This window comes from Chlorocebus sabaeus, chromosome 11 (assembly GCF_047675955.1).
Source record: "Chlorocebus sabaeus isolate Y175 chromosome 11, mChlSab1.0.hap1, whole genome shotgun sequence".
NCBI lineage: Eukaryota > Metazoa > Chordata > Mammalia > Primates > Cercopithecidae > Chlorocebus > Chlorocebus sabaeus.
The window spans coordinates 46503798-46572739 of NC_132914.1; the positions used below are offsets into that span (position 1 = coordinate 46503798).

At 50.6% G+C, this 68942-nt stretch overlaps 3 protein-coding genes across 6 annotated transcripts; 1 reads left to right on the forward strand and 2 right to left on the reverse strand.

Annotated features, from left to right (window-relative positions):
- Positions 1 to 13889: 13889 nt before the first annotated feature.
- On the forward strand, positions 13890 to 28385 carry CACNB3 (calcium voltage-gated channel auxiliary subunit beta 3). 4 transcript variants are annotated; one of them, XM_008003078.3, is made up of 13 exons: positions 13890 to 13964; positions 22773 to 22895; positions 23110 to 23232; positions 23694 to 23809; positions 24112 to 24176; positions 24393 to 24412; positions 24608 to 24688; positions 24880 to 24938; positions 25105 to 25214; positions 25823 to 25974; positions 26198 to 26293; positions 26413 to 26562; positions 27029 to 28385. In XM_008003078.3, exons 1-13 carry the CDS (start codon positions 13959 to 13961, stop codon positions 27341 to 27343), a joined length of 1416 nt encoding a protein of 471 aa, XP_008001269.2. In that variant the 5' UTR covers positions 13890 to 13958; the 3' UTR covers positions 27344 to 28385. The 4 variants fall into 4 exon arrangements, with proteins under 4 accessions (XP_008001269.2, XP_008001272.1, XP_008001271.1 ...); XM_008003081.3 differs by lacking the exon at positions 13890 to 13964 and adding an exon at positions 14957 to 15135; XM_008003080.3 differs by lacking the exon at positions 13890 to 13964 and adding an exon at positions 17922 to 18400.
- An 803-nt stretch (positions 28386 to 29188) lies between these two features.
- On the reverse strand, positions 29189 to 49852 carry DDX23 (DEAD-box helicase 23). Its single transcript, XM_008003082.3, has 17 exons — positions 49763 to 49852; positions 43884 to 44092; positions 42093 to 42203; positions 39466 to 39559; positions 39294 to 39359; positions 37398 to 37536; positions 36980 to 37113; positions 36735 to 36847; positions 36349 to 36492; positions 36024 to 36249; positions 35576 to 35721; positions 33756 to 33933; positions 32696 to 32938; positions 31833 to 31984; positions 31491 to 31599; positions 30555 to 30729; positions 29189 to 30117 (listed from the first exon to the last, which is right to left on the reverse strand). The coding sequence occupies exons 2-17, from the start codon at positions 44090 to 44092 to the stop codon at positions 29894 to 29896; spliced, it is 2463 nt and encodes an 820-aa protein (XP_008001273.1). The 5' UTR covers positions 49763 to 49852; the 3' UTR covers positions 29189 to 29893.
- A 4904-nt stretch (positions 49853 to 54756) lies between these two features.
- On the reverse strand, positions 54757 to 63174 carry RND1 (Rho family GTPase 1). The gene is made up of 5 exons (XM_008003083.3): positions 62939 to 63174; positions 62069 to 62156; positions 59314 to 59423; positions 58305 to 58439; positions 54757 to 55853 (listed from the first exon to the last, which is right to left on the reverse strand). Exons 1-5 carry the CDS (start codon positions 63056 to 63058, stop codon positions 55608 to 55610), a joined length of 699 nt encoding a protein of 232 aa, XP_008001274.1. The 5' UTR covers positions 63059 to 63174; the 3' UTR covers positions 54757 to 55607.
- Between the last annotated feature and the right edge of the window lie 5768 nt (positions 63175 to 68942).

Consider the following 68942-nt stretch of genomic DNA (forward strand, 5'->3'; position numbering starts at 1 on the left):
TGCACTCCAGCTTAGGCAACAGAGCAAGACTCCGTCTCAAAAAAAAGAAAAATGCCACAGACGCTGCCTTAACCAAGTGATCGAATTTAAGAGTGCCAAAAATAGGACAAACCGCTATCATATGCCCCCAGTGTGAGGCACTGGGAAGGACACAACATCACCTATGTAGCTTTCTTTTTAAAGACAGAGTCCTGCCCTGTCACCCACGCTGGAGTGTGGTGGCGTGACCATAGCTCACTGCAACCTTTGCCTCCCAAGTTCAAGCAATTCTCCTTCCTGGGCCTCCCAAGTAGCTGAGATTATAGGTGCGCACCACTACACCTGGTTAATTTTTTGTATTTTTAGTAGAGACTGGGTTTCACCATGTTGGTCAGGCTGGTCTTGAACTCCTGACCTTGGGTGATCCGCCCACCTCGGTCTTCCAAAGTTCTGAGATTACAGGCATGAGCCACCTCACTCGGCCACCTATGTGGTATTCTTACCAGAATGTTTAACTTGAGTCTAATCATGAGGAAACCAATTGAGAGATACCTCTAAGACAATTAGCCTGCATTCTTCGAAAATATCAAAGTTATGGAAGAAAAAAATTGGGAAACTTTAATACGACTAGAGAGACATAATTAAATAGAATACATGATGCTTTATCAGAGCCCAGATTTAAAAAAAAAAAAAACTATAAGGACATTATTGGGACAGTTGGGGAAATGTAGATTAGATAACAGTATATCACTGTTAGATTTCCTGAGTGTGATAATTCTCTTGTGGTTATGTAGAAATGCTCCTGTTCTTGGTAAATACCGAATGCAGTCTTTAGGAAGGAAGTTAATGTCTGCAACTAACTCTCACATAGTTCAGCAAAAACACACACCTACATAGTGATAAAGCAAATGTGGGATAATGTTAACAACCAGTGAATCTAAGTGAAAGGTTTATGTGTTCATTGTATTACTCTTGCAACCTTTCTGTAGGTTTTAAAATGTTCATGGCTAGGCACCATGTAATCCCAGCACTTTGGGAGGCTGGGGCGGGCAGATGGCTTGAGCTCAGGAGTTCCAAACCAGCCTGGGAAATAAGGCGAGACCCCGTCTCTTTTTTGAAAAAAATTAAAAATAAAAAAAAAATATTCAAGGCCGGGCACAGTGATTCATGCCTCTAATCCCAGCACTTTGGGAGGCCAAGGCAGACAGATTACTTGAGGTCAGGAGTTCGAAACCAGCCTGGCCAACATGGTGAAACACTATCTCTACCAAAAATACAAAAATTAAAAAAAATTAGCTGAGTGTGGTGGCACATGCCCATAGTCCCAACTACTCAGGAGGCTGAGGCAGGAGAACCGCTTGAACTCAGGAAGTGGAGGTTGCAGTGAGCCGAGATCAGACCACTGCACTCCACCCTGGGCAACAGAGTGAGACTCTGTCTCAAAAAATTTTTTTTAAATTAATTAATTAAATGTTTAAAATGTTCAAGATAAAAAGTTAGGGAGATGCCAAGCATTCACAGTTTTTATGCCAGCAAAAAAGTACTCCAAATGAGGAAATTAACAGTGTATTGTGATTCCTCTACATTTCATGTTTCCCATGGAGGTGGGTATGGGGTACAAGAGTATCTACCTAATAGGCACCCTGAGTGTTAAGTGCCAGCAAAGCAGGGGCACTGAGTAATATTTATTTAGAAATAATGTGATACTTGACATTTTCCCCAAAATGTCAAATTTGTCATGGAAATTTTCAGAACATTTTTAGCATTCTTAAATTTTTTTTACAGTTGAATTAAATTGTTTTCAACTGCATGGGGATCATCATAGTCTCTTGAGTTCTTAGCACATCTAAAAGTCTTTAGCCAGGCATGGTGACACACACCTGTAGTCCCAGCTACTCAGGAGGCTGAGGCAGGAAGATCGCCTGAGCTCAGGAGCTTGAGGCTGCAGTGAGCTATGATTGCACCACTGTACTCCAGCCAGAGTGACAGAGCGAGACCCTGCCTCAAAATAAATGTTTTTAAAAATAAATAAAAGTCTTAATGTATTCCCATACCCATCCTGGCAAACAGGCTGGGAGCTGGGAGGCAGGGAAACTAGGAGACTGGAAAATTGTAAAAGCCCTTTGGAATTGGGCAGCAGTTATCTAGGAGGCAAGACACACAAAGGACCTGAGTCTGAGAGTCCAGGGAGTGAGAATGGAAACTTTACACTTCAGTCAACGCTGAGCTGTTTTAGAGTTCATGTATTTTCATTGTTTATTTTCTTTTTGTGTTTCCTTAGTATTAGGTAAAGTTTTTTGCTCACTTGTTTAAAGTGAGCCTCTCTCGGTATGTTGAGAAGGACCAAGACAAGAGGACTATGCCCACTTTGGGGCAGAATTCCAAGGGGAAAAGAGAGCCTTCTGAGCTGCCCCCTTGGCCAACGGTGTTTTATGGAAAAGCCATTTCCGCCCTCCTCTCCTCCTCTCTGGCTGTCACTCCTCCTGCTGTCTCCCTTCTCTGGGCTCTGTTCTCATCCAACCCCTGACACACACCTTTCTTCCTTCCTAGTGTGGTGTAATGAACAGATCAGTCTAGGCTGTCAAGTCAAGGAGACCTGGATTCCAACCAATTGGAATGTGACAAGGACAAACTTCAAAACTTTTTTTTTTTTTTTTTTTTTTAAATGGAGTCTTGCTCTGTCACCCAGGCTGGAGTGCAGTGGCACAATCTCGGCTCATTGCAACCTCCGCCTCCCGGTTTCAAGGGATTCTCCTGCCTCAGTCTCCTAAGTAACTGGAATCACAGGCACCTGCCACCATGCCCGGCTAATTTTTGTATTTTTAGTAGAGATGGGGTTTCACCATGTTGGCCAGGCTGGTCTTAAACTCCTGATCTCAGGTGATCCACCCACCTCAGCCCCGCAAAGTGCTGAGATTACAGGCGCGAACCACTGTGCCCAGCCAGAAACATTCTTCCTTTCAGCAAACATTCATTAATGCTTACTAGGTGGCAGGCACAATTCTAGGCACTGGAGATACAGTGGTAAGTAAAGAAGACAAAGTTCCTGCCCTCATGCAACTTACAGTCTCATCCAGGGAGGCAGGTAATAAACAAGCAGACAAAGGAATGAGATTATAGAGCCTGAAAAGTGTGTTGCAGAATCTGGTTAACATACTGCATGATGGCCAGGCTTGGTGGCTCACGCCTGTAATCCCAGCACTTTGGGAGGCCGAGGCGGGTGGATCATGAGGTCAGGAGATCGAGATCATCCTGGCTAACACGGTGAAAACCCGTCTCTACTAAAAATACAAAAAATTAGCCAGGCACAATGGCAGACGCCTGTAGTCCCAGCAACTCGGAAGACTGAGGCAGGAGAATGGCGTGAACCCGGGAGGCGGAGCTTGCAGTGAGCTGAGATCGTGCCACTGCACTCCAGCCTGGGTGACAGAGTGAGACTCCATCTAAAAAAAAAAAAAAAAAAAAACACCACCATACTGCATGACTCCAACTATAGGACTTTCTGAAAAACACAAACACTGGAAGCAGTAAAAACATCAATGGTTGCCAAGAGTTAGGCGTAGGGAGGGATGAAGAGGAAGAGCACAGAGGATTTTTAGGGCAGTGTGAAACTATTCTGTGTGATACTATAATGGTGGATACATGTCATTTAGACATTTATCCAAACACACAGAATGTACAACACCAAGAGTGAACCCTAGTATAACTGTAGCACTTGCGGTTCAGCGGTAGAACTCTCCCCTGCCTAGTGTAAACTGTGGACTTGTGAAAATGATGTGTCAATGTAGGTTCATTTTAACAAATTTACCACTCTGCTGTGGGATGTTAATAGGGGGTAGGCTGTGCACGTGTTGGGGCAGGGAGTTTGTGGGAACTCTGGACTTTCTGTTCAATTTTGCTGTGAATTTAAAACTTCTAGGTCAGGCATGGTGGCTCATGCCTGTAATCCCAGCACTTTGGGAGTCCAAGGCAAGCAGATCACGAGGTCAGGAGTTCGAGACCAGCCTGGCCAACATAGTAAAATCCCGTCTGTACTAAAAATACAAAAATTAGCCGGGTATGGTGGTGCGCGCCTGCAGTCCCAGCTACTTGGGAGGCTGAGGCAGAAAAATCGCTTGAACTGGGGAGGCGGAGGTTATGGTGAGCTGATATCATACCACTGCACTCCAGCCTGGGTGACAGAGTGAGACTTTGTTTCAAAAAAAAAAAAAAAAAGGAACAGGTGTGGTGGCTCATGCCTGTAATCTCAGCACTTTGGGAGGCCGAGGCAGGTGGATCACCTGAGGTCAGGAGTTTGAGACCAGCCTGACCAAAATGGTGAAACCCCGACTGTACTAAAAATACAAAAAAATTAGCTGGGCATGATGGTGGGCGCCTGTAATCCCAACTACTTGGGAGGCTGAGGCAGGAGAATCCCTTGAACCTGGGAGGCGGATGTTGCAGTGAGCCGAGGTTGCACCATTGCACTCCAGCCTGGGCAACAAGAGCAAACTCCATCTCAAAAACAAAAACAAAACTTCTAGGCTGGTCAGGTGTGGTGGCACACGCCTTTAATCCCAGCATTTTGAGAGGCCAAGGCAGGTGGATCATCTGAGGTCAGGAGTTCAAGACCAGCCTGGCCAACAGGATGAAACTCTAGCTCTACTAAAATTACAAAATTAGCTAGGTGTGGTGGCGGGTGCCTATAATCCCAGCTACTCGGGAGACTGAGGCAGGAGAATCGCTTGAACCCAGGAGGCAGAGGTTGCAGTGAGCCAAGATTGCGCCACTGCACTCCAGCCTGGGCAACAAGAGCAAAACTGTGTCCCAAAAATAAATAAATAAATGAATAAATAAATTAAAATGTAAAAATAAATAAATAAATAAAACTTCTAGGCCAAGAGTGATGGCAATCCCAGCATGTTGGTAGGCTGAGGCAGGATGACTTGAGCCCAGTGACATAGTGAAACCTCTTCTCTACAAAAAATACATATATAAATTAGCCAGATGTGATGGCGTGAGCCTGTAGTCCCAGCTACTCAGGAGGCTGTGGTGGGAGGACTGCATGAGCTCAGGTCAAGGCTGCTGTGAGGTGTGATTGCACTCCTGCACTCCATCCTGGGCAATAAAGTGAGACCCTGTCTCAAAAAAAAAAAAAAAAACTGCTAAAAAAATAGTTTATTTTTGCCAGGCGCAGTGGCTCATACCTTTAATCCCAGCACTTTGGGAGGCCAAGGCGGGCGGATCACGAGGTCAGGAGATCGAGACCATTTAGTAGAGACGGTGAAACCCCATCTCTACTAAAAATACAAAAAAATTAGCCGGGCGTGGTGTCGGGCACCTGTAGTCCCAGCTACCCGGAAGGCTGAGGCAGGAGAATGGCATGAAACCAGGAGGCAGAGCTTGCAGTGAGCTGAGATTGTGCCACTGACTCCAGCCTGGGCAACACAGTGAGACTCCGTCTCAAAAAAAAAAAAAATCTATTTTTAAAAAACTGTGTTGCAGGAAATTAATGTGTGATAAAGGGTAACTGAAGGGGCCTACTTGAGGGAGGGTGAAAAAGGAAGCTCTCTTCAAGGCTGTTTCTCATTGATAAAATGGAGGTAACAGTATCTGCCTTCACAGAGTTGTTAAAGTTCAAAAAACATATATATGAAAGGCCGTTTTAAATTGCTATGTATCTGGCCAGGTACAGTGGCTCACGCCTGTAATCCCAGCACTTTGGAAGGCCAAGGCAGGTGGATCACTTGAGGTCAGGAGTTTGAGACCAGCCTGGCCAACATGGCAAAACCCTGTCTCTACTAAAAATACAAAAATTAGCCAGGCATGGTGGCGAGCACCTATAATCCCAACTACTTGGGAGGCTGAGGCAGGAGAATCACTTGAACCCAGGAGGCTGCTGTGAGCCAAGATTGTGCCACTGCACTCCGGCCTAGACAACAGAGCAAGACTCCATCTCAAGAAAAATAATAAAAATAGGCCAGGCTCTGTGGCTAACCCATGGAGAAACTTTGTCACTACTATAACTACAAAATTAGCTGAGCATGGTGGTGCATGCCTGTAATCCCAGCTACTCAGGAGGCTGAGGCAGGAGAATCGCTTGAACCTAGGAGACGGAGGTTGCAGTGAGCCAAGATCACGCCATTGCACTCCAGCCTGGGCAACAAGAGCAAAACTCCATCTCAAAAATAATAATAATACTAATAATATAAATAAATTGCTATGTATCTTCCCATGTGATAAAATATGGAATATTACCTGTAATGTACTGGTAGGCAGCTCTGAAATAGCTTCCGATGATCTCTGACTGCTGGTATTCAGGCCCTTGTGTAACTCCCACACTTTGGGCATGGGCTGGGTCTAGTGACTCACTTCTAAGAAATAAAATGCAGCAAAAGTGATCAGATGCCATTTGCAAAATTAGGTTACAAAAAGACTGTGACTTCTATGCTCTCTCTCTCTCTTCCTTAAAAGTAGGCTGCCCACCAGGCATGGTGGCTCATGCCTGTAATCCCAGCAGTTTGGGAGGCCGAGGAGGGCAGATCACGAGGTCAAGAGTTCGAGACCAGCCTGACCAACATGGTGAAACCCTGTCTCTACTAAAAATACAAAAATTAGCCAGGCATGGTGGTGCGCACCTAATCCCAGCTACTCAGGAGGCTGAGGCAGGAGAATGGCTTGAACCTGGGAGACGGAGGTTGCAGTGAGCTGAGATCGCGCCATTGCACTCCAGCCTGGGCAACAAGAGTGAAACTCCGTCTCAAAAAAAAAAAAAGACATTTTGGGGCCAACGAGGGAGATTTAAATATAGACTAGGATTAGATGAAATGAAAATTGGCCAGGCACTATGGCTCACGAATGTAATCCCAGCACTTTGGGAGGCCGAGGCGGGAGAATTGCTTGAGCCCAGGGGTTTGAGACCAGCCCAGGTAACATGGTAAATCCCCATTTGTTATTTTATTAAATAACAGATTAAAAAAAAAACTAACCAGGCATTGTGGCATGTGCCTATAGTCCCTAGCTACTAGGGAGGCTTAGGTGGGAGGATCTGCCTGTACTATGCCCCTCCCACGCATAATAAAAAGGAATGAAATGCTAATCACTGTGGCATCTGGGTGTGGGGGACATTCCGGGGAGGTCCCAGTGTGCTGAGCCCATGGAAGGTCAGGGTGGAGTACCCAGCCCACAGACTGTAATGGAAAAAAACCCAGGAGGTAGACTCTGAAGATCTGGGTCTGAATCCAGATCCAAGTGTTGACTAATTGTGGCCTTTGAGAAGTCATTTAATCTCAGAAGTGGAAGGGACCTAAGAAGTCCTTCCGTGGGTTAGTCACAGGGCAGGTTCCAAAACCTAGGCCACTGACCCTGTGCAGGTTCTTTCCACTACGTGCTGCTTCCCTGTTTATGATATTCTTACCTGCAAAACAGCTAACTTTGGTACAGCAATTTACATCTCATGAAGCGCAAGTGTTCCTCTTGAATTCTCACAGAACCTCTTGTTAAGCCACCATTGTTCTTTTCCAGTTTTAAAAGTAAGATTGGGAGACCAAGGCGGGTGGATCACAAGGTCAGGAGTTCGAGACCAGCTTGACCAACATGGTGAAACCCCGTCTCTACTTAAAATACAAAAAATTACCCAGGCATGGATACAAAAAATTACCCACACGTGGTGGCACACGCCTGTAATCCCAGCTACTCAGGAGGCTGAGGCAGAAGAACTGCTTGAACCCAGGAGGTGGAGGTTGCAGTGGCGAGCCAAGCTCGCACTCCAGCCTGGGCAACAGAGACTCCTTCTAAAATAATAATAATAATAATACATAATAATAAAAAAATAATAAAAGTAAGAAACAGGTTGTGGGGGCCGGGCAAGGTGGCTCACACCTGTAATCCCAACTTTTTGGGAGGCTGAGGCAGGCAGATCACCTGAGGTCAGGAGTTTGAGACAAGCCTGGCCAACATAGTGAAACCCCATCTCTACTAAATATATACAAAATTAGGCGGGTGTGGTGGCACGCACCTGTAGTCCTAGCTACTCGGGAAGCTGACCACGAGAATTGCTTGAACCCAGGAGGCAGAGACTGCGGTAAGCCGAAATCACGCCACTGCACTCCAGCCAGCCTGGCAGACAGAGTGAGACCTTGTCTGAAAGAAAAGAAAAGAAAAGAAAAGAAAAGAAAAGAAAAGAAAAGAAAAGAAAAGAAAAGAAAAGAAAAGAAAAGAAAAGAAAGAGGTTGTACGGGGGCCATGCAGGGAAGGGTGGTTGGAGGGTGAGGGATAAAAGACTATACATTGGGTGCAGTGTACACTGCTCGGGTGACAGGTGCACGAAAGTCTCAGAAATCACCACTATAGAACTTATCCATGTATCCGAAACCCACCTGTTCCCCAAAAACTATTCAAATAAAATAAAAATAGCCTGGGCATGGTGGTTCACACCTGTAATCCCAGCACTTTGGGAGGCCAAGGCAGGCGGATCACGAGGTCAGGAGTTTGAGACCAGCCTGACCAACAAGTGAAACCCCGACTCTACTAAAAATACAAAAATTAGCTGTGCATGGTGGCAGGAGCCTGTGGTCCCAGCTACTAAGGAGGCTGAGGCAGGAGGATCTCTTGAACCCAGGAGGTGGAGGTTGTAGTGAGCTGACATCACACCACTGCACTCTGGCCTGGGAGACAGAGTGAGACTCCAACTCAAAAAAGAAAAAAAAAGAAAAGAAACTGAGGCTAGTCCGAAGGTAGTGAGCAATCTGAATTGATTGTTCAGTCAGTACAGATCAAACTCCTTGTTCTACCTTTGCCGCCTTCTCACTATTGCAATTAACTAGTCTTAAAAAATTCTTTTTGGCTGGGCGCGGTGGCTCAAGCCTGTAATCCCAGCACTTTGGGAGACCGAGACGGGTGGATCACGAGGTCAGGAGATCGAGACCATCCTGGCTAACATGGTGAAATCCCGTCTCTACTAAAAAATACAAAAAACTAGCCAGGCGAGGTGGCGGGCGCCTGTAGTCCCAGCTACTCGGGAGGCTGAGGCAGGAGAATGGCGTAAACCTGGGAGGCGGAGTTTGCAGTGAGCTGAGATCCGGCCACTACACTCCAGCCTGGGCAACAGAGCGAGACTCCATCTCAAAAAAAAAAAAAAAAACAAAATTCTTTTTAAGTAAAAAATAAAAGTAAGAAACTGAGTTTCTGAGATAATAAATGGCTTACCCACAACCAGCAAATGACAGAATTAGGACTTGCCCTCTGGTCTTCAGGCTCTAAATCCTGCATTCTTTCCAAGGTGCCAGATGAGGCCTGTCTAGGACTGTGACACTAACTGCACTCCTCACACCACACATGCAAGACCTTATTTGCAGGGAAAGGACAGAGGCCTCTCTGCACAGAACATCCCTGAATGACCCTTACCGGTGCTAACTTCAGTTCATTCAAGGAAAAACCCAGACTCCTTCTGGCTCTGTGTTACCCCAGAAGCATATGAGAGTCCAGACCTCCAACCCTGGGAAACCATTCCGGTCAAAAGTCTTCCAGTCTCAGGCTGGGCATGGTGGCTCACACCTGTAATCCCGGCACTTTGGGAGGCTAAGGCAGGCAGATCACGAGGTCAGGAAAGCGAGATCATCCTAGCTAACACGGTGAAAACCCGTCTCTACTAAAAATACAAAAAATTAGCCAGGCATGGTGGCGGGTGCCTATAGTCCCAGCTACTCGAGAGGCTGAGGCAGGAGAATGGCGTGAACCCGGGCGGTGGAGCTTGCAGTGAGCTGAGATCGTGCCACTGCACTCCAGCCTGGGAGACAGGGCAAGACTCCATCTCAAAAAAAAAAAAAAAAAAAAAAAAGTCTTCCCATCTCACTTCCCAACCTGGTTGCAACCAAGTGGTTGCCAGCTCCCTCTGTCCTATGACCACCCTCCTGATCCATGATGAGGGGCCACAAGTCTTTACCAGCCCACCTCCCTGCACTCCAGGAGGCTTCTCGCCAAGGCCCACTTCCTCAACCTTATTCAGTCCCTGCCTCTCCCCAATACTCTCTTCCCAGGCCCCAGGACTCATACCCCCTTACAGCCGTGAGAAGCACAGTAAGAGGCAATGGTGGGCCCAAGGGGCAGCAGCTGTGAACAGCTAGCATTACGCTGTCTTCAATAATTCATTCCCAGGGAGGTTGCAGGCACCATGCCCTCACCCTGAGCTAGAGATGGCTACCACAGCTCAGATCCTTAAACTGAGAAGGGTGGGAGTCAAGGGTAGGGCAGAGGCTAGTGGGAGCAAGTAGAAAGGTACTCAGCCTGCAGGCCAGACACTGGCACCTCTTTGTTAGAGAGGGGCTGTGATCTAGGCTCAGAGCAGGGATCCCGTGAGATAAAGGAACTCACAAACTGCCGTGAGCTAGAGGGGCAGAGAGGAAGAATCCAAACACATTGCCTCACTCCCACTCCCTCCAGCTGTACGTGCCAGGGTCAGCCTCTTCCCTCACGGCTCTGACCTTCTCAAGGCGACTCTCAGCCTCTTGTCAGCAGCCCCACCCTCCTAAAGGCCTAAGTCCTCTATGCTCCAGCTGGCATGTTTCAGTTGCCCCCACTTGAGGAACTCTTTCCCCAAAGAACTCCCACCACATGTGCCTGTAATCTGAGTCAAACATCGCAGAACCTCTTCCAAGGATCCTTACCCCCACCTCCATCTCTTTTCAGCCCAGCTTCCCTGACTAACCTCTGATGTTTACAAGGCTTATAAACGTGTGGGGGTGGAGGAAGGACTTGAACTGACCCCTTGGGCTGTGCTGTGATTCAGAGTCCTAAAGCTTTAGGAGTTTAGCAAGAGCAGTTCCTTGCTTCTAGTGAGGGAGAGAAGGTGGTAAATTCTAGGCCAGCTCCCCCATATTCCCCTGGCCATCCTAGAGATCCTGCCACCAATGCCCCTTCCTCCATGTGGGGCAGCCCTAGAGTTCCACTCATATTCCAGGCTCATTGCTCACTGCAATCCATTCTGTGAGACTGGAATCACCTATCACGTGCATCAGCAGACCCAGAGGGGAAACTGGGATCTAAGACTAAAAGAAACACATTATCAAGCACCTACTATGTGCTAGGCTGAGCCAGATTCTGGGCAGCAGACATGAAGCCAATCACCTCAGCCTTCTCACCTTCCCCTCCTTCCCAGGTACCAGGAGGAGCCCTCAAAGGCACACAGAAGTCATACTGTCTGTCCCAGGGTGAGCGAGTTAGGCCCTGAACCCATAGCTGACTCCCCAGTTCCTCCAGAGGCCTGATTTGGGAAGGAGGGTGCAATCCTGCTGGGCATTGTCAGCAAGAAACCCTTCAGACATATTTATAGCAAATGCTGCATCAGGGTATGGAATCTGAAAGTGCCTCAAAGCATCAAATAACACCATGAGTCCAGAGGCAGAGTCCAGAAAAAGAAGGCACTGCAGCAGGAGGGATTGAGGTTTGATGTTAGAGGAACTTCCCCCAGATGTTACATCTGGAACTGGCAATGGGGATTCCCTGTGGAAGCTACTTCCACAGGATTTTCTCAGAAGAGAAGGGGTAGGTACCTTTTTCTGGTCTAGGTAGAAAAGATAAAAAGGGATGGACATGGTGATCGCTATCTTTGTAGTATACAGACTTTCAAATACCAAGGCCACTAAGCACAGTTGTGCAGATTATGCCTTGCTGAGGAGGCAAATGGAGACTGAAATCCAGTTCTAGATCAGTTACCTCCTGCTGCAGAGCTGTGTCTGTACAGACTAGCCAGAGTGGCTTGCAGGGGCTCTGCCAGATATCCCAAGTCCTGACAATCTGGGGGTCTGAGGACAAGGTCAGCAGGGAGAAGGGATGAAGTCTGCCTGGGAAGCCCTGGGGGCCTGTTTGCTAGAACTCAGGGCCTATATGGGCCAAGCTAGAAGGCATAGCTCCCTGGAATGGATCCAGGGTAGAGGCCCCTCTCAGCAGGGTGCCCTGCCCAGACACTATGAGGTCTGAGCCAGAGATGGGGGCCCTGAGGGAGTTTGAGTGGGGAGGAAGAGGATATGTGTCTTGGGCAGGCCCTGGAGAAGGATAATCCTGCCAGTCACGTCACAGAGAAGGGCCTGGGAGAGGGCAGTTCTGGGGACCTGGAGGCTGGGCTGCTGGCTCCAGCTCTGAAGTTCCTACCTTCCCTACGGAGCAAGATGGAGAAGGGGCCTGTGGTCCAGCAGGTGGGGTGGAAATAAGAAAAGTAAGGGGTGTGGAACTGCCCCTGTGCACCTCAGATTTCCTGTGACAGGTTCATGGAGGAGTAATTTTTTTTTTTTTTTTTTTTTTTTGAGACAGAGACTCGGTCCCCCAGAGTCTGGAGTGCAGTGGTACGGTCTAGGCCCGCCTCCTGAGTTCAAGTAATTCTCTGCCTCAGCCTCCTAAGTAGCTGGGACCACAGGCGTGCACCACCATGCCTGGGGGCTAATTTTTACATTGTTTGTAGAGACAGGATTTCACCATGTTGGCCAAGCTTGTCTCGAACTCCTAGCCTCAAGTGATCTGCGCGCCTTGGCCTCCCAAAGTGCTGGGATTATAGGCATGAGCCTCGGCGCCAGCCTCAGGGAGAAGTAATTGATATTTCTATTTCAAAGTGGAAGGTGGGCCGGGCACCGTGGCTCACGCCTGTAATCCCAGCACTTTGGGAGGCTGAGGCGGGCGGATCACTTGAGGTCAAGAGTTGGAGACCAGCCTGGCCAACATGGTGAAACCTCGTCTCTACCAAAAATACAATAATTAGCCAGGCATGGTGGTGCGCCTGTAGCCCCAGCTACTCGGGGCAGGGGCGGGGGAGAGAATCGCTTGAACCCGGGAGGCGGAGGTTGCTGTGGGCCAAGGATCGCCACTGCACTCCAGCCTAGGCGACAGAGTGAGACTCCATCTCAAAAATAAATAAATAAAAATAAAGTGGAACGTGGAGAGATGCTTTCTAGGCTATAGGTTCAGGCAGAGAATGTGGAGGGAGGGAAAGAGAGAAGGAGCGGGAAGCCAGGGACAACTGCTTGCCTGGACCAGCATCCCCTGTCCCCGCACCTCCCTTCTCCTATGGAAACTTAAGCTGCCGCAGGGCCCAGAGGAGCTAGTCCATTAGCTGTGGTCAACAGGGGAGTGTAGGTGGGGAGGGCCCTCTCTCCCTCCAGGTCTTCTTGCCAAATGAAAGGCAAAGCGTTTGCTCCCTCTACTAGAGTCAAAAAAACAAAACAAAACAAAACAAAACCATAAAAACCTCCACACACATTTTTAACACACACACATAACCTCTTTCTCTCCTCTGAATGGTCGAAGCTGAGCAACTTGGGGATGGGTGGGTGGTAGGGGCTCCGTGATCCACTAGACTAGACTACAGAGGGAGTGGGGGAGGAGGTGCCTTCCCAAAGCACTTTCCAGGTTAAATCCAGCCTCGGGAGGAGCCGGGAGTGGAGACAGAATTTACTCTCCCCCAACTTAGCTCCCTCAGAAATGGGGGCAAGTGGAGGGTCAGCTGAGCAGAGAGGAACAATTTCCCCAGATCCCAGGGATGGGAGCATTGAGGTGAGGGGTCCCGAGAACTCCCAGGGGAAGTGGGTTAAAAGAAGGGCCGGGAAGAAGGGTGGGACGCCCTCCACTGGAAAGGGGAGAGAGTTCTAGTTAATGCTGAGGGGAAGTTGGGGACCTGGGTCAGCGTGTGTCTGTCTCCATGAAGGGGGTCCGTCTCTCCCCGCCCCAGGTGCCGTCTTTGGTCTGGAAAAGGGTCCAGCATGGGGGCGTTGGGGATGTGAAGGGACCAATGAGCGGTCTGTCCGCTCAGAAGGGTCCAGAGAGAGAGCCAACTGGGACTACACCCCCGCTCCCCCTTCCCCCGCCAGAACTTGGGCTTGTCCTGTTTGACGCACCCGCAGAAAGGGGCGGGAGGGGTACTGACCCGAAGAGCGGTCCCGCGACTCTGTACTCCCTGCTGCCCAGTCCCGGCCAGGACGCTGCCCGGCTTAGGTGGGGAGCCCCTCGACACCAGGATGGAGGTAGGGACGGGCTAGGGTCCCGGAGGGGCACGGGTGTCTCGAAGGTGCCCTACGGGGTGGGGATAAGTAGAAGGCAGCCTGGGGTCTCCTACTGGGGGTCTCGAGATGGGACTGCAGTTCCTGTTGAAAGGAGGGGAAGAGGGGTTCGTCCTGGGCTTGGGCGGTGTCTGGATCCGGGGTGCGTCCCCCCTGCTCTGGCCCGAGCAGCGCCGCCTGCTGGCAGGGCCGGACCCCGCGGCCCCGGGACCGGACTCCAGGCGGTGCCGCCACCTGGAGGGCGCGTGCAGCCGCCGGGCCAGCGAGCCCAGGGCGCTGCAGCCGGTCGAGAGGGAGCTGCGTCGCTTCGCCTTGACCTTCCCGTTCGAGGAGCTGAGACCCGCGGCACCAGAACCCGGGAGAGAGGAGAGACAGCAGAGACTCCGCGGGCGCGGGGCGATCCCAGCTGGGCTGTCTCCACAGGGATGCCGATCCCGCTGGAGACACAGGGCCGGGCCAGAGAGGGGTAGATGGGCGCCTTGACTCTTGGGCAGGCGAGCCGAGCACCAGCACTCTTGCTTTTCGGTCCTTTTCCCCGCCGAGGTCGGGGTCGCAGTCGCCGCCGGAGGATGCGCGCCCAGCGCGCAGAGCAGGGCCGGGAGGGAGCAGAAGCTTCCGCCAAGAGCTCAGGTGCTGGGGCAGCCCTGGAGCTGTTCCTGCCCTTCTGCTTGCGGCGGCGGAAGCTCCAGAGTCCCTACCCTTTCTTGGGAGGACTTTAGGGAAGAAGCAGAGGGGCAGGGGAAGCTGAGGAGCGAGGGTGCGACGTGGGGATGGAAGGACAGTGGGAGGCACACGGAAAAACAGAACGGGGACCTTAGGAGAGACGGAAGTGGCGAGAGAGGCTGGGCTGAAAGTCGGGGAGAGCCAGAGACTGACAGAGGCGGTGAGAAAGGAAGGGAGAGGGAGGGAGGGAGGAGGGAGGAGAAAGAGGGAGGGAACCAGGAGAGAGGGAAGGGAGCAGGCGGCGAAGCCGGGCGGGCGTGGGGCGAGGCCAGGCGTGCAGGCGGGAGCAGCGTGTAGAGCAGCGGCCGGGTTCTGCTCCCGCCTCGGAGCCCCTGGCCCGGGGGAGGAGGAGAAGCCGCTAGCCTGGTCTATGTCTTTTTCTGACTCCAGTGCAACCTTCCTGCTGAACGAGGTAACCGTGGTGGGGGGAGGGGGTCGGGGGAGGGGGGTTCCCCACTGGATGGGAGGAGAGCTCCGCTCCAAGCTAGGAAGGGGGCACGCGTTTGGGTGAGACTGCACCGATGGGGAGGGAGGGAAACCCGACGAAGTGAAACCAGGGGTGGAAGAGGCACCGGGTTAGAGAGGAGGGAGCGGCCAGATCTGGCAGCTTCCTAGTACTGGGATTGGATGGGAGGAGAGGACTGACCGGGAAGCCAGAAAAAAGGGGCTAGATTACAAGAAGGGCTCTGCCAAGCTCCCCTAGTGCCTGTCCCCGAGTTCCCTGGCAGCCTAGCAGCCAGAATGGTAGGGGCCTCTATCTGGTCCAGATCTTAAAAACTGCTGGAGAGGAGTCTTTAAGTCTTCCCAGAAGGCCTAGCTTCTGCCTCAGTTTCCCCATTCAGTGCCCAGGGACAGGGATCTGCCCAGCTTCCTGGTGCACTTACAGGAGAAGCTAGAATGTATTCTGAAACCTCCCAAGAACTCCAACTCCCAAACCTGATTATTCAGGGTTTTCCTCTTATGTCTTGCTTCCATGACTTGGGTACCTGCCAGCTGCCAGTCTAACAACTCTCTCCTAGAAAGAATCAGCAGGAGGAGCCTCTCCCCTGATCCTTTATTGCCCTCAGCTCTCTCCCTTTATGCCCAGCCATGAAAAAGAAAAGAGGTTAGGGCCACATGGATACTGACAGGCACATGTCGTGTCACAGGACAAGAAGTCACCAAGTTGGCATTACAACTGGAGTAGGCAGGTGTGGGTGAGATGAGAAAGGAAAGGGGCATTGGGTAGCAACCCAGAGACATGAGGAGAAGGAGGGAAGTTCTGAAGCTCCTGCAGGACCCAGGGGAAGGGCCAGGTATGAGGAACTTGAACCCATCTCCTGGGGATGGTTGGCATGGCAACACATGCCTCAGGAGCAGACTTAGACAACCTTGTCGCAGGAGATTACAAGGAGTGTGAGGAAGGAGTGCTGCCCATGGCAGATCTGCTGTTACCTACAGCCCCAGGACCTTCTATGGGTGGGAGAGTCCCAAAAGGAGAGGCCAAGAGAGTGGATGCAGGGATGGGAAGAGAAGCAGCTGCCTCCACCACTGCTTTCTTCATTAGAACCATCTCCCAGGAGAAAAGCACCTTGAGGGTCTTACTCTCTGACACCTCTCTTGGCCCCTGAAAGACAGAAGGAATTGAAAAGAAAGGATGAAAGAGGGGGATACAAGGAATACTGAGTAACTGGGTGAGGGGACAAAAGTGGGCAGTGTCTGGGAACTTCCAATACGAATCCAGTATATGGCCAAACCCCAATTGGTGCTGGACTCAGGAGAGGCAACTGTGAAAGCTGACTGCCTCCCCCAATAGCGACGTCCCTTCAGCCACAGGGGCTGTAACAAAGTTGTTTGTCAAACCCAGCATGAGGAAGGTGCTGGGCAGGGCTGCTCTGGGCCACCCACAGTAGACAGACTAAAGATGTCAGTCTGAAGATGAAGCCTCTTCTTTTTCTTGCTCAGATAACACCGATAAGTGACCCAGGTGGGAAGCCACTTGGTTTGGGTGGGCTTTCTCTCTCCCATGCACAGTGCCTTCTACCACAGATCTTATTAAGCTATGTCAGAGTTTTGGATGTCTGATTCCCCTCAAGCCTAGGAGGCATGAGCAGATTGCTGAACTCCCGGGTGTGAGAAATTGGGAAAGGAAAAGGACTGAGCTCAGGGCCAAGGGCATGGGCACCAGGAGGCCTCCAAGTGTACCCCTGTCTATGGACGTCCTCCTTGTGGGGCACAAAGGTAGGCAGTCAAAAATCAAAGAAGGGATTTTGCTCAGGAGATGAAAAAAGGAGAGAGCTCAAATGGGTGGATCTTTGGGGAAAGTTTCCTCAGTATAAGGGCTGCGGCTCTCTTACCTCAAATCTCAGTGTTCCTGTGAAGGAGACTGAGTGGTGCAGAGTGGTACAAGCCCTTCTGCTGAGGGGAGAATCTGGCCTTACCCTCGTGACTCTGAGGAGACTGGCCCTTTCCTCTCCCAACCCCAGTGTAGCCAGGATCCCACCCACAACTATCCCCTACCACCACCCTCTGGTTTCCCTCCCCTCCCTTTAGGCTCACCTAAAACAGCCCCTGTCTGACCCAGTTCCCACGGATGCCTTGGCACTGTCTGGCACGATCCTTGGCAGGGAAGTGGGGAACGGAACCCCCATCCTGGCCGGACTAAGACGAAATCTATCTGTGCAACAGGTGTGGGGAGGCCTACCCAGCTCACGGAAAGTTCCCCCCTTCTCAAGGGCTAGGCAACACCGCCTTTGCCGCAGCGTTCCCGTACTGAGGGGGCCGGGCACCTGTTGGGGCAGGAGTTGCTGTCCTGGCATTAGCCTGGGGGCACTAAGCCCATTCCTCCCCGGGACTACTGCGGGGTCTGCTTCGGAGCCTCCGGGACGCATGGGCCCATACCCGCACTGCTGTCGCCTGGGACCCCTCCCCCGTCTGCCGCTTGTTCCCGCGCCTCTTCTGTCTCCCAGGGTCTCCCCATTTTCCTGTCCTCTCCGTCCTCCCTCTGCCTCTCTCTCTCCGGATTCCTCGACACCTGCGCCCTCTCCAGTCTCCGCCCGGGTCGCGTCTTCCTCGCGGTCTCAGCGCCCCCTCCCTCCCCCGCCGCAGCCCTTTGTTTCCCGGCGGAGTAGTTCCTGGGTTGCCGAGCGTCTCTGTCTCCGCATCTCTCCTCGCCCCGCCTCCTCCCTGCCTGGATCCGCCCCGCCCGCAGCCTCTCCTCCCCTTCCTCCCAGCCGCCAAGGCCCCGTAGGTGCTCGGGGACCCACCTTCCACCCAGCACGGGTCCGTTCCCCTCTCCGGGCCTGGCCCGGGCTCCCCGGTGGCCGCCGCCCCCTCGCCGCCCCCGCCTTCTCCCAGGGAGGGGGTCAGGTGGGCGGGCACTATTGTTGTAGGAGCGGGCGCCAGATTCCTCAGCCGCGCTCGGGGTGGGACCGGCTGGGTTTGGGGGGGTGGGGTGGGGGGAGCGGTGATTTGAGCTCCGAGCAGCTGGTCTTCGCGGCTCGCTCCCTCCTTCGCGCTCTCTCGCTCCCCGCCGCCGCCCGCAGGGCTGCGGGGCTCCGTGGCATCTCCCGGGCGCGGCCCGCAGTCCTCGCCCCTGCCTCCGGGCCGCTCCCGCCCCCGGCGCCGCTCGCTTCCCCCACCCGGACTCCCCCATGTATGACGACTCCTACGTGCCCGGGTTTGAGGACTCGGAGGCGGTGAGTGCCCACGGTGAGGGTGGGGGCGGGGAAGTTGGGGTGACACCTCCTCTCCCTTCAACCCTTCCCCCAGTTCAGGACTTTGAAAAACGCCTCAGTGGCAGGGCAGTGTGTGTAGGGGGGCGCTCTAAAAACGTGGGGAGATGGATTTTCATGCCAAGCGCTCCCCAGCGACCCAGACTCAGACCCTGAGGCATCGGGTGTGTGCAGAGAGGGGGCAGTATAGGGGAAGGGCTCAAGCAGGTGGCTCCACGGCCCAGGAAAGAGGGGTGGGAGGAGGCAGGGCTGGAGGCCGAGGGCACAGAGGCTCTGGAGAGGGAACACGCCATGTCTGGAGTTCCAAATTCTGGATTTCTGGGGTCTGAACACAACAGCTAGGAGAGCCGCCGAGGTAGTTGGGGAGGCAGACATTACGGACCTCTTGTGCCTCAAGCAAACAACACATTAGGGAGTTGAGAGGACACCAGGGAGCCAGGGACCAGCCTCTTTAGACAGAGGGATCCTAAAACTTGAGGAGCTCCATTATTCCCTTCTACCCCCTCCATCTCTGCGCACTGCCTCATCTCCTCACCCTTTCTCTAGCCCAGTTTCTCTCTCAGGCTGAAACCTGGGCACCCAGCACATGGGTAGGCCAGGTGACTGAGCCCCATCCATTCCACAGCCCCCTGCTGAGGCTTCCTCTGAGCAGCGGGCATCCTGAGCTCTTGCCCAGTATGGAGGGCCTGGAGGTGAGGCCAGAGGAGCTGAGGTCCTGGGGATGGAGAGGATGCGCTTTGCTCAGAGAAACAGGCAACCAATAAATATTTAATTCTCCTCTTTGCTTTTATCTCCTGACCCACTGAGACAAATCAGCTCATTAAGCAGTGATTCCCGGAGCTCAGACAGCAGGGAGAGTGCCTGGAAAGATGGGGCAAGAATGCGGAGCAGCTTCTCAGACCCTTGGAGCTGCCAACTTTCCCTCAAATGTCCTGTAAGAAGGCCTCCTTAGGAGTGGACCAATAGATGGCTTGGAAGGGGTCCCAATAGGATGGAGCACCCCTGGGTCGGAAAGAGGAGTATGTTCCATTCTTCTCCCATCACTTGCTGCCAGGTCCAGGATAGATGAGTGCTGATGCTCAGAATAGGCAACTGTCCTTTTCTGGGACTGGGCTCCTTCTGGGCCCAATTTTCCATGGGGCCTCTGGGGTAATTACATTGCTGCTAGAGCAGATCATTTTCAAGGCTCTGGTGGACACCTCTTTCTGACAGTTGAAGGGACAGCTGGTATAGCCCAGGGTGCCAAGGTGAGCTTGAGAACAAACCTCTCTGTGGGGCTGGAGGGCCCTAGGAGGTTCTTCCCATCCCTGGTGAGAAGACAAGGGCTATTGCAAGGAACAGACTGACATGTGGATGGTGTTGGAGGACAGCCTGCTGACCCATTGCTCCCTCCCATCGCTCTCTGGCTCCTGATCACCCTCCCCCACTTCCCTTTCTCTTGCCTGGCTCCTTGCTCTCTCTGAGGCCCCCTCTGAAGCAGTAGGAGGGAGATCAGGCTCTAAATAAATCCAACGGCTCATCTCCCTCCTCTCCTTCCCCCGTGCCAGGCAAGAGAGGAGCTGCAGCCTGCCCACACACTCACTAGGCAAGGGGGGCACCACCAGGGCACTGTGCCAACTCCTGGCAGCTCCAAAGTACTGACACTCTGGCTCTTTTGGCGTAGCAGGGTACAGGAAAGGTAAGACCCTAGATCATGCCTGGCAGGGCAGCCCTGGCCTCCCCAAGTAATACCGGAGCACGAGAGATGAGTTAGCCTGGAGGACTTGGGAGTAATGGAGAGGGGCTTCCATTCTGAGCACAACTCATTAATTATTTAGGGAGAGATCCTGTGATTCCCATCCCAGGGTGAGAGGTCAGGTAACCCCAGATGCCCCAGGCGTTATTACTACTAAATTAGGCCGCAAGGTGGCTCAGGCCTGTAATCCCAGCGCTTTGGGTGGCCGAGCCGGGCGGATCACTTGAGGTCAGGAGTTGGAAACCAGCCTGGCCAATATGGTGAAAGCCCGTGTCTACTAAAAATACAGAAATTAGCCTAGCATGGTGGCGCATGCCTGTAGTCCCAACTACTCAGGAGGCTGGGGCAGGAGAAATGCTTGAACCCTGGAGGCAGAGGTTGCAGTGAGCCAACATCACGCCATTACACTCCAGCCTGGGCATCACAGTAAGACTCCGTCTCAAAAAAAAAAAAAATTACTAAATTAAACCAGGCGCAGAGACTCATGCCTATAATCTCAGTGCTTTGCGAGGCTAAGGTAGGAAGATGGCTTAAACCCAGGAGTTTGAGACCAGCCTAGGCAAAATAGCAAGATCCTGTCTCTACAAAAAACTAGTAGGCATGGTAGTGCATGCCTGTAGTCTTAGCTACTCAGGAGTCAGGAGGATCGCTTGAGCCCAGGAGTTCAAGGCTGCAGTGAGCCACGATTGTGCCACTGCACTCCAGCCTGGGCGACAGAGCAAGACCTGTCTCTAAGTAAATAAATAAAATAATAAAAATAAAGATTACTAAATTGGGCTGAGAGTCTGGAGCGCAGGCAGAAAAGGTCAGACTCCTCTTTTAGCATGGTGCTGGGCTTCTGGGAGGTACCCGATGTATCTGTACCAAAGTGAGTGGTCATCTGCCTCGCCTTCTGCCTCCCAGCCTATTGGCCCCTGTCTGGTCGCTTCAGATACTAACATCCCACAGAGGTTTCTCTTGTGTCCTAAGACCCCTAGGAAGGAGGTCCCTCACCCTGTGCCAAGATTATTTCTGGGGTTCAACCCCCACTTTTCCTGCTGCCATCCAGCCTCATTTTGTTCTCAGGAGAGATGAGGAGCAGCGGGCAGACTCTACTCTTCTGTAAAACGAAAGAACTTTCCCCCTTGTGCTATCTTCAGGCCTTTGGTGTACTATAGACACTGTCTTTAGCCTAAGACTCGAGAGCCTGGGCTGACCCCCAGCTGAACAGCCCTCTTGCCCAAGGCAGGGTGGGGGTAGAGGGCACAGTGGACAGCAGGTGTGTGATTTTGCCTTCTCCTCTGAGAGTCTGGCCTCTGCTGCCTTCTGTAGGTGGTCGTGCCCAGTGAGCTTGAGAGAATATTTCTCCACCCAAGGACATTCTAAAGCCCCTTCCCCTATACACACACACACTCCTGCATGAACCCCTTATTTAGGCTTATCCCTTCTCTCTGCCACTGGCATCTCGGAATTGTGGGAAGTATCACTTGAGGCTTCTCCCCACAGAGAGGGAATACTGAGGCAGGAAATGAAACACTCTTTCCCTAGGCAGAGGAGGAAACCCAGACATCCTAACCTCTGGGCTCTTGTCTCGAAGTCCAACATCCCTTACTCATTTGTGCCTCTCCCTCATGGCCTTGAAGCTGAGCTCTGTGACCCTCAAATGCACCCTCATTGCCTATGACCTTTCCCATGGGCAGGACTCAGAGACTCTCCTTGCTCATGTTACCCACTCCCCACATCCCCAGGGTCCTGCTCCATGGCTGAGTTGTCTGGCACTAGCATAGCCTTCTTCTAGGGCCAATGTCCCCTGGGCCTGGGAAAGGACTGGGGAGATGTAGGCCAAGTGGTAGGCATGGCCCAGCCTCACCTGCGTCCAGGGAGACAGCTTTGTGTTCTTCTCAGTCTGTGTCTTGTTTGCTGCCTACATCTGGCCAGTTGCCCCAGCAGGTGTGGAAGGAAGAAAAGTAGGGGGTGGGGAGAGCAAAAGGGAGGTAACTTCTAGGAGTTGGCAGCTTTGTGTCCTCCTCTTCACCCTGGAAGGGTAAGGGCTTACCATTTGAGAGCCTTCAGAGCCTTGTTGGAGTAGGCAAAGTGGGATCTTAGGGGGCAGATGGCTGGATCCCCACACTCAGGACTGGTGCTGTGCCAACCAGCGTCTCTTGACTGTTACTGCTGGCTGGACTCCTGCCAGGCATCTTAAAGGGATGATGTCCAGGCTGCTTTGCAGGCTGCTGTGAACAAAAGGGCTGGGTCTCCTGGATCCAGAATCATCTCTAATACATCATCTTCAGCACTCCTCCCTTCCCTCAGCTCAGAGGACATGTTAGAGGGGAGAAAAGGGAGGAAAGAGAGAAGTGAAGGCTCTATTCAAAGCTGTAGTATTAATAGGCTTGGGGGAGGAGGGGCCCAGATCTTTGCACCTATAGATGGGGCCAGGTTTCCTGTAGCCTCAGAGGCACTGGGGCCCTTCTCAGGGGATAGGAGGGGCCATAGGGACCCAGCCACCCCCTTGGAGATGGAGAAACGGGTCAACAGAGGCAACACTGTAAGGTGAGGAGGGTGTCTCCATAGCGTCCTTCACGCCGGAGCCTGGGAGTCACAGCCTGTTTCCCAACCCAGGGTTCAGCTGACTCCTACACCAGCCGCCCATCTCTGGACTCAGACGTCTCCCTGGAGGAGGACCGGGAAAGTGCCCGGCGTGAAGTAGAGAGCCAGGCTCAGCAGCAGCTCGAAAGGGCCAAGGTATACTTTCTGGGCATGGGGCAAAACAGGAGGCCAAACTAGGTGGAAACCTGCACTTGGTCCTAAGTCCCAAGGGTTCCTTGGGCAGGATGTCCTTGAGTGTGAGAGGGTGCGTGTGAGGGGCAGAGGCCACGGCCTTCTGCTGTTGGGGCACTGAAGCTGGAAGGGGTGGTCCGAGGCTTCTCTCACTTGCACTAATGGCCAAATTCTCCAGCACAAACCTGTGGCATTTGCGGTGAGGACCAATGTCAGCTACTGTGGCGTACTGGATGAGGAGTGCCCAGTCCAGGGCTCTGGAGTCAACTTTGAGGCCAAAGATTTTCTGCACATTAAAGAGGTGACCGACCCCCGTGCTCTAACACTTCTAAGCCTCTGACACTTCATTTTCTTGCTCTTGCCCCAGATCCCAATGCTTCTTACTTCAGTCCTCAGTCTAATTCCCCAAGCTAATCAGCTCTTCTCCTTAACACACACCTATCCACCCCTCATATCTAAGATCTCATCCCCAGGGTCTCCATCCTTCTGAGACCTGGCTTGGGCCTCAGTCTCCATGTCCATCAAGTGAGCAGTTAGATTAGCTGCTTCCGAGGTCCCCTATGACAGCTGCAGTGCCTCACTCAGAAATCCTGGGTGGCCCAAACTTGGCTGCCCTTTCCCCTGGCCCCTTCTGCCCACGGCCCCTTGCATTGCCTTCCTTAGACCAGCTCAGTGACTGCCTCGCTGGCTTCTTCACATTGAAGAACCAGGACTTGGGCAGGGCGCTCCTCTCACCACCCTTCCTGCTCCACCCACCCCCAGAAGTACAGCAATGACTGGTGGATCGGGCGGCTAGTGAAAGAGGGCGGGGACATCGCTTTCATCCCCAGCCCCCAGCGCCTGGAGAGCATCCGGCTCAAACAGGAGCAGAAGGCCAGGTGAGAGTTGGGCTGTGACTCAGTAAACACACCCCAAACACTTGAACTGTACCCACAGGACACGTCGTCATGCATGCCACACATATGCATATCCCCCTGAAATACACATGCACATATGCCCGGCTCTACACACTCACACTAAACAAATCTACACACACACACGAATGCACACATATTGCATGTACACCTGTCTCACTAGATAAAGCATATGGAAATGTGTACAATTATTAAATAATGCATAGAACATACGTACACAGAGACACATTCTTCTCTCCCTCTCTCTCGCCTCCCTTTCTTCTCAGGAGATCCGGGAACCCTTCCAGCCTGAGTGACATTGGCAACCGACGCTCCCCTCCACCATCTCTAGGTAGCCTCCCCTCAACCCACCCATTCTGGGTAGGCGGGTAGCTGAGACACAGGGAAAGGGGGGATTCTGCCCAAGTGAACTGTGTGGGAAGGGGTTTTGTGGAGGGATCAGAAGGGGTGGGGAGAAGCCAGTATCTCCCTGGGGATGGGGATACCGTGCCCCCAGGGACCTTTCCCCCTTCACCAACTTTAATCTTGTATTTCCTTTTCCGAAAAGCCAAGCAGAAGCAAAAGCAGGTGAGTCAAGGAAGGGACCTGGGCCGGGGGGGATCATGGCTTATGGCTCTGGGGACAGTGTTCTAGGCAGTCATTGTTGGAGGGCAGAACAGAGAAGGGAGGGAGCCCAGAACCTCTGGATCTGCCTTGACACCAACCAGGCATGAGACAGGCACTAGGGCCATGGTTTCTACTGACCTCATGTCCATTCTGCAGGCGGAACATGTTCCCCCATATGACGTGGTGCCCTCCATGCGGCCTGTGGTGTTGGTCGGACCCTCTCTGAAAGGTTATGAGGTGAGGGAAGGTCCTTGACCCCAAAGAGTCACCTCTACCAAGCCTGCCACAGGAAGTCCCTAGGGAAAGTGGAAGGGGTCTATCTCCTCCCTTCAGGGTCTGTATGTGGAGGACGTCGACTCTGGGGCCATGCATGGGGAGGCTGCCTGTCTCCAAAAGGGCCCTTCATCAGCGCCATGCCCTCCCACCAGGTCACAGACATGATGCAGAAGGCTCTCTTTGACTTCCTCAAACACAGATTTGATGGCAGGTAAGCTGCCCTGGCCTGAGGTGGCCTGAGAACCAAGGAGAAGCTCATGGCCTACTTCCAGATGCTGTAGCAAGTCTTCTCTAAGGGAAGAGTTAGTGGGAGCTGGGTAAGGAGAGGCTGAGGCACAGGTTTAGAAGCTAGTTGGGATTCTCCACTCCCACCCCAGGATCTCCATCACTCGAGTCACAGCCGACCTCTCCCTGGCAAAGCGATCTGTGCTCAACAATCCTGGCAAGAGGACCATCATTGAGCGCTCCTCTGCCCGCTCTAGCATCGGTGAGAAGTCCCCGCCACCTACTTCTGTGCCCACTCAAGCACCAGTGAGAACCTTCTTCCTCCCTTTTCTTTCTGTCTTTTTTTTTTTTTTTTTTTTTGAGATGGAATCTCACTCTGTCGCTCAGGCTGGAGTGCAGTGGTGAGATCTCGGCTCACTGCAACCTCCACCTTCTGGGTTCAAGCAATCTTCCCACCTCAGCCTCCTGAGTAGCTGGGACTACAGGTGTCCACCACCATGCCTGGCTAATTTTTGCATTTTTAGTAGACACAGGGTTTGGCCAGGCTGATCTCAAACTCCTGACCTCAAGTGATTGGCCCACCTTGGCCTCCCAAAATGCTGACATTGCAGGCATAAGCCACCATGCCTGGCCCCTCCTCCTTTTCTCTTCCTTGCCTCCTTGTCTTTCTGCCCAACTCCTCTACCTGCCCCCAGGATTGGCAGGAACACACCCCTCCTCCTCAATTCCCATTCCTCTGCCTGCCCAGGCTTCGATGAATACCCTTTCTCTCCAATTCCTTCCTGTCCACCATTTGGGAGCCCTCAAAGCCTGCTGGAGTGAGCAGTGGGCAGAGCTCCTGGTGAGCACTGCTGCTGCCTCCCTCCATAGCGGAAGTGCAGAGTGAGATCGAGCGCATATTTGAGCTGGCCAAATCCCTGCAGCTAGTAGTGTTGGACGCTGACACCATCAACCACCCAGCACAGCTGGCCAAGACCTCGCTGGCCCCCATCATCGTTTTTGTCAAAGTGTCCTCACCAAAGGTAAGTCAGCTGGGGTCATGGAGGAGGCCCACAGGGCTACCCTACTAGAATGTGGCACGACTCTACTTGGTCCCTGCTTGGCACCTGAGTTCCCTTTTCCTGCTGCCCTTTAACACGACTCTGAGTCATCCTCACCTGCTACCGATGCCACAAGTGGAGGAAATGCCTAGCTCTACCCAGAGTCCTGAGAGACTCTAGGCCTAGCTCTGCCCTCCCCGCTTAGGTACTCCAGCGTCTCATTCGCTCCCGGGGGAAGTCACAGATGAAGCACCTGACCGTACAGATGATGGCATACGATAAGCTGGTTCAGTGTCCACCGGTGAGTGCCTGGGTCAGCTGCTCCTGTGCCCACTCCCCCAGGGCTACGGCAGTGACAGAGATGGGTTGGGGGCTGCTGCTGAGGGGAAACCAATGTTGCACCTTCCTCCCCCTCCTCAGGAGTCATTTGATGTGATTCTGGATGAGAACCAGCTGGAGGATGCTTGTGAGCACCTGGCCGAGTACCTGGAGGTTTACTGGCGGGCTACGCACCACCCAGCCCCTGGCCCTGGACTTCTGGGTCCTCCCAGTGTCATCCCCGGACTTCAGGTAACCATTTCCAGTGGGCAGAGATGCTCAAGCTAAGCCAGCCAAAGCACTGCCTGCCCCTCCCTGCTCAGAGGACTGTCCTTGGCCTCCAGTTCAGCATGCCAAAGGATTGTAGAACTCTCAGCTCTGCTGTACAGAGCTAGTGCAGACAGGCAAAGGAGCTTCCTGAGGAGAGAGGGAATCAATCAATGAGATGGATACATCAGAGATTAGTTTCCTAGGGGTCAAAAGAAACACAATCTCCAAATCTTCTCCCAGGCTGCCTTGAAGGCCGAGCCTGAATTTTGCAGGAGTCGAAGCTCCAGCTTTTCTCTCTTGGAAGAAGAAAAATGCTCCAGCATGCTTCTTCCTTGCACTAATTCCTGTACCGGGGAATTGAGAGTTGAGCGGGGAGGAATCTCGCACCTCACCAGAGGACAAGGTGAGGTCTGTACTGCCTCACTCAGAGCTGTTGTGTGGCCCCCAGAACCAGCAGCTGCTCGGGGAGCGTGGCGAGGAGCACTCCCCCCTCGAGCGGGACAGCTTGATGCCCTCCGATGAGGCCAGCGAGAGCTCCCGCCAAGCCTGGACAGGATCTTCACAGCGTAGCTCCCGCCACCTGGAGGAGGACTATGCAGATGCCTACCAGGACCTGTACCAGCCTCACCGCCAACACACCTCGGGGCTGCCTAGTGCTAACGGGCATGACCCCCAAGACCGGCTTCTAGCCCAGGACTCGGAGCACAACCACAATGACCGGAACTGGCAGCGCAACCGGCCTTGGCCCAAGGATAGCTACTGACAGCCTCCTGCTGCCCTACCCTGGCAGGTACAGGCACAGCTGGCTGGGGGGCCCACTCCAGGCAGGGTGGCGTTAGACTGGCATTAGGCTGGCATTAGGCTCAGCCCCCAAAACCCCCTGCTCAGCCCCAGCTTCAGGGCTGCCTGTGGTCCCAAGGTTCTGGGAGAAACAGGGGGCCCCCTCACCTCCTGGGCAGTGACCCCTACTAGGCTCCCATTCCAGGTACTAGCTGTGTGTTCTGTACCCCTGGCACCTTCCTCTTCTCCCACACAGGAAGCTGCCCACTGGGCAGTGCCCTCAAGCCAGGATCCCCTTAGCAGGGGCCTTCCCACCAGACTCAGGGAAGGGATGCCCCATCAAAGTGACAAAAAGGTGGGGTGTGGGCACCATGGCATGAGGAAGAAACAAGGTCCCTGAGCAGGTGCAAGTCCTGACAGTCAAGGGACTGCTTTGGCATCCGAGGGCCTCCAGTCACCTCACTGCCACATACTAGAAATGAGACAATCAAAGCCCCCCCGGGGTGGCACACCTATCCGTCTGCTGGGGTGGGGCATCCACATCCAAGACTGGATCAGCAGGCTGGCCACACTCGGGCCAGAGAGAGCTCACAGCCGAAGCTCTTGGAGAGAAGGGCTCTCCTCATTCTGCCAGAAAGCTTCTTAACATGTGACGGGACCAGGGGCCAGGAGCATGGTGAAGCCAAGTGGCAGACGGGAGCTAACCTGGATGGGGGTTTGGGGAAGGAGGGTGTGTGTAGCAGAGAACTTACGGGGGCCTCCTTGCCTTTCTCATTCTTTTGCCCTGCATCCTGTCATTTCTGTTCTTGTCCCTCATACATCCTGGGAGAACCGGGCTCCAGACTTTGTTCCCTGACTCATAGCTGCCGCTTGTTAGGTTAGGGTTAGATGGGGAGAGACAGGGCACACAGGACCTGTCTCCCTGGCTACTCTCGCCTTATGGCTCTAGTGTGTGACCTACAGAGCATGCTCCACAAGCCCCTGCCTCACCTCACTGTCATCACTAATAAACATCATACACAGTCCCTCAGGCTTCTGTTCTATGATGCGGCCCAAGTCTGATGGAGGGAAAGATGTGTTTGGGCCGCCGTTCTCTCAGAGAATCTGTCCGGCGGGAAGGGGACAAAGGCAGAGCTGGGGAGGCACTCCACTCCCAGGCATCCTCACTCCTCATGCCCAGGTGTCAAAAGGGAGACATCCAGCAGCATGAAAAGAGCTTGTCCTGGGATGTGGGGAAGAAGATGCTTGGTCACGGCTTTACACTATCCTTGTGCCAGGCCAAAAAGGCCCTAGAAGCAGCTACAACTTGAACTCCGTGTACTAGGCCAACTCTTTCTGTGGGGTAAGAAGAGCATGTGAACAAGAGGGGTACGGGGGGAGGACTGCAGCCCTGCGTTCCTATCACCACAGCCTGACACAGCTGAGTCCACCCGTCCTGCACCATCCCCTCCCAGGAGCAATGGGTCCAACTAGGGAGCCGCAAGCAAAGATGCTGAGACCAGGCCTTGGGCACACAGTGGCAGAGTGGTTCCAACTGCCTCACCTGCCAAAATTTCACAACTGCTTTCCTTTCTCACCTTGGCCTAAAGCTTCCTAGCGGGTGTCCAGGCCAGGGCCACACATTCCACCAGGCTACAACAGGGGCGGAAGATGCATTACAGTCCTGCATGGCTTCTGCATCTCCCCTCAAGTCCGCCTATGCACTCAAGATCATCAGCAGAGACCCTCTGCTCTGCTCTTAATGTGACTGTCTCTCATTTTCCAAGCCAACCCACCCCGCACCCAGTGGTGTCCCTCCTGCCAGGGAGAAGCTGGGAAATAAACAGCCTTAGTATTCACGTATTTATTCTCAGAACATACAAACTTATCTTCTCAGAGAATAGAAAACAGAGATTTCACTCAGTGACAAAGATGGACACAGCCAGTTCACCCTGTTCCCCCATCTACTCAGAAAATCCCCTGGGGGAGGGGATGCCTAGAGCACACAGCACCCCTTGGTGCGGGACTGTGCACAGGTCTAAAGGCGCTCGACTTTCTTTACCATCCAAACAGGAAAACAGCTGTCCAGATGACAGTAAGATTCCACTGTCCGTAATCCTCATGGTGCCAGGTCCCCTGGGGCATCCAGGGCAACGATGCTGCTGCAGTTTATACAGTTACACAGTCAAGTCTGTGCCAAAGGAGGTCCCATTAGGCAGCCAGGTTTCTGTTCAGTCTGGGGAGCAATGCCAACTGGCTGCCCCCATAGCCTGGCATGAGCTGATGGCCCACTGCAATCCCAAAGCAAAGAAGGGCAGAGCTGAGCCAAAAAGCTGTGGTAATTTCCTCTCCCTGCCTCCGACAGCATCGTCCTCTCCTTTTGCAGTCCCACATGCAGGCCTCCCGACCTGAGGGTCTGGGCTAGGGAGTCTGACTGTTTTCCTAAGCCCCCGTAACCCAGGAGTGAGGACCTGGAAAGAGGGATGTGAGGTTTCTGAAGAACAGGCATCAGGCAGCTTCGGAGATGCCCTCAGCCCACAGGAAGAGTGCTCTGTCAGGCAAAGATGGTCTCTTCCCGGCGCTTCTTGGTGAGGATGGTGCCTGGCTTATGCTGGGCATCTGGGTGGTTGGCTAGTTCGGGGGGACAGGAAGACACTGGGCTTTCCAGGATGGCTTGCTTCAGCTCGTAGAACACAGCAGAGTCCTCTTTTGTGAGGAAGGTGATGGCCACCCCACTCTTGCCTGCTCGTCCCGTGCGGCCAATACGGTGGATGTAATCTGGGGAATGGGAAGAACGTCACTCAGCACAGCCCAGATGCCCGGGGGAGCCGTGTCTGATGCCTCCATTTCTAGGGGCATCCTTCCCACCCCATCTCCAAAGGCGGGAATACAGCACGTCCTGCCTGAACCTGAGGTGCCCACAGTGCCCTCTCCAGGTGCCCATCTCCCCTGTCCTCCTACTGACTGTAGTCCCCACCACACTAAGACCCACAGCTGCCTAGCTTCATTCTTCACACTCTTGAGGACACAGCTGCTGGGACAACAAACCCAGGTAAGATAAAAGACAGGAGCGCTTCTCATGGGAGCAAACAATCCCAGACTTGGAGCTGAGGAAGGCAGTAACAGCCCCCCATGGACAGCACCCTGACTTCGAGTGGGACACCATAAGGAATCTGACTTCACCCTGGATTGAAGCTGCTTTCCCTGGAACTTACCTTCAATATTTTTGGCCATATCATAGTTGACAACCATAGACACATCTTGGATATCAATACCACGACCAGCTACATCTGTAGCCACCAAAATATCCTTGGCCCCAGCCTTGAGGTTGGACAATGCAAACTCTCGCTGCTCCTGGCCTTTTCCACCATGCAGTGTGCAAGCATTGTACTGTTGGAAGAATGGTAGAGTGAGCAATGCGATCAAGGAGAGAGACAGGAGTTCAGAGGAATGGGACAGACAGAGGAGGGTTAGAAAGGGCAGCAGGGTAGGAGAAAGGGAAGGAGGCAAGAGAAAGAATGACTGCAGTGAAAGGAAGGAGAGAACAAGTGAGCTGAAGAGATGGACGAGAGAAAAAGGTGTGGTGTGGCAGGGACACACAGAGTAAAGTCAAAGGCAAAGCAGCTGGGAGAGCTGTGGAGCCAAACAGATGAAAAGTCCTCAGAGAATTAGCGGCAAGATCAGGGTAGAAAGCAGGGATCAAGAAGTTTAAGGAAGTTGAAGAGCTGAGTGGCAGGGACACACCCTTCCCCTCAAGCACCAGTAACAGGAGTAAAGGACACTGATTATCAGCTCCCTTCTGACCCCATCACCTCCTCTCCTCAACATATCTAAGCACAGTTTTCACCTACTCTTTTCTAGATCCTCAGACTCTGCCAGGATATGGGTCTCAAACCTTTCCCTGGCTCCACCTCACCAGGATGAAGACCTAAGGCAGCTTTGGCTGGCATTACTGCAGCAGACAGGGAGTCCCAGCAATTGACTCCATTCTTTTTACTCCCTCAAACCACCCTTTACCCTGGTCCTGACTTGTTGATTGCTGGACAGGTTAAAGAAAGGGTGAGAATCAAAAGGAAGAGCCTAGGGGGCCTTGCTAGATTCAGAAAGCAGTGCCACAGAGGCCAGATTTTGTTTTCCCCTGCCAGACATACCCCCATCTTCTCCAGGGATTTGGCCAACACGTCACAGCCCTTCTTCTGGTTGACAAAAATAATGATGGGTGGGTCAAAGCCTTGCTCCAAGATTGCCAGCAGCTTTTTCCTGGAGGGAAGAGGAGAAAGACGAGATGCATAATACCTCCCGCTCCAAGTGAAATGCCCAGCCCTGATCTGTGAACACTACTTTCAGGGTCTTCAACGCCCATGACATTCTGCCCAAGAAAATAGCAGCTCAACACAGCAAAGCAATTGCCCTGCCCTGCACTTGCACTGAAAAAAGTTCTGAGAGCCATTTCATTCTCCACCCTGTTTCCGCTGGCTCAGGTGCCCTCATACCTCTTTTCTGACTCTGACATGAGGAAGACCTTCTGTTCCACACGCTCATGGGGCTTGCCTGCGGAGCCAATGTACACCACAGCAGGTCGCCGAAGATAGCTCCTGGCCAGACGCTCCACCGCTGGGGGCATGGTGGCCGTGAACATGACTGTCTACGAAAACAAGAGGCTCAGCCCTGCACCCAGGCAGGCATAATTACATATCCCACTGTCACCAACCCAGCCCAGACTAAAGAATCTAAAATGTGTTGCAGTATAGGCTTTGATAGCCACCACCTTAGAAAATAGTGTCCTCTGAATTCCCATCCTTCCCCAGTACCCGTTCATCAAGGCACTTTCCATCTTATGACAGGAAGGCCTGAGAGCATTTGCTAGCACCTGTGGTCCCGGTAGCAGCATAAGTCTTTGGAATCGTTTTTTCAGGGCTAAGCTAAACGGTTCCACCCTTAGGACTGTCAGAGGACCGTACCTAGGCACACTTCATTCTAGAAACATGTACTCTGAGCCCACCTAAGGCAAGAAAGGCCCAATAGGAGGTTGGCAAACTTGTACAACTTTTCCTTTTTTTTTTTTTTTTTTTTTTTTTTTGAGACAGGGCCTCACTCTGTTGCCCAGGTTGGAGTGGAATAGTGACACGACCTCAGCTCACTGCAACCTTGGCCTCCCAGGCTTAAGAGGTCCTCCCACCTCAGCCTCCGGAGTGGCTGAGACCACAGGTGCGCACCACCATGCCCAGCTAATTTTTGTAATTTTTGTAGAGATGGAGTTTCGCCATGTTGCCCAGGCTGTCTCAAACTCCTGAGCTCAAGTGATCCATCTGCCTTGGCCTGTCCCACTTTTCCCAGCCCAGGGAAGCAGCCTTACTTGGCGGTACTTATGTTTTCCCGACTCAAAGTTGGCCAGCATCTTCTCAGGGTCCTCAGCCTCATCTGTGTCTGGCTTCTGGTTGCTGACAGGCATGTGCTCCAGGATCTTCTGGACATCTGGCTCAAAGCCCATGTCAATCATCCTATCTGCCTCATCCAGAACCACATAGGTACAGCGGCTCAGCACCAGGTAGCGGTTCTCCAGCACATCAATCAAACGCCCAGGGGTAGCGATCACAATCTGAGTAGTACAGTATAATCATTTACAGCCCAGCAGGTGTCCCTTCTTTTCTTTCCTGTGAACTATCCACCCACTTGGGTGACAGACCTCCAATGCTGAGGAACTTGTACCCCAACCTCTGGTTATGTTTAGCAGTAAAGGCTCCTGCAAACCAGCATGAAATCACTTGTTGCCTGGATTTTCTCAGGAACGAATGAGGTCTCTGAGTAAGATGCAGAGATTAGACAGAGGAGGCAAAATCAGTAGAAACCTTATTTATTTTTTTTTTTTTTGGCAAATCATTTCAGATCCTGAAGAAGGAACTTTCTTAGATGGGAGAGACTAAGGGATACCATGAAGGGGGTTGTATAAAGACTAAATTTAAAAAAAAAATGTAAAAAGACTAAATTTCTACAGCAGATTTGTCATAAAAAGCTCTCCTCCACTTTCCTGAGATTAACGCAATGCACAAAGACAAAGATTTGGTCTGGCAGAGTAAAGAGTAACTAAAAGCACAGGCTATGGATAAGAGTCTCAGCTCTGCCCATTGCCAGCTGTTTGTGACTTCAGGCAGTTCTTAACCTGAACCTCAGTTTGATCTATAACAAGGAAATATCACTACCTACTCTCATACATTATTGTGAGAATTAATGAGCTAATATATATGATATATACTATTTGTAATATAAACTCTGGTGCATAAGTTCTCAATAAATAGCACATACATATAAACCAGCTCCTTTCTTCATTCTACTGCACATCTATTCCAGAAACTAGAAACAAAGCCCCAAGATAGCCTTCCCAGACAGCAGGCTGGCTGCTAGACAGAAGAACAAACCTCACAACCCATGCGCAGCCTGAAGCCCTGGTCTTCTCTGGAGATGCCACCAATGACAGCCACAGTGCGGATACCTAGCGGCTTCCCAAACTTGATGGTCTCTTCCTCAATCTGTTGAGCCAACTCACGGGTGGGAGCCAGGATGATGGCATAAGGGCCTTGGTCTGACTCTTCGATTCTGTGGTAAATGGGGCATCCCACAGCTTCGTGAGCTTTGGTTCTTATCCAACCACAAGCCAGAGCAAGACAAAGTCACTCTTATGGGAAGCGATCGGAATGGGGAGGATGATGAGAAAAGAATGCAATGATCTCACTTAAAAATCAGAGGCCAGGGCTGGGCGCTATGGCTCACACCTGTAATCCCAGAACTGTGAGAGGCTGAGGCAGGCGGATCACCTGAGGTCAGGAGTTTGAGACCACCCTGGCCAACATGGTGAAGCTCTGCCTCTAATAAAAATACAAAAATTAGCCAGGGGTGGTGGCCGGCGCCTGTAATACCAGCTACTTGGTAGGCTGAGGCAGGAGAATCGCTTGAACCCAGGAGATGGAGGTTGCAGTGAGCTGAGATCGTGCCACTGTACTCCAGCCTGACAAGAGACACTCTGTCTCAAAAAAAAAAAAAAAAAAAAAAGTTAGTCCAGAGGCCAGGCAAGATGGTACAAGCCTATAATCCCAGCACTTTGGGAGGCTGAGGTGGGTGAATCACTTGAGCCCAGGAGTTTGAGACCAGCCTAGGCAACATGGTAAAACTCTGTTTCTACAAAAAATACAAAAATTAGCTGGGCATGTTGGAACACACCTGTAATCCCAGCTACTTGGGAGGCTGAGGTGGGAGGATCTGCGCCTGGGAGGCTACGGTTGCAGTAAGCCAAGATCACACCACTGCACTCCAGCCTGGTCAACAAAGCGTGACTCCATCTCAAAAAAACAAAAATAAATAATAAAGAAATAAAGAAATAAAAATCAGAGATTCAGCCAGGTGCAGTGGTTCACGCCTGTAATCCCAGCACTTTGGGAGGCCAAGGCAGGCAGATCACTTGAAATCAGGAGTTTGAGACCAACCTGGCCAACATGGTGAAACCTCATCTCTACTAAAAATACAAAAATTAAGGACGGGCGCAGTGGCTCGTGCCTGTAATCCCAACACTTTGGGAGGCTGAGGCAGGCGGATCACCTGAGGTCAGGAGTTAAGAGACCAGCCTGAACAACATGGAGACCCCGTCTCTACTAAAAATACAAAAAAATTAGCCGGGCGTGGTGATGGGTGCCTATAATCCCAGCTACTCAGGAGGCTGAGGGAGGACAATCACTTGAACCTGGAGGAGGAGGTTGCAGTGAGCCGAGACTGCGCCACTGCACTCCAGCCTGGGCAACAAGAGCGAAACTCCATCTCAAAAAAAACAAAACAAAACAAAAAAACAAAAGTTAGCTGGGTGTGGTGGCACATGCCTGTAATTCCCAGCTACTCAGGAGGATGAGGCAGGAAAATCACCTGAACCTGGGAGGCAGAAGTTGCAGTGAGCCGAGATCGTGCCACTGCACTCCAGCCTGGGTGACAGAGTGAGACTCTGTCTCAAAAAAATAAATATAATAAAATAAAAAAATAAAACTCAGAGACTCCAGGATAGCAAAGTTCTCCAGGTCTTTGCCAGCAACATACACTTCTTTGATATCATGATCCAATTATTCCCTAATATCGAACCAAGAATAAAGAAGCAAGCTTCCGATTATAGACGTGAAACAAAAAACAAACATTCTTTTGCCACTTTCACCTTTCCTACCCAGACAAACCCACTCCAGCTGGTGCCAGCTGACCCCACCTGTCAATTTTGGGAAGTGTGGTGATCCAGACCAGCAGTGGGATGAGGAAGGCTGCTGTCTTGCCGCTGCCAGTCTCAGCCACACCAATGATGTCACGATTCTGTAGCCCGATGGGAATTGCCTGACGCTGGATAGGTGTTGGTTCCTGCAGTGACCCCGAGAAAGAGTAATAGGTACAGGCAGAATTATACAACCTGGGCTACCACTGATAGTAGTAAGCACATCTGCTAGTGCAATGGAAGGATGCCAAGTACAGTGCACAGAAATGGGGACCCCAAGAAGAAACATAATCACTAAAAGCTGACGCTTCTACCAGAAAGTGACAGAAAATGTCACATTGGTACCCAATAGCAGTGATGGCTCCAAATAGTCAAGGAACAAAGTTCTCTATTCCCAAACTAGTGCAGGAACATTTCAGATCTTTTGGGCCAATCTACCCCTCCTTACCTTATAGCCACACTTATCAATGACCTCCAAGATGTGTGGGGGCAGAGAAGAGTCTTTCCAGGATCGGATGGGATTGGGGATCTTGCCACCTTTGGTGGTGATGCTGTAGTCCTCACGGAAGATCCGCCAGTCCCTGTCCGTCATCTCATCTAACTTTTTCTGAGACCAATGACGATCATCCCAACGCTGCTTGGCTTCCTTCTTACGAAGTTTACGGAGTCTTGCCCTGGAGCAGGATGTGAGGAGTAAGTAGAATCAGTGCCCTCCAACTCCTTTCTGTAGAGTCTCTGGGCTCTGTCCAGCCACCCTAGCCTTGATCACTCACTCCTCCTGCTCCTTTTCTTCCAGGGTTCGCCTTTTCTCCATTAGGTCTCCATAGAAACGTGACTGCTCTCGTTTCTGCTGCTTGAGGTCAATGCCTGCAATGAAGCCTCGCCCTAACAACTGCACCTGGTGCCGTTCTTTATACCTGGGATTGAGACAGAGGAAAAGAAAAAAGAAGGAGCTGTTACGGCAGTAGGAGGGAAGGGCAGACTACTAATATGAAACAGTTCCTCCTGGACAGGGTCTTTCTTCCACCAGAGGGCTGGCTGACTACCAGTCTACCAATTTTCCATCCCGGCTTGTCTTACTTCCTCCACCTCTGTAGTCATCAGCTCTCTAGGACTGCCTAGTGGAAAAGACCTAGAATTCAGGCCTGAAGCCACTCACAGGGGGTTGTAGTCAATGGATGTGTCCTCAGATGCATCCCACTCAAAAACAAATTTTCGGTCATTGAGATGTCTCGTTCGGCGCCGTTTTTTGATGCCACCCAGGTAACGTTCCTGCCCAGGGAGGGAACACAAAGCACATGAGCCTTGAGGCCCAATTCTCACATGCAGAGATCACAATGGCCAAATAACTAAACCTCATTTTTGTGTGTGGGAGAGAAGTGAAGATGGATCCAAGGCCTGCACCTTAATGGCATGCAGTTCCTTGCTCTTATCCTTCTCTTCCCGGATCTTCTGCCGCCCTTCCTCATCCTCATTTCCATTGGTCTCCCGTTCCATCCTCTCCCTGCGTTCCCGACGTTCCCGTTCCTGAGGATCTTCTGCAGATCAAAGAAAGCAAAGCTGCAGAAGAGCTCATGGAAGAAAAGAGGAGAGGGAATGGAGGGAATCCAGATGAGGAACATCAAATGAAGAAAAAAAGGGCTAGACTTATGATATGGGGTAAATGGAGATCTAACAGAAAAATGTTTTCTCATAAACTCCCACCATCCTTCCCTTTTCCAAACTCCAGAGTGAACAGGTTTCTATCTCTCCTAAGAGACACTGTATCTCATCCCACTCTTTCCTCTTCCATCTAGTGGCTACACAGGGTAGAATAACGAACCCAACATCTTCCTGCCCAAGTCTTGGAACTGTTTCCTTTTCTTCCTCTCTTCTTCAAGCATCCTCTGCCGCTCTTCCACCTCCTGCTGCCGTCGCTTTAGAGCTTCAGCCTCTCGTTCTGCTTTGGAGAGGAACTTGGGCTACAAAACAGATTGGAACTGTCAACAAAGGATCTAGGAGCAGGGTACAATCACATCACTAATGGGGAGATGGCATGGAACCCAAAAATATTTGCTCAAGCATTAAGCCTGTTGAGGAAAACATAAATAGGCCTTGGACTCGGTTATGGACTGAACTACGTCCCCTACAGAATTCTGTGTTTTTTCAGGCTGGACGTGGTGGCGCATGCCTGTAATCCCAGTGCTTTGGGAGACCTAGATGGGAGGATTGCTTGAGGCCAGGAGTTCAAGACCAGCCTGGGCAACACAGCAAGACCTTGTTTCTACAAAAATAAAAAAACTCAGCCAGACACGATGGTATGTGCCTACAGTCCCAGCTACTCAGGAGGCTGAGGCAGGAAAATCATAAGAGCTTAGGAGTTTGAGGTTATAGTGAACTGTGATTTCACCACTGTACTTCAGCCTGGGCAAAAAAGCAAGACCTTATCTCTAAAAAAAAAAAATGTGACCGGGTGCAGTGGCTTGTGCCTATAAATCCCAACACTTTGGGAGGCCGAGGCGGACAGATCACGAGGTCAGGAGTTCGAGACAAGCCTGGCCAGCACAGTGAAACCCTATCTCTACTAAAAAATACAAAAAATTAGCCGGGCATGGTGGCACATGCCTATAGTCCCAGCTACTCTGGAGGCTGGGGCAGGAGAACTGCCTGAACCTGGGAGACGGAGGTTGCAGTGAGCCAAGATCGTGCCACTGCACTCCAGCCTGGGCAACAGAGTGAGACTCCATCTCAAAAGAAACAAACAAACAAAAAATACACGTTATATATATTTTTTGCGACAGACTCTTGCTCTGTTGCCCAAGCTGCAGTACAGTGGTGTCATTATGGCTCACTACAGCTTCAACCTCCTGGGCTCAAGCAATATCCTTGCCTCAGCCTCCTAAGTAGCTGGGACTACACATGCATGCTACCACAGACGGCTAATTTTTTAAATTTTATAGAGATGGGTTTTTACCACGTTGCCCAGGCTGGTCTAAAAATCCCTGGCTCAAGTGATCCTCCCATCTTGACCTTCCAAAGTATTGGGATTACAGGTGTGAGCCACTGTACCCAGCTCAAAATTCATATGTGGAAGCCCTAACCCCTAGTATCTCAGAATGTGACTGTATGTGGAGACAGGGCATGTAAAGAGGTGATTAAGTTAAAATGAGCCCATTAGGCTGGGCACAGTGGCTCATGCCTGTAATCCCAGCACTTTGTGAGGCCAAGGAGGGCAGATCACTTGAGCCCAGGGGTTCGAGACCAGCCTGGGCAACATGGTGAAATCCTGACTCTACAAAAAATACAAAAATTAGCTGGGCGTTGTGGCACGCACCTGTAGTCCCAGATATTTGGGAGGCTGAGGTGGGAGGATTGCTTCAGCCTGGGAGGCGTAGGTTGAAGTGAGCCGATATCACGCCACTGTACTCCATCCCGGGTGACAGAGTGAGACTCTGTCTCAAAAAAAAAAAAAAAAAAAAAAGGCCTTTTAGGGTGAGCCCTAATCCAATACAAGGGGTACATGTGTACACAGGGAAGACCATGTGAAGAGCCGAGGAAGAAGACAGTCTTATAAGCCAAGGAGAGAGGCCCCAGAAGAAACAACCCTGCTGACACTCCGCTCTCAGACTTCCAGCCTCCAGAACTATGAGAAAATTAACTTCTGTTGTTGAAGTCACCCAGTCTGTGGTATTTTGTTATGGCAGCCTGAGCAGATGAATGGAGACTCCCAAGTACTTACCTTGGCCTCAGCTTCTTCCTCAGCCTTTTTCTTGGCCAGAAGTTCCTCCAGGGATAATGGCTGGGCCTGAAGATAAAACACAGAACTTTAGTCTATAAAGGCTCTCTTCCCTTTAAAGATCAACAAAGCAACGCACGGGTTGAAGATGAAAAATATCCTTCCTCTCCTTCACCTTAGGCTTCTTATCACCATGTTCATCCTCTTCATCCTTCTTAGAGTCTCTGTCCTTCCGAGATTTAAAGTCTTTTCCTCGGCCAGGAGATAAGCTTTGATTGAGGAAAAGGAACAAGAAAGGTCCACATCACTCTTACTTCAGCCCCTGGATGAGGTTCAAGTTAAGCCCCAAAAACAGAATGGAAGTTTCCCCATGACTCAACAAGACTGGCTCACGGTCATCTATCATGTCTTGAAACTCTTAGCAGGCATGGTCATTCTGCCAGCTCTGAAACCTAATTATGGCCCTGTTCTTGGCCCCTTTCTACCCAGATCTCCTTTTGAGACTAATCTCCTTTGGGAAGTGGGACTTTACTACTAATGTCAAAAATGTTTCCTCTAGGCCAGGCGCAGTGTCTCATGCCTGTAATCCCAGCACTTTGGGAGGCCAAGGCAGGTGGGTCACCTGAGGTCAGGAGTTCAAGACCAGCCTGGCCAACATGGCAAAACCCTGTCTCTGCTAAAAACACAAAAATTAGCCAGGTTGTGGCTGTTTAAAATTTTTTTTTTTTTTTGGAGACGCAGTGTCACTCTGTTGCCCCAGCTGGAGTGCAATGGTGTGATCTCAGCTCACTGTAACCTCTCCCTCCTGGGTTCAAGCAATTCTGCCTTAGCCTCCTGAGTAGCTGGGACTTTCCGAGTAGCTGGGACTACAGGTTCGTACTGCCACCACTGGCAATTTTTTTTTTTTTTTTTTTTTGAGACGGAGTCTCACTCTGTCGCCCAGGCTGGAGTGCAGTGGCGTGATCTCTGCTCACTGCAAGCTCTGTCGCCTCCCGGGTTCATGTCATTCTCCTGCCTCAGCCTCCCGAGAAGCTGGGACTACAGGCGCCCGCCACCATGCCTAGCTAATTTTTTTCGTATTTTTAGTAGAGACGGGGTTTCACCATGTTCTCCAGGATGGTGTGTCACTCTCCTGACCTCGTGATCTGCCCACCTCAGCCTCCCAAAGTGCTGGGATTACAGGCGTGAGCCACCGCGCCCGGCCTAATTTTTAAAATTTTTAGTAGAGACGAGGGTTCACCATGTTGGTCAGGCTGGTCTCGAACTCTTGACCTCAGGTGATATATCCACCTCGGCCACCCAAAGTGTTAGGATTATAGGTGTGAGCCACGGTGCCCGTCCCACCTTAACTCTTTCATACACAATGAATTTAGCCTACATGGCCACCCCACCACAAGCCAAGAAGATATTGTTATCCATATTCCCTCATCATTTTTCATTCCTATCAATCCCAACAATCTTTCCCCATACCTGATCTAAGCTTAATCTATAAGAGAATTCAAACAACCCCACTGAGTTTCTGTTAGGAGCATTCTGTCCTCTGCCTTGAATTCTAACCTATACTTTCAGGGCCTGATAAGAACTTTGTATACAGGCCAGGCACAGTGGCTCATGCCTGTAATCCCAGCACTTTGAGAGGCCAAGGTGGCCAGATCACCTAAGGTCAGGAGTTCGAGACCAGCCTGGCCAACAGGCGAAACCTCGTCTCTACTAAAAATACAAAAATTAGCTAGGTGTGGTGGCGTGTGCCTGTAATCCCCACTACTTGGGGAGCTGAAGCAGCAGAATCGCTTGAACCCAGGAGGTGGAGGTTGCAGTGAGATTGTGCCACCACACTCAGCCTGGGTGACAGAGAAAGATTCTATCTCAAAAAAAAAAAAAAAAAAGCCGGGCGCGGTGGCTCAAGCCTGTAATCCCAGCACTTTGGGAGGCCGAGACGGGCGGATCACGAGGTCAGGAGATCGAGACCATCCTGGCTAACACGGTGAAACCCCGTCTCTACTAAAAAATACAAAAAACTAGCCGGGCGAGGTGGCGGGCGCCTGTAGTCCCAGCTACTTGGGAGGCTGAGGCAGGAGAATGGCGTGAACCCGGGAGGCGGAGCTTGCAGTGAGCTGAGATCCGGCCACTGCACTCCAGCCTGGGCGACAGAGAGACTCCGTCTCAAAAAAAAAAAAAAAAAAAAAAAAAAGAGGCCGGGCACGGTGGCTCATGCCTGTAATCCCAGCACTTTGCGAGGCCAAGGTGGGTGGATCACCTGCGGTCGGGAGTTTGAGACCAGCCTGGCCAACATGGAGAAACCCTGTCTCTACTAAAAATACAAAAATTAGCCAGGCGTGGTGGCGCATGCCTGTATTCCCAGCTACTTGGGAGGCTGAGGCAGGAAAACTGTCTGAACCCAAGAGGCGGAGGTTGCAGTGAGCTGAGATCGTGCCATTGCACTCTAGCCTGGGGAACAAGACAAAAACTCTGTCTCAAAAAAAAAACAAAAACAAACCAAAATCTGGTGGCAGATGCCTGTAGTCCAGCTACTCAGGAGGCTGAGGTGGGTGAATCACCTAAGCCTTGGGAAGTCAAGGCTGCAGTAAGCTGTGATCACACCACTGCACTGCAGGCTGGGCAAGAAAGTGAGACTCTGCTTTAAAAAAATAAATAAAATAAAAATAAATAAGAAAAAGACCTCTGTAATAACTACCAACAAAATCTGTTAAGAGAAATCTACTTTCATAAGAAGCTGAGTCAACTCAAGTGCAGAGAAGAAATGGGAGCATTCCCCTAAAGCCCCCTCATTCCTTCATATACCTGGATCGTTTCCGGTCCTTGTCCCGTCTGTGTCCATCCTTGTCTCGATCTCGGTCCTTCTTATTCCGATCCCGCTCCTTATCTCGTTCTCGTTCTTTGTGCCGTCGTTCTCTGGAAGACCGCAAATTTAAGAATTCACTGGTATTTCCAAAGTATCTTGCTTCACTGCAGCCCTGAGAAAGTTCCTATACTCTTGTGCCAAAGTAATGTTTTACAAATTAGAGAATGTATCTCTCACGGAAATAACGAGGGAATTCTAAGAAGCTTCTATAGATCAGAGATGTACTGTTAAGTATTAATGGCAATGACAGGTCATTGACTATGTGAACAGATGAAACTTCCTTTTTTATTTTTTTGAGATGGAGTCTCGCTCTGTCGCCTAGACTGGAGTGCAGTGGTGCGATCTCGGCTCACTGCAGCCCCCGCCTCCCGGGTTCAAGGAATTGTCATGCCTCCACCTCCCGAATAGCTGGGAATAGAGACATGCACCACCACACCTGGCTAATTTTTATATTTTTAGAAGAGACAGGGTTTTGCCATGTTGGCCAGGCTGTTCTCAAACTCCTCACCTCAAGTAATCCACCCACCTTGGCCTCACAAAGTGCTGGGATTACAGGTATAAGCCACCGCACCCAGCCACAAATGAACCTTCCTTGATAACCCGGACCTTCATCTTACAAGTTCCCTCTCAACTTTTAAGAGTTGGGTCACTGAGGAAAACTGAAACCACCTGCAGGTCCAACTGGGATAGGAGTAGATTAATGTACAAAAAGTAGATGCCTAGCCGGGCACAGTGGCTCACGCCTGTAATCCCAGTACTTTGGGAGGCTGAGGTGGGTGGATCACCTGAGGTCAGGAGATCAAGATCAGCCTGACAAATGTGGAGAAACCCCGTCTCTACTAAAAATACAAAATTAGCTGGGTGTGGTGGGTGCCTATAATCCCAGCTATTCGGGAGGCTGAGGCAGGAGAATTGCTTGAACCCAGGAAGCAGAGGCTGCAGTGAGCCAAGATCGTGCCATTGCACTCCAGCCTAGGCAACAAGAGTGAAACTCCATCTTTAAAAAAAAAAAAAAAAAAAAAAGGCCGGGCGCAGTGGCTCACGCCTATAATCCCAGCACTTTGGGAGGCCAAGGTGGGCGGATCATGAGGTCAGGAGATCGAGACCATCCTGGCTAACACGGTGAAACTCTGTCTCTACTAAAAATACAAAAATTAGCCAGGCATGGTGGCGGATGCCTGTAGTCCCAGCAACTCGGAAGGCTGAGGCAGGAGAATGGTGTGAACCCAGGAGGTGGAGCTTGCAGTGAGCTGAGATCAAGCCACTGCACTCCAGCCTGGGCAACAGAGCGAGACTCCGTTTCAGTAAAAAGAAAAGAAAAAAAAAAAAGGCCGGGCGCGGTGGCTTAAGCCTGTAATCCCAGCACTTTGGGAGGCCGAGACAGGCGGATGACGAGGTCAGGAGATCAAGACTATCCTGGCTAACACGGTGAAACCCCATCTCTACTAAAAAATACAAAAAACTAGCTGGGTGAGGTGGCAGGCGCCTGTAGTCCCAGCTACACAGGAGGCTGAGGCAGGAGAATGGCGTAAACCCGGGAGGTGGAGCTTGCAGTGAGCTGAGAGATCCAGCCACTGCACTCCAGCCCGGGCGACAGAGCGAGACTCCGTCTCAAAAAAAAAAAAAAAAAAAAAAAAAAGCCTAATACTGGAGGCATCAGAAGAACCAACAAGGAAAAAATCTGAAATGTACGCTCCCTTTCCATGTAACAATATACAAAGTTACTTTACCTTTCTGCAGATTTGGAACGGGAACGAGAGCGAGAACGGCTGCCTCCTCGACGTCTATCCCTTGAACGATGCCGCTTTCTATCTTTAGATGGGGAAGACTTCCGGTCCCGGTCTCTATCCCGCTCTCTGTCAGGAGTCCGTGATCGCTTCCTTTCCTCCTTGGAAGGTGATGCATCACGGTCCTTTTTGTCAACCAGCTCTCCTGCCATCTGTAATGAGCAGGAAGAGTACTTACAATGTACTAGGCAGTGCTATAAATTGCTTATACATAATTCACTTACCCTCAAAAGAATCCTATGAGGTGGATATATTAGTATGTCTACCGTACAGATGAGAAGACTGAAGCTCAGGTATATAAAGGAACTTGTCTGAGGGCAGACAGGTAGTGGCAGAGTTGCAGGCAGTCTGGCTCCACAGACCACTGTTACTCACTATACTATATTGTCTCCCTGTAATTCCTTTCAGGGTCTCACTCTGTCACCCAGGCTGGAGTGCAGTGGTGCAATCATAGGTCACTGCAGCTTCAACTTCCTGGGCTCAAGTCACCCTCCTGCCTCGCCTGGCTAATTTATTTTTTGTAGAGACAGGGTCTCACTATGTTACCCAGGCTGGTCTTAAATTCCTGACCTTAAGCAATCCTCCTGCCTCAGCCTCTAAAAGGCTGAGATTACAGGCGCGAGCCACAGTGCCTGGCCGATTCCTTTTTATATATTCATTTCTAGATATGTACAGTGAATATACCATATTTTTGTAATTAGACTGCAAAAGAGTATTAAAAGAAGTGTTAGTGTATGAATAGTGTACCGCTTCTAGAAACATCCTACATTGCTTACTTTGAAGTTTATTAGGTCTGCCAACCCACTAGGATCAGTCAGCACACATACATCTGAGAGAGACATTTCTCCAGCTCATAAAGAGAGCTCAATGGAGAAAAAAGTTTAACTTCGAGATCTGGAACATATTATAATTAGCACCACAAGGAAAACCTGAATTTAAGTGGAGAAACACACTTTTACTCAGATTAAAAGAAATGTACCTCTAGTTATGCAATGGGAAAAATTTGGTGAAGGGTACACAGGACCTCTACACACATTTTTTAACTTCCTGTGAAACTATAATTATTTCAAAATATATATTTTTTAAATATCCAAAACTAGAGGTTGCAGAAGTCCTGACTGACATTCCCTATTCAGATTTTCACAACCTTGGTCATCTGCATAACCCAGTTTTGTGAAAGGTTTCAGCAGGAATTTTTTCTGTCTCCCTCCTACCTGGGAGACACCGAACACCACTCCCACACTGTCAACTATTCTTTGGACTATGAAATCTAGTTCAGCTAGGAGCTAAAACTGCAGCAAGCCTGAATCTGCAACCACCTCATCATCATTCCAAAGACTTGGGATACACTTCTCGCAACTTATTTTATCCCCAGATGGTTCAGCTCAAATAGTTCCTTAAGCTTTAGCTTACAAGTCCCCTTTCTCATGCCATTCCCCGCCATATATCCTTAAGGAAAATTGTATAAAGATAAGAAAAGAAAAATGAACAGGAAGCACTTTCAAAATGTGAGGACAACCCATTTGATCTCACAATCACCTGAGAAGTGACTGACTGTTCTGTATCAGTACATCATGCATATCACATAGAAATAGCTATGTCTTGGGCTGGGCGTGGTGGCTCACACCTGTAATCCCAGCACTTTGGGAGGCTGAGGCAGGCAGATCATGAGGTCAGGAGATCGAGACCATCCTGGCAAACATGGTGAAACCCCGTCTCTACTAAAAATAAAAAAGTTAGCTGGGCGTGGTGGTGCGTGCCTGTAGTCCCAGCTACTCAGGAGGCTGAGGCAGGAGAATCGCTTGAACCTGGGAGGCGGAAGCTGCAGTGAGCCGAGATCACGCCACTACACCCCAGCCTGGGCAACAGGGCAAAACCCTGTTTCAAAAAAAAAAAAAAAGAACACTTGTAGCCCTAAGAAAATAATCCCAAAGGAGGGCTATTTTCTCTGTACAGCATCCTGGATATCATTCATTCTTTCAACAAATATTCACCGAGCACCTACAAGGTACCAGAAATTGTTGTAGGTAATGGAGACAAAGCAGTAAAGAAAACAGTCTCCTACTTCATAAAGTGTAAATTCTAGTGTAGCAGAAAGGATTTTAAATAGTAATGAATGCTAATGAAGAGAATAAAAGAGTGATATGATTGGTAAGGGTATAAACAACAGATAGATGGCTCAGGGTAGAAGTTTTAGTTGACATTTAAGGTGAGACTTGAATGATGGGAAAGAGGGCCATGAAAAGATCAGGGTAAAAAACCCTTATTAGATAGAAGAGATGTGAGTACTAGGAAACTGGGGCAGGAACTAGCTTAGCATGTTTGTCAGGTTTGTTTTTTGTTGTTGTTGTTGTTGTTGAGACAGGGTCTCACCCTCTCACCCAGGATGGAGGGCAGGGCACAATCATGGCACACTGCAGCCTTGACTTCCCAGGCTCAAGCGATCCTCCTGCCTCAACCTCCCAAGTAGTTGGGACTATAGGCGCATGCCACCACACCCGACCCATTTTTTTTTTTTTTGAGACAGAGTCTTGCTCTGTCACCCAGCCTGGAGCACAATGGCACAATCTCAGCTCACTGCAACCTCCACCTCCCAGGTTCAAGTGATTCTCCTGCCTCAGCCTCCCGAGTATTTGGGATTACAGGCACGTGCCACCAAGCCTGGCTAATTTTTGTATTTTTAGTAGAGGCGGAGTTTCACCATGTTGGCCAGGCTGGTCTCAAACTCCTGACCTCAGGTGATCCGCCCTGAGTGCCCAAAGTGCTGAGATTACAAGCATGAGCCACCGTGCCCGGCCCCAACTAATTTTTAAAATTTTTATTAGAGACAAGGTCTCAATTTGTTGTCCAGGCTAGTCTTGAACTCCTGGGCTCAAGGGATCCTTCTGCCTCAGCCTCCCAAAGTGCTGGTATTACAGGTGTGAGCCCAACTGCACATTTGTCAGTTAAAAACATATTTGTGTGGCCAGGCCTGATGGCTCATGCCTGTAGTACCAGCACCTTGGGAGGCCAAGGCGGGAGGATCACTTGAGCTCAGGAGTTCAAGACCAGCCAGGATAGTATAGTAAGACTACCCGTCTATTTTGAAAAATAAAATTTTACATTTATAAAAATCAGCCAGAGGCTGGGTGCAGTGGCTCACGCCTGTAATCTCAGCACTTTGGGAGGCTGAGGTAGGCGGATCATGAGGTCAGGAGTTTGAGACCAGCCTGGCCAACAGGGTGAAACCCCATCTCTACTAAAAATACAAAAATTAGCCAGGCATGATGTCGGGCATCCGTAATCCCAGGTACTCGGAAGGCTGAGGCAGAACTGCTTGAACCCAGGAGATGGGGGTTGTTTTGAGCCAAGATAGTGCCACTGCACTCCAGCCTGGGTGACAGAGCAAGACTCCCTCTGTCTCGAGGAAAAAAAAAGAAAAATCAGCCAGGTGTGGTGGTTCACACTTGTAATCCTAGCACTTTGGGAGGCTGAGGGTGGGTGGAATGCTTGAGTTCAAAAGTGTTCAAGAGCTCACAGGCAGAGGCCTGGGAGGAAAATAAAGGAAAATATCATCCAGGAACACGGCTTGTACCCCCAGGCGCCAATACTACCTATGGGGCCCATGCTCCTTTGCTCCTGCCTGGGGAGGATCACCTGAGCCCAGGCTGAGGTGGGAAGACTTCTTGAGCCTGGGAAGCACTGATGCAGGGGGAATACTGATTCAAGATGAGTTCAGTGAGCTGGGCAGGAGTCAGATAACGAAAATGTGTTACAGGTCAGAGTAAACTGGATTTTAACTGCAATGGGGATCTTAGAGCTTTAAACAGGAAGCAATCTAATACTTTGGTGACTTGCAAGAAAATACATAGCAGAGAGGCACAGTGAAAACAAAACCACTGAGAGTGCTATTATGGTACTCTAGGCAAGAGATGGCAGTGGCTTGTTCTAGGAAGGTGGCAATGGGGATGGAAAGAAGTAGGCAGTGTCAGAGCATATTTTGGAGGCAAAGTTGACAGGACTTACTGAAGGGAGATACGGAAAAAAGAGACACAAAGATAGCTCCTAAATTTATAGTTTCTGCAACCTAATAGTTTGCGGTGCCATAGCAAACAAACTGGAAAAGACTAGGGAAGGAATAGATTTAAGAAGAAATCAAACATTTCATTTTGGCCAGGTTAAATGTGAGATGTCAGTAAGACAACCAAGTGGAGATTCCCAGAAGGCAAGTAGAAATGCAAATCTGGAACTTAGGGAAGACGGTCTATAGACAAAAACCTGAGTCACCAATACACAGATAGCTTTTAAAGCCATGGGACACTAAATGATATTACCTAAGTAGGCAGCATAGTGAAAGAAAAAAACAGAGAAGCAGCTCCAGGATCGAGCTCTGGAACACTTTAACAGGAGCTAGCCACGGGATGAACCACAGAAAAGGAAAGGAAAGAACCAGCAGCCAGTGAGAAAGGACAAAGAAAAGTATGGCAACGAAGAAGCCGAAAACATGTTTCAAGGAGGGAGGGGTCAACGGAATCAAGTACCAGCGAAGTGGAGAGGGAATAAGGGACAGAGAAGCAACCACTGAATTTGGAAAAATGGAGATTACTGGTGACCTTGACAAGAGCTGTTTCAGTAGCATTGAGGGAATGGAAGCCCAAGTGGAATAAGTTTGGAAGAGAATGAAAAATGAGGAGACAGTAAATACAGGCAACTTTTATCACAGGTTCTATTATTACAAGGGCCAAATAACCAGGCTGACTCTGGCCATGCTTCCCAGCAGCCTTCCTCTCAAACCTCCAGATCTTCAGGTCCTCAGTTCTTGCAGGGCAGGGGCACATTCTTTTTTTTCATTCAATGACATATTTACCAAGCATCTACTGTATGCAAGGCACAGTGCTAGGTGCTATGTGAGTCACAAAAACAAATTCTGTTCACAGGAAATTTTTAGAACAACAGGGGTTATCAGGCCGGACGCGGTGGCTCACACCTGTAATCCTAACACTTTAAGAGACCGAGGCAGGTGGAATGCCTGAGCTCAGGAGTTCGAGACCAGCCTGGGGAACACGGTGAAACCCCGTCTCTACTAAAAATACAAAAAATTAGCAGGGCGTGGCGACGTGCGCCTGTAATCCCAGCTACTCGGGAGGCTGAGACAGGAGAATCGCTTGAACTCGGGAGGCGGAGGTTGCAGTGAGCAGAGATCGCTCCATTGCACTCCAGCCTGGGCGACAGAGCGAGACTCCGTCTCAAAAAAAAAAAAAAGAACAATAGGGGGTATGAGACACATACCAAGAAGAGTATCAAGGCTCAGATGTAGTAATACAGGTGTTCAAAGGCGTTTCCTTTCGCTTGTAAAAGGTGACGTGGAAGGCTTGGTAGAGGAAGTGACGCTTGAGCCTTTAAGTATAAGTAGAATTTGAAGATATGTAATTAAGGACGCGGAAAAGAAGTCATTCCCGGCAAAAGAAATAACAGAGGCGGAGCAGAGGCGGGAAAACATGGACTGATTGCGAGAGAAAAGCCTGAGTTCCAGTTTGGCTGCAGCAAAGGCTACTTGAAGCATGAAAGAATAAGGTCAGACTGGGGGTATCAGAGGCGCTGTGCCCATGGGCAGAATCCTGGGAGGAAAATATCGTGCAGGGACGTGGCCTGTGCTCAGAGGAGCCAACACTACCCCTGGGGCCTGCGCCCCTTCACTCCTGCCCGCCCGAGCTTCCCGGGTTCATGCCCCTTTTCTGAGGCGTTCTTTCCCGCCTCGTCCAGGAGGCAGGGGCCACCGCTGTGCCCCGACTCTCGCCCTCTCTGTAAGCTCATGGGAACCGCCTCCACCGCCCGGGACTCACCACCCTGAGTCTGAACCGCCCAACGCGGCCTCAACGTCGAGGAGCCGTCGCCATCTTTCCCGTTTCCTGGTCGCGGCGATGAACCCCCCCCCCGGCCGCAAGGCAAGCTGGGAAGGCGAGTTCCTGGAGCTGGGCGCACAGGCCGACACTGAGGCCCGGGAACTACCAATCCCAGAATGCACGGCTTGAGCGCCGGCCCCAGGCTGCGGGGTCTGCCGGGCAATGTGGTTTGCCAGACTTTAGCGTCCGGGAAGGAAGAGTTTTCCGCGAATAGGCTTCCGGCATTAGGTTCTCCCGCCAAGCATCCTTCTTGGAATTGGCTGGTCTTCCTAGAAACTACAGTCGATGACAGTCGTTGCCCGTGGCTTACAGTGGAGGAATTTAAGGGCATCCTGAGATATCTATAGCACGTAATTATAGCTAACATCTGCAGTAACAACAATAAATACCATTCGTGGAAAAGCGGTTTTTATAACAATTCTGTGAGAATGGGGCTAGTCCCATTTTACAGCTGGACAAACTGAAGATTAGGTTACAGGAGTAGGTTCACAAGGAGGGTGTTGCAATTCTCCATTGTGTGTGGAACTATCCCAGGCTTAGGAGGACCTTTTAGCAACCTTGGCCCCTGCAGCCGGGTGAATGCCGTAACAACCCCCAGTTATTGTTACAGCTCCATATGAGCCCACACAATGGACTCTAAAGTCCTCCCGGAAGGATGGTATCTCCTGGGCTCTAGCACCTGTTTTCTCAACATTCCAGATAGAACCCTGGTTTCCTCAATTTTTTTCCCTTTGGAATGTGACCAATTGTTGAGCTGTCTTGGTATTTTTGCTTCTTTCTTCCCCCAGATTCCCCTACTTCAGTCTTCCACTGAGTTTTGTTGTTTTAACCCCAAATCGTAAGTTAACTTTGTGTTTCTCTTTGTTCTTATGGGTTCATAACTCTTTCCCTCAAAACAAAACAAAACACTGCAATTGCGGAAACGGTTTAGATAACCGGAAGTATCTTGGACCTCCCTTCCCATTTTCCCAGCAGCAGGTTTGTTGCTTGAATTCCACATGGCTGTAGGTCTGGCTTTTCTCTCTGAATATGCCTTAAGCTCTCAAGCAGAGCCTCAGGATAGACCCAAGTAATCCTAAAGCCCTGAGCATCATGCACAGTGGCCCGAAGTAACCCTTGGAGACATACACTTCTCTTAGAACCTGCAGCCTTTCACCTCCCTGCTTCTACTCCAGAGAGAACGGGGCGGGGGGGGGGGGGCGGGGGGGAAGAAGAGAGCTCTGAGATCTGTTAGGTGTAAATCACCACGAAAGCACGAGAGGGCGCTCGACTCACAGATTCACAGATTCAGCTAAAAATCAGACCAACCATGGTAGGCCAGAATCTTCAAAAACTGCAGCCACTTTTTGTTGAGAATCTTCTAAGTGCTCAACTCTGGGCTGGACACTTAACCTACCTTATTTGTTTTACTTAGTTCTCATAGTAGTGTGAGATGAGTGCTATCTCCATTTTACTGCTAAGGCGATTGCGGCCGAGAAAGAGTAATTATGCCTTCAAAGGCCACATAGTTAAAAGAATGGGCCAGGTGAGGTGGCTCACGCTTGTTATCTCAGCACTTTGGGAGACCAAGGCAGGAAGACCCCTTGAGCCCAGGAGGTCGAGGTTGCAGTGAGCCATGCTCGTGCCACTGCACTACAGCCTGGGTGACAGAGCAAAACCCTGACTGGAAAAAAAAAAAAGAAAGAAAGAAAAAAGAAAAGAATGGAGCCAAAATTCAGGTTCATTTAACTTCAGAGTCCATTACCTTTCCCCATTTTCAGACTGCCATCTTAACTCTCTTTAAAGATGAGTAAACTGAGCTCCTGGAGGGTGATAAAGCTTGTCCCAGTTCATAGTGGCAGAGTTCCTCTAGTACTTGTGCACACCTCTCATGACACATGTAGGGCTTCAAGGATACTTGTTATTTGTCTTGCCCCACTAGTTTTCTCACAAACGTGCATCTTTGTTTTCTTATTTGTTTGTATTTTTATTTTATTTTATTTTATTTATTTTTGAGATGGAGTCTCGCTCTGTCACCAGGCTGGAGTGCAGCGCTGCAATCTCGGCTCAATGCAATCTCCAACTCCCTGGTTCAAGCGATTCTCCTGCCTCAACCTCCCAAGTAGCTGGGATTACAGGCATGTACCACCATGCCCAGCTAATTTTTGTATTTTCAGTAGGGAAGGGGTTTCATCATGTTGGCCAGGATGGTCTCGATCTCCTGACCTCGTGATGCACCTGCCTCAGCCTCCCAAAGTGCTGGGATTACAGGCGTGAGCCACCGCACCCAGCTTATTTACTCATTTATTTTTGAGACAAGGTTTCACTTTGTTGCCCAGGTTGAAGTGGAGTGGCACAAACAGCTCACTGCAGCCCTGACTTGGGCTCAAGCGATCCTCCTGCCTCATCCTCCCAAGTAGCTGGGACCACAGGTGCACCCCATCACGCCTGGCTAATCGTTTTATTTTCTGTAGAGACAGGGTCTTGCAATGTTGTCCAGTCTGATCTCAAACTCCTGGCCTCAAGCAATCCGCCCAGCTCATCCTCCCAAAGTGCTGGAACTACAGGCATCAGTCACCGCACCCAAACCATCATCTTTGGAGATGGAGACAGAGAAATGGTGTTCTAGTAAGAACCATAACTGGAGATACCTATTTAGGTACAACATGCCTACCAGTAAGGGGTCCATAGGATTTTGGTTAACAGTGAGATCTGGTTTGAATCTTGGCTCAATTACTTACTAGTACTGTGATCTTGTGCAAATTATATGGCGTCTCTGGCTTTTCTCTTTCCTCATTTACAAAACACAGATAGTACCACTTCCCTCACAGGACAGGACAGCAGAGCAGGTTAGAGTGCATGATGTGCAGCCAGATTGCCTGGATTTGTATCCATGTTCAGCCACTTTCTAGCTGTGTGACCTTGTGCACATTACCTAATCTCTCTGAACCTCCGTCTTCTTTTTCTGTAAAATGAAGTAGATAGTGGCCGGGCACCGTGGCTCACGCCTGTAATCCCAGTACTTTGGGAGGCTGAGGTGGGTGGATCACCTGAGGTCGGGAGTTCGAAACCAGCCTGACCAACATGGAGAAACCTCATCTCTACTAAAAAAAAAAAAAAAGAAAAAGAAAAAAGAAAACAGAATTAGCCAAGCATGGTGGTGCATGCCTGTAGTCCCAGCTACTTGGGAGGCTGAGGCAGGAGAATCACTTGAACCCAGGAGGCAGAGGTTGTGGTGAGCCAAGATCACGCCATTGCACTCCAGCCAGGGTGAAACTCCATCCAAAAAAAAAAAAAAAAATAGCACCTCATAGGCTCATAGGGTTATCACAGGAATAAATAACGTAGAAAGAACTCATAAGTGGGGCCGGGCACCGTGGCTTTTGCCTGTAATCCCAGCACTTTGGGAGGCCGAGGCAGGAGGATCACTTGAGCCCAGAAGTTTGAGAACAGCCTGGACAACATGGTGAGACCCCATCTCTACAAAAAATAGACTACTGTGGTACTCCTGTAGTCCTAGCTACCCAGGAGGGTGAGATAGGAGGATCAGTTGAACCAGGAGGGTGAGGTTGCAGTGAGCAGTAGTCATGCCACTGTACTCCAGCATGGGCGACAGAGCGAGACCCTGTCTCCAAAAAAAATAAAAATCTCGTAAATGCCCCCGACCCATAGTAAACATTGAACAAATGTTAGCTCTTATCATTTATGAGGCTAAGCGTGATCATATAAAGCCCTCAACACAGTGCACAGTGCTGAACACTCATTAAGTACATGCTAACTTTATTTATTTATTTAGAGACAGAGTCTCCCTCTTTTGCCCAGGCTGGAGTGCAGTGGTGCCATCTCAGCTCACTGCACTTTGCCTCCTGGGTTTAAGCAATTCTCCTGCCTCAGCTTACAGGCACATGCCACCATGCCCAGCTAATTTTTTGTATTTTAGTAGAGATGGGGTTTCACCGTGTTAGCCAGGATGGTCTCGATCTCCTGACCTTGTGATCCACCCGCCTCACCCTTCCAAAGTGCTGGGATTATGGGCGTGAGCCACTGTGCCCGACCTAGTACATGTTAACTTTATTTCTAGCACTAGCACTACACTATGGCACTTGGAAAACAAGAGCTATAAGTCTCTGAGAAAGGAAGAGTTAAGGTCCCTGAGCTGCCATCAGTAGGCATCGGAATTGGAAGGTCATGAAGGCAATGTCACCTCTCCTTGAACTCAGAGGAAACCAGAATCCCAGGAGCCTCCCCCAGCTTTGGCTTAGTCTGTCCCCCTATGTGGAGTGGGATCTCAGCAGTTTGGATTCTCTACTGATTATTTCATCAAACCTTTTTCTCTCCTCTAGACTCTCCAGGGCAGTGGTTCTCAACCAGAATTTTTCCACAGGGGTCATTTAGCAATGTCTGGAGACATTTTTGGGTGTGATAGCTGGAGAGTGGGGTGCTGTCTTCTAGCATCCACCAGATGTCAGGGACACTAAACATCTTGGGCTGCATAGGACAGTCCCTCACAACAAAGCATTATCCAGTTCAAAATGTCAATAGTTCCAGGGTTGAGAACCCCTGTACCCCTGCTCTAGGGCTAAGGAACCCTTCCTTGGTTTAGCAGGTCTTGGGCGGGGCTAGGGTAGGGGGATGGGGGAGGAGAGAAGCTCCTTCTTGGAGGAGCTGGGGAATGGTAGAGGCAGCCCCTCTGCAACCCACAGAAAGGGCCCCAGGACAGCTTTTCTCTCATTATCATCAATCAAAGGGCTCAGCACAGTGGCTCATGCCTGTAATCTCAGCTCTTAGGGAGGCAGAGATGTGAGAATAGCTTGAGCCCAGGAGTTCGAGACCTGCCTGAGCAATATAGGGAGACCCCGTGCTCCACGAAAAGGAAACAAACAAAAAAAAAGACACACACAAAAAAATACCGATTGTAACAACTAAAGAAAACAGAAAAAAATACGGAGCCAAACTCTTTATATGTATTATATTTTTCATTAATAAATAGGTTTTCTTCATTAAACACAGAACATATAACAGATTGAAACACTCCCCCCTCCCCCCAATTCCAAAGACAAGAGTCTATAAAACAAATGCCAGCTGTACTGCCCTAAGGGCAGAAAAAGTCTGGTGACCCCCACCCAGCCCTGCCCCTGCAGCACCACCACCCCCACACTCTGCAAGAGAAGGGGGTCTGGGGCTTCTCCCTTGGACCCTGGGGACTCAGGTGAGAAGCATGTGAATGTATGATGTCACCTCTCCATGAGGCATGGGCTATGCAAAGATGAGGTTTCCTTCTCATTGGCTCTGACCAGCTCCTGCACTTCCGATTGCATTTACGAAGCACCTGGGCTAAACCCCCAAGGGAGCTGCCACTCGGCTTCCCCACTCTGTTCAACTGCTGCCTCCTTAGAGGGGAAGGGAAGGGCTCTGGGACCCCTCCCATCCCCTGGCCTGCATGGAAACGCTGTGTGGAAGAGGCATGATGCTGAAGGTGAGGCTGCTGTAGGCCCCCAAGCCCAGGAGGCCAGCATGCCCCCCGTCCCCCACAGCTTTCCTTCCTCTGGAGCGGGAGGGCACTGGGGTAGCCGCCCCCTCCACAACCTAGTGCCTAGCTTGGGGTATGATGGTTCTATCTCAGCATCAGGTCCTCATGCCGGGCCTGGCTCCTTCCTCGCCCCATTCCTGTCTCCTTCCAAGCCCTCACCGTGGCCATCTGAAAAACTCATGTCCAGTGTCCTAAATTGTCTCATCCTCCCTCTCCCCGTGCCTCTGCACCCCAAGGGAGGAAGTAGGGGGTTGTCTCCCCCCTCCAATTTCCACTTCACATAATGGAACAGCTTTTGGCCTTTTCCTTCTTGAAGGTAGAAGAGATGAGTTCAGAGCGACTGGGGAGGTGGAGCAGTCGTTTGGAGAGGCTTCGGACAGGGCTCTTCTGGGGTAGTGGGCTAGGCTTGTTCAGACACACCATGGAAGCCATCCGAAAGATGCTGTGGATGCTCTTTTCTGAGGTGAAAGCCGAACCTTCCAGGTAGATTTCTGCACCCAGCTGCTTGGCTATTGCACAGCCCTGCAGGAGGGGGTGAGGGCATTAATGCAGTGGGCCACAATGGCTCTGGGACGCTGCCTCTTGTGTGTCACTCCCCAGGGCCACTCCAGGGGGGACCCAGCTGCCAATCTCCAAATACCACCCTCTGCCGATTATTCGATTGTCTTGTCTTTTTTTTTTTTTGGCATACACCCTGTCTGATGATGCCTCTTTTTCTTAAGACGATGTGTGACTGCACATTATGAATCACCTGGAATACTCTTAAAACTATATTGATGCCAAACTAAATCAGAATTCCTGGGGATAGCTGGGGCAGTGGCTAGTGCCTCTAATCCCAACTACTCAGGAGGCTGTGGTAGGAGGATCACTTGAGGAGGCCAGGAGTTCAAGACTAGCCTAGGCGGCCAGGCACGGTGGCTCATACCCGTAATCCCAGCACTTTGGGGTTACAAAAATAAATCTCAAAAATAAAAATAATAAAATAATAAAAACTTTTTAAAAATGTTTAAACATTCGCTGGAAGTAGGCACAAAACTATAGTCTCAAATACTAGGGAGGATCCCTTGAGACCAGGAGTTCTACCCTGCAGTGAGCTCGGATCATACCACTGCACTTCATTCTGGGTGACAGAGTAAGACCCTGTCTCTGGGAGAAAAAAAAAAAAAAGGAAAAGGAAAAAAAAATTCTGGGTATAGAGCCAAGGCATTAGTATTCTTTTTCTTTTTTCTTTTTTGAGACAGAGTCTTGCTCTGTGCCCAGGCTGAAGTGCAGTGGCACAATCTCAGCTCACTACAAGCTCCACCTCCTGGGTTCATGCCATTCTCACGTCTCAGCCTCCTGAGTAGCTGGGACTACAGGTGCCCACCACCACGCCTGGCTAATTTTTTGTATTTTTGGTAGAGACAGGGTTTCACCATGTTAAACAGGGTGGTCTTGATCTCCTGACCTTGTTATCCACCCGCCTCAGCCTCCCAAAGTGCTGGGATTATAGGCGTGAGCCACCGCACCCAGCCAGCATTAGTATTCTTAAGAGCTCCCCAGGTCAGGTGCAGTGGAGGCCAAGGCAGGTGGATCACCTGAGGTCAGGAGTTCGAGACCAGCCTGGCCAACATGGTGAAACCCCATCTCTACTAAAAATAACAAAAATTAGCTGGGTGTGTTGGCAGACACCTGTAATCCCAGCTACTTGGGAGGCTGAGGCAGGAGAATCGCTTGAACCCAGGAGGCAAAGGTTGCAGTGAGCTGAGATCGCACCACTGCACTCCAGCCTGGGTGACAAGAGCGAAACTCCGTCCCCCAACCCTATGCTCTCATGCACATAAGAAATTATCCAGGGGTCTTATCAAAAATGCAGATTCCAGGCCAGGGGTGGTGACTCACACCTGTAATCCCAGCACTTTGGGAGGCCAAGGTGGGAGAATCACTTGATGTCAGGAGTTCAAGAACAACCTGGGAAACATAATGAGACCTTGTCTCTACAAAAAATGTTAAAGATTAGCTAGGTATGGGGCCTGTACCTATAGTCCCAGCTACTAGGGAGACAGGAGGAAGGATCACTTGAGTCCGGGAGGCCAAGGCTACATAAACAACTATTATGTGACTGCACTCCAGCCTAGGCAGATCACTTCTTTTTTTTTCTTGAAACAGAGTCTCACTCTGTCACCCAGGGATTACAAGTGTGCACCACCATCCCTGGCTAATTTTTTGTATTTTTTGTAGAGACGGGGTTTCACCATGTTGACCAGGCTGGTCTTGAACTCCTGACCTCAAGTGATCCACCTGCCTTGGTCTCCCAAAGTGCTGGGATTACAGGTGTGAGCTACCACACCCGGCTCTTTTTTTTTTTTTTTTTTCCTTGAGACAGAGTCTTTCATTCCGTCACCCAGGCTGGAGTGCAGTGGCACATTCTCAGCTAACTGCAACCTCCATCTCCCACGTTCAAGCAATTCTCCTGCCTCAGCCTCCCGAGTAGCTGGGATTACAGATGCATGCCACCACAACCTGCTAATTTTGGTATTTTTAGTAGAGACAGGGTTTTGCCATGTTGGCCAGGCTAGTCCTGAATTCCTGAGCTCAAGTGATCCATCGGCCTCGGCCTCCCAAAGTGTTGGGATTACAGGCGTGAGCCACCGTGCACAGTGCCCCTCCTCCTTTTTTTTTTTTTTTTTGAGACAGGGTCTCTTTTTGTGTGTGTGTGAAATTCTAATGAACACCTCTAATGATTCTAATGCAGGTGGTCAGAATACAGTCTTAGAAATGTGGGCACACACAGGAATAACTCGCCTGCTAACTGACAGCATACATCTGGGTAAGCAGGTACCCACCACCTCTCTCCAGGTGACTCATTTGCTAATTATTACAGCAGTTGCCTCTTGCCATAGTGGAAGAGTTTGAGCCAGGGCCATATTTCAAGCTGTCTGCCTCTAGCCTTCCTCACTTCACCCTACAACACGCATTTGCACACGCACATACCTGCTCATAGGAGATGGGCGCCTGCTTCTGGTGGGACAGCTCCATCAGAGTACTCAGGTCTGTTCGCAGGTCTGTCTTGCAGCCAATGAGCAAAACGCGCGTACTGGGACAATAATCTAGGATTTCTGTCCTCCACTGAGGGGTCGAGCAGGAAGAAGGGAAGGAGAAGGAGGAAGGGAGGAGTTAGTGGTAGACAGATACCAGGAGAAGCTTGGCTTCAACATTACACACATCACCTCGCTTATCACCAGCCCAGTCCTCCCTATGAGTCACAGCATCGCCACTGCACTAATTACATCATCTTCCTGCCCATGAGGCCTTTGGGGCCCCCAGAGTGCTGACCCAGGAGCCTGTTCCCCCAGTCTATGGCCCAGTCACCAGAGAGAGCACAAGGGCAATTCTCCTCCCACTCTCTGCCAAGCATACAGAGCATGGATCTGCCCCCTCACCCCAAAGGGCCTCACAAGTCCAGAATGCCAGGGGGAAGCCAACCAGTCTCTTCCCAAGGGAAGAAGGTGATCCCAGCATCTTCTATACTCTACTAGATACACAAGGTTTCCTAGCACTCCTCAGCATTGGCGGATCTGCCCAGACCCAAGCATTTCATACCAGCTCAGCTCAGACCTGCCTAGCTTGCCCCTTCTCAGTGGGACTGGGACCAGGGTCTATAGAAGCTGCCTCCAAAGATCCCATGCCTGACCCTCATACCATATCACTTAAAGGTTCTCTGACTCTCTGTCCTCTGCTTCCTGAGTCTTCAACACCACCCTCCCCTGTGGGGCCTCTGGCAAGGCAGCATGGGATAACAAAAAGGGTGGGAGGCAGCGGGGTAAGCAGACCCAAGTTCCAGTCCCAGAGCTGTAGCTAATGGTGTGGCCTTGGGCAAATCTCTTCCTTCCTGGGCTTCTGTTTCTTGATGTTATACAAGAGGGCATTCATGACAAGGTCCCCACGATTCCTTCTTGGTCCTCATGCTGAGTTAGAGATTGGAGAGTTGATCTGGTCTTACCTTCTTGAGTGCGCTGTCCACTGTCTCTGGACGGCTGATGTCAAAACATAGTAATACTGCGTCCGAGTCGCTGTAGCAGAGTGGACGGACATTATCGTAGTAGGGAGATCCTGGTGTAGGCCAGAAAGAGTTGATGGTGAGCCACGGTGCTTTCCTTCCCCAATAAGCCTAAGCCCTAAAGCCCTGGGAATACCACCCACGATCCCTGAGGATCCACCCATCTCCCAGGGGGAATGTGCTATGGCTGGAAGCTTGGGACCTGACCGTCTGCCAGAAGGTCATGCAAGAATATCATCCCCCTTGGTCCCGAAAAAGGGAAAGAAGGCAAAATAAAGTGGGTGGAGTATAATTTGGCCCTGTCCGGGTCTCCTACAGCAGCTTAATTGGACATCTACTAGTTTTCTGAGTCCCAGAAGATGCTTCCAGCCCTGCAGAGAGACAGTGCTTATTTCAGGGTTCCTCTCTTCTAGAGCCTGCCTGCTGCCCAATTTCACTCCCCTCTGCTCCAGGGTCTCCCCAGTGAAGAGACAAACCTGCCTGTTACGTAACCTGGCTGCTGCTTTGCCATGGGGTCAGAACTTTAGGAGGCTAGCAGGGGAGGGAAAGAATCAAGGGTTCAGTGCCCCACTTCTCCACCCACCCAGATCGGCTTACACTGAAAAGGGCAAAAGGAAAGCTGTACCCCCTGACCCCCCCACATCTCAGAAAGGCAGTCTCAAAGACAGCAGCACCGATGGCTGGGGATTTAGAGGCTAGAGCAAGAGTCCTTCGTTGGGGGGGGAAACAGGCAATGCAGACCCAGGTGGTCCCATATGGGAGAATGCTAGGGGCTGAGCCTACCCCCCCCATCCTGGGGAAGGAGCAGTAGCGGATTTGGAACCCAGACAATCCGTGCTTAGAATAGCAAGCAGCCCCTCTCCCTGCACCGCAATCGCCATGGAAACTGGGGGGAATCCAAGCTGGTGGGGGGATGCTGATCATTAAAAAAAAGGAATACAGGGGAGTTGGGATAGCTGCCTGCTTCTTTAGCAAGCCTCCCCCATCTCTTTCTGAGGTGGGGTCTTACCACTGCAGCACTGAGGAGCGGAAGCACTGCAGCATTGGGGAAGGGGGAGGGGAGGAGGCCTCCATTTTGGCTCCAAGCAATCCCCCTCCCTTAAGACCAGCAAGTGAATAATGGGAACAGGGTCAACCCTGACCCCAACATTGGGAAACCCTATCCCACACACCATGGCCACTTCCTCCTTCCTTATGGGAACCTAATCTGAAAGAGGGAGTTTGAGAATAACTGACAGCCTTTATCCTTTCGGAAATTGGGGGCTGGAGGTGTGACACAGGGAATAGAGACTATACTTGCTGATTTTCCATGATCTGGTTTGGGATTTGAGGGCTGCATTCTGACTGTGGAAGGAGGGAGGAGGTGGGGGGAGGGGGTTTGGGCGGTGGTAGTGAAAAGAGATGAGCTGCAGTAAGATTCTGGGAAGATTGGAAGGTGGGAGGGCACAGCAGATGAAAAACCAAAAAATTATACATCATGCAGTCCAACTGCATTCTAGTCCGATCTAGCCAGCATAGCACAGCCCAGGAGAACCAGAACCCTGCCTCCCAAGCCCTGAAACTGCAACAGGGGAAAAGCACACCAGGTTGGGGAATTTTTGTTTGGGGAGGAAAGGCTCATTGTCTGTCTAACCATCCCCTAGCCCCAATCTTTTCAGACCTCAGAACCGAAGCATGGGAACAACGACTGTTGGAGGAGCAGGACAGCATATTTATTATGTAGCAGGAAATACCCAGTGATTTATGGTCCCTTTTAAAACTCAGCCTGAATATGCATTTTTGGGGAGGGGCGGATTTTATTTTCTTTCTCCTATTCCTGGCTTTTACTCCTTTATTATGACTCTGAGCCAGTCTTTTGAAAATGATACGGGGTAAAGAGATAATGGGAAGGGGTCAGAATTAAGGCAAAGGATAGCCTAGCACTAAGGGCTTGGGGCTGAGAAGCTGGAAAAACATTGTTTCTACATTCTAGAGAGACAGGGCATCTTCTACCTCACCCCAGTAGAGGGAAAACAGGCAGAGCCAACCTCCCCTCTGCCCTGCCGGCCACTATTCACAACTGACTATGCCCTATATTAAGCCATCTCCCCCACCCTCCAAAACATCGATGATGCATCGCTTCATCCCCAAGCTGCAGCGGTGTGACGAGTGGGGCTGAGCTGCGGCAGGACAGCAGTGGCCCAAGATGGAATGCAGGAGACGAAACTGAGTCTGAGCAATCTTTCCCCAAAGCAGACTTGTCTCCCCGCCCCAACCACACTGCCTCCAGCAGCACTGCCTCTTGCCTCTTATTTGGCTTTGCTCTGGGGAAGTAAAAAGTGTGTGTGTGTGTGTGTGTGTGTGTGTGTGCGCGCGCGCGCGCCCCCACACGTTGGGTGGCAGGGAAGGAAAAGAAGAAGTCCTGTTTTACTGCCCTCCCACCGCAGGAATATTCATGGATCCCTTCACCTCACCATCCCAGCCCTCTAAAGGGTGGAACTAGACGCAGGGAAGAGAGTAGCTCCTGAGCTTCACCTACTCTGCACCCTTGGACCATGCAACTGAGTCGACCAACTGTCACCCTTCCCCACAACTAAGGAGTCTTCAGATTCTCTTCTTTCACTTCTCCCCACCAAAAGGGAAAACAACTTCTAGAAGACAGCAGCTACACAGCAGACCAGTGGGGGTGGGAAAGGGGCATTTGGAGCCGAATTCTTACCTGAGGTATCCCAGAGACTAAGCTCCACCCTCTGTTCCTCTGTCTCCAAACAGGCTGTGTAATTTTCGAACACGGTGGGCACATAGGTCTGTGAAAAGAGAGGAAACATTCACCCCGGGCCCCCCTACCCTCAGATCCCCTGGTTAGTGCTGGCTACACACGCACTCACCAGAGAGACAGTAAAGTCACAGGAGACAAGAAACCAGAGGAGATGCCTGGGTCAGGAGGGAAGGGAATGTGGGGGACCGGGCACTTTGCTCTGTAGCAGTGAGAAATGTGAATGACACCCCCCACCACCACCACCGCACCAGGGGTAATCCCCTCATATCCTAGACGATTAGGGACACAAACACACACACACAGATTCTTCCCATCCCCAGATTTGTGTTTCCCAATTTGAGAGGGCCACAGGCCAAAGCCAATCCTAGCTCATCTCCTCTCAAACCCCTCCAGCATGGTGAACAGAGGGCTGCAGAAGCCTGCCTGGAGGCACTGGCATAGAGCCTTTGAGGAGCAGGTGAGCGGATAGGCAGGGATTACGTCAAGAAGAAACCCCAGACTCTCAAATGCCTCCAGTGCCCTCTCCTGAGAGCAGACTCCAGGGACGCAGGAAGGTGGAGGGGATCTGATGGGGCCTTTGGGTGAAGAGGTGAGGAGGAGCCAGCGGGGCGGCAGAAGTGGAACAGGTCTCAGGGGAAGCTAAGGCAGGGCAGTCCTCCAGCCAAAAAGCAGCGGAGGATGGGAAAGCCTCAGAAAGCGGCTGAGGATGGGCTGGGGCTGGGGGAGCCACGTCTCCTGGGCAGGTGGAAATCTACCCCAAGTCGGGCTGGCAGGGAGAAAAGCCGGCCAGCGGGCGGGCGGGCAGCTCACCTCCGGATAGCAATCCTTCGCTAACACTTGTAACATCGCGGTCTTCCCACACTGCACGTCCCCGACCAGAACGAGCTTACATCTGGCCACGACTGGCTGGGGGGCCCGTCTCTCTTTCATGGTTGCAGTGTCCGCGGGACTTGAATTTCGATTCAGAAGGGAGGGTTGCGCCAGGTGCGTCTCAGCACGCCAACCCAGCCGGATTCCCTGCCTCCCTCCAACTGTGGAGGAGGCCGGCACAGCCGCCTTTTATTTCTCTGGCTGAGCCAATCACAAGAGGAGGCGGACTCTGTTACGCCCAATCCCTGAGGTGGGATTCCCTCCAGCAGCCAATGGATCTGAGGATCTGAGTCAGCGCCCCCTTCCTCCCTTCCCTTTCTCTTAAAGCTGCACCGTTGCTTCCCCCAGAAAGGGGATTCCCACGTTGTTCTGCATTTGTATTAGGAAGGGGAAAGGGTACTGGAAGCAAAATGAAATGATCTGGAGTGTCTACCAATAAGTGTCAAAAAAACAAACTAGCTATGGAAGCAGGAAGTGAGGTCAGGCTGGAGTTGCAGGGACTGTCCCGGGTGGGTTAGAAGAGCAGGATCTGCTTAGACTATAAACAGGTGTGTGTGTGTGTTGGAGGAGTGGGGAGTGGGGGAGGTGGCCCAGAGCTTCTCTGGGCCATTTTTTTTCCTTTTTTTTTCCTTACATCTTTTGTTTTAAGTAGAGACAGGGGTCTCACCATGTTGCCCAGGCTGGTCTTGAATCTCTGGGCTCAAGCAATCCGCCTGTCTCAGCCTCCCAAAGTGCTAGGACTACAGACATGAGCCACAGCACCTGGCCTGATGTCTGACTTTTTTGTTTTTTCTAACTCCCATCCAAACTAGTTCTTGTTTCCCCTTATTTCCCTTCCCAAATCAGCTCCTGCTGTACCTCTTTTATTTTTATTTTTATTTGTGTGTTTATTTATTCATTCATTTTGAGATGGAGTATCGCTCTTGTTGCCCAGGCTGGAGTGCAATGGCGCGATCTCAGCTCACTGCAACCTCCACCTCCCTGGTTGAAGCAATTCTCCTGCGTCAGCCTCCTGAGGAGCTGGGATTACAGGCACCCACCTCGATGACCTGCTAATTTTTATATTTTTGGTAGAGACGGGGTTTCTCCATGTTGGTCAGGCTGGTCTCAAGCTCCCGACCTCAGGTAATCCGCCCGCCTCGGCCTCCCAAAGTGCTGGGATTATAGGCGTGAGTCACCATGCCTGCCTGGCCAGTGCCCCCTTTAAAGCCTTCTCTTCTTCAAGAATCACCTTCACCACCAAAAAGAGAGAGACAGAGAGAGAGAGAGAGAGAGAGAGAGAGAGAGACAGAAAGAAAGAAAAAGAAAGAAAGAAAGAAAGAAAGAAAGAAAGAAAGAAAGAAAGAAAGAAAGAAAGAAAGAAAGAAAGAAAGAAAGCTTTCTAGAGTCGTCCAGAAAAAAACACACAGCACCTGACCCAGTGATGGGTAGAGAGAAATGAGGGACTCTGGCAAGTGGGGATGGGAGAGAGGAAGAAGACAAAGCAAACACACTCACTGTTTGGCCAGACAGCCTCTCACCCATGCCTAGCAGGAGCTGCTTAGGGGTGTTTGTTCTGTGGCCTAGGCTCAGCTTCCTGGAAGAATCAGGCACAGGTCCAGTTCCATGTTAACGCCCACTGAAACTGACGCACTAATTGTGTCACCTGGTTTAAGTTCAGACTGGACCCAGGATTTTGGGATTAGAAGCTGGAGGACAATCTAAGGTTGAGATGAACTACATAACTTTTTTTTTTTTTTTTTTTTGAGATGGAGTCTCACTCTGTTACCCAGGCTGGAGTGCGGTGGCTCAATCTCAGCTCACTGCAACCTCTGCCTCCCGGGTTCAAGCAATTCTCCTGTCTCAGCCTCCTGAGTAGCTGAGACTACAGGCGCGCATCACCATGCCTGGCTAATTTTTGTATTTTCAGTAGAGACAAGGTTTCACTATATTGGTCAGGCTGGTCTCGAACTCCTGACCTTAGGTGATCCACCCACCTTGGCCTCCCAAAGTGCTGGGATTACAAGCATGAGCCACCGCGCCCAGCTGAGCTTCATAACTTCTTAACAGCCCTGTCTGGTGGGGCCCCTGAATTTTGGGGAGGCTCTCTACTAGAGGGAGCTATGGGCTGTCCACAGCTTAAATAAACAACTGATTGTCCAGGAATCAAGACTGTCCAAATAAGGATTCCAGGGGATTTGTGATTGAAGGAAGACAAACTTTGGGCAAAATTGAGAGTAGTCCCTTTCCCTTGTCAAGCCCAGTGTCTCTGGAGCATGACCTGGGCCTTGTTTCACCTGAGCTTTACTTTTTTTTATATATATATACAGTCTTACTCTCACCCAGGCTGGAGTGCAGTGGCATGATCTTGGCTCACTGCAACCTCTGCCTCCCAGGTTCAAGCGATTCTCCTACCTCAGCCTTCCGAGTAGCTGGGATTACAGGTGCCTGCCACCATGCCCGGCTAATTTTTGTATTTTTAGTAGAGATGGGGTTTCGCTATGTTGGCCAGGCTTGTCGTAAACTCCTGACCTTAGGTGATCCACCTGCCTCAAATCCCAAAGTGCTGGGATTACAGGCATGAGCCACTGTGCCCCAGCCTGAGCTTTACTCTTAACTCATAGTCATTGCTGCCCCACCCAGGGATAGTTTCCCTGTGATAAAGGATGCCTGAAAGCCTTCCACAGACCCAAAGGGACAGATCTCTAAGAGTGAGATTTCCAGTGCCCACTATAGGCAGTAGGAGAGTGGATGTTGTTTTGAGAATACAGCCTAGCCAGTGTTCCTCCAGTCAAACCTCGTGGCTCTGGGGCCAAGGTCTACACCTGCTCTCCACCCCTATCCTAAGCTCCATTCACTTCCTGGGATGGGTAATGGCCTGAGGGAAACTTCAGGGTGGAAAGGGCATTATCCAGTTGTTGCCATTAGCTGGCTGCCTCTTCTCCCAGGCTTTCTGAAGGTTTTTGCCCTTTACCTCCCCTCATCCTCCGCCCTCAGATAATGTTCTGTTGATAGAATTCGTCCTCTTCTTGCCCTTTTCCAGCAGCCTGACAGCCTCTCTGAGCTGTATATAAGTGGGGTTTGGGAGAGTTCCAGGAACAGCTATAAGATCATGGACTGCCTCAATCTGGAATCCTTTCCCACAGCCTGACCTTCTCCTTCTGTATCCTCCTGTCCCCTACCTTCAGTCTCATCTTGACTTAGTTCTGGAAGCATCAGTAGAGTTCCCATACATACTCTTTTTTTTTTTTTTTCTTTTTCAAGACAGAGTCTTGCTCTGTTGCTCAGGCTGGAGTGCACAGGCATGATCTCTGCTCACTGCAATATCCACCTCCTGGGTTCAAGCAATTCTCCTGCCTCAGCCTCCCGAGTAGCTGGGATTACAGGCACATGCAACCATGCCCAGCTAATTTTTGTATTCTTAGTAGAGACAGGGTTTCACCATGTTGGCCAGGCTGGTTTCAAACTCTTGACCTTGTGATCTGCCCACCTCGGCCTCCCAAAGTGCTGGGATTACAGGCGTGAGCCGCCTCGCCCAGTCCCCCATACATCCTCTTAACTCTTAACTGAGTTCCCTCCAATCACAGCCCCACAGGAGTTAGCCTTCTCTCCATGTTCTCTACCAGCCTCCCCCTACACACACCATTCATCCACCACTCCAAACAAACTTTCAGAATAAGTAAAAACTGTTCCTGCTAAACAAACAGCTTCTTCTGGCTTCTAAGAACATTGCCATTCCTGAGCTCCTCCCAGACAGAAATTCTGAGAGCTGGTGCCAACACTGATTCTTCCCTGGGTGACTACATTTCAGGGTCAAGTAGCAGAAGGCCCCAACCATTACACAGAGCAGCCTCCACCATGGCCGAGGCCCAAGATGTGTCTCCAAAGATATTTTGTGGGTCATATGTTTATGAGTTTTGGTGGAAAACGTGTTATGTGTGTGAAAGTATGTGTGTTAGATCAAGTGGCAGGGATGTAACAGGAAAAGGATGGAACTAAAGTTTAGCGGGTCTAGGCCTTGGACCTTGCTCTGCCTTTAACAAACTGTGTGCCTTTGAGTAAGTTACTTCCCTCTCTGGGTGCCTATTTCCTTAAATGCAATGTGATGGATTTAACTAGAGAAGGGGTTTTTAGACGTTATTTAATTAATTAATTAATTAATTTTTTTGAGACAGAGTTTCACTCTTGTTGCCCAGGCTGGAGTGCAACGGCACGATCTTGGCTCACTGCAACCTCCACCTCCCAGGTTCAACCAATTCTCCTGTCTCAGCCTCCTGAGTAGCTGGGATTACAGGCATGCACCACCACGCCCAGCTAATTTTTATATTTTTAGTAGAGATGGGGTTTCTCCATGTTGGTCAGGCTGGTCTCAAACTCCAGACCTCAGGTGATCCACCAGCCTTGGCCTCCCAAAGTGCTGGGATTACAGGCGTGAACCAGCACGCTTGGTCTAGATGTTATTATTATTATTATTATTATTTAGCGGTTAGACTCGCTCCTCCAAATTTGTTTAAACCTCTTTTAAATAACTTTATTTCAAACTCCATAGCCAAGACCAGGTGTGGTGGCTCACACCTATAATCCCAGGATTTGGGGTGGCTGAGGTGGGAGGATCACTTGAGACCAGGAGTTCAAGACCAGCTTGGGCAATGGAGTGAGACCCCATCTCTACAAGAAAAATTTAAAAATCAAATAAAAGTCTGTAGCCAGATTAATACATTAAAGTGTCTCTTCTGGGTCAGGCACAGTGGCTCACACCTGTAATCCCAGCACTTTGGGAGGCTGAGGTGGGTGGATCACTTGTGATCAAGAGTTCGAGACCAGCCTGGCCAACATGGTGAAACCCCATCTCTACTAAAAATACAAAAATTAGCCAGGCTGGTGACGGGTGCCTGTAATCCCAGCTACTCAGGAGGGTGAGGCAGGAGAATAGCTTGAATCTCAGGAGGCAGAGGTTGCAGTGAGCTGAAATTGCGCCACTGCACTCCAGCCTGGGCGACCGAGGGAGATGCTGTCTCAAAAAAACAAACAAACAAGCAAACAAACAAAAAAGCAAAGGTGGCTCTTCCCTATCAAGATCAGAAAAATTTAAAACAAGGTTATAGTTGAAAACATTATGCCAAGGTGAAAGAAGCCAACCACAAAAGACCATATAGACTGTGTCCATTTATATGAAATGTCCAGAATAGGCAAATCTGAAAAAATAGAAAGTAGACTAATAGTTGCCTAGGTCTGTGGAGTTGAGGAGGAAATGGGGAGTGACTGAAAAACCATCAAATTGTATTGTTCAAACTGGTGAATTCAGGATAGGCACAGTGGTTCATGCTTGTAATCCAACACTTTGGGAGGCCGATGCAGGCAGATTGCTTGAGCTCAGGAGTTCAAGACCAGCCTGGGCAACATGGTGAAACTCTGGATCTACAAAAAATACAAAAATTAGCTGGGCGTGGTGGCATGTGCCAGTGGTCTTAGCTACTCCGGAGGCTAAGGAGGGAGCATTGCTTGAGCCTGGGGAGGTTGAGGCTGCAGTGAGCCGTGATCATGCCACCTCATCCAGCTTGGGCAACCAAGTGTGACCCTGTCTCAAAATAAAATAAAATAAAACTACTGGTCTGGATAATACCCTCTAGCACAAATATGTGTGTGTATACCACATGCTCAAAGTTCAGGGCTGCCCTATCTTTTTTTGGTTCTGATTACTCTGATAAGTTCCCTATCTGGGACAGTGGCATAATATACAAAGATGTTCAGGGTTGTAACAAATTAAAATTCATGCTGACTTATACTAGAGAATACACAAGCCTCATACTTTCTCTGCCCTAGGGATTCTTTGCAAAGAGCCCCCAGGCACGCTGCCACCTGCATCTCCCAGAACAAGGCCCATTATCCCCTTCCCTTCATATGACGCAGGTGCTGCACTCCTCAGTCCTAAGCAATAACTTGTGATCTCAGGGGTCTCTGGTCC

Bases quoted from the DNA above. Each gene is read 5' to 3' on its own strand.
- RND1 (XM_008003083.3), bottom strand. From the start codon at position 63,058: ATGAAAGAGAGACGGGCCCCCCAGCCAGTCGTGGCCAGATGTAAGCTC. The intron at 58,440-59,313 runs GTAAGACCAGAT...TCGACCCCTCAG, and splicing joins TGGACAGCGCACTCAAGAAG to TGGAGGACAGAAATCCTAGA. The intron at 55,854-58,304 runs GTATGTGCGTGT...CCCCTCCTGCAG, and splicing joins CGCCCATCTCCTATGAGCAG to GGCTGTGCAATAGCCAAGCA.
- DDX23 (XM_008003082.3), bottom strand. From the start codon at position 44,092: ATGGCAGGAGAGCTGGTTGACAAAAAGGACCGTGATGCATCACCTTCC. The intron at 42,204-43,883 runs GTAAAGTAACTT...GCGGTCTTCCAG, and splicing joins CGTTCCAAATCTGCAGAAAG to AGAACGACGGCACAAAGAAC. The intron at 36,848-36,979 runs GTGCAGGCCTTG...CTCCCTGGGCAG, and splicing joins AGGAACTGCATGCCATTAAG to GAACGTTACCTGGGTGGCAT.
- CACNB3 (XM_008003079.3), top strand. From the start codon at position 19,317: ATGCGGAGCAGCTTCTCAGACCCTTGGAGCTGCCAACTTTCCCTCAAA. The intron at 24,689-24,879 runs GTGAGGGAAGGT...CCCTCCCACCAG, and splicing joins CCTCTCTGAAAGGTTATGAG to GTCACAGACATGATGCAGAA. The intron at 26,563-27,028 runs GTAACCATTTCC...TGTGGCCCCCAG, and splicing joins GTGTCATCCCCGGACTTCAG to AACCAGCAGCTGCTCGGGGA.